We start from the raw sequence: 72,089 nt of genomic DNA on the forward strand, positions 1-72,089 counted from the left end.
ACATATTACCGTGCTATGCTGTTCTTTGGTCCTTGCCAGCTGAGCACTTATATCCACAATAGACAATAGGTACTGGTCAGCTTTTGCTGGGTAACAAACGATCCCCAAAGCTCAGAGGCTTCCAGCATCAAAGCTTTATTTTTTTTTTTTCTCCTGTTATATATGGGCTGCAGGTCAACTGCGGCTTTGCTCCAGGTGACAGGATGACTTCAGTTCTGCTCCCCCTGCAACCGTCCACTCTGGAACCCAGGATGAAGGAACAGCCCCTACGCATCATGCTGTTCTCTGCCAGAAAGCAAGAGCACAAGTAGCCAAGGCAAACCACAGAGTAGCACTTAAAGGTTCTGCTCGGGGGATGCCTGGGTAGCTCAGCCAGTTAAGCATCCAACTTTGTCTCGGGTCACGATCTCACTGTTCGTGAGTTCACGCCCCACGTCAGGCTCTTTGCTGAGGGCGCAGAGCCTGCTTTGGATTCTCTGTCTCCCTCTTTCTCTCTCTGCCCCTCTCCTGCTTGTGTTCTCTCTCTCTCTCTCTCAAAAATAAATAAATAAACATTAAAAAAAATTTAAACTCCTGCTCTGACATGCCCTCAATTATGCTCACTCACATTCCATTGCCCAAAGCAAATGGCATGACTGAGTCTGTCAATATACTCCACCTATAGGAAGGGAATAAATAGTTGTAACCAAAAATAAACCTACAACAAATAAATATGTGGGCATAAGCAGGAGATGGGCAACACACAGGAGCAGACGTCCAGTAGCTGATGATTAATGTATCTATCTTTTCAGCAATCTGGGTAATACTTTGTCTTTAAAAAGATGTTATTTTTAGGGGCACCTGGGTGGCTCAGTTGGTTAAGCGTCTGACTTCAGCTCAGGTCATGATCTCACAGTTTGTGGGTTCGAGCCCCGCGTGGGGCTCTGTGCTGACAGCTCAGAGCTTGGAGCTGCTTTGGATTCTGTCTCCCTGTGTCTCTGCTCCACCCCTCCTCATGCTCTCTCTCTCTCTCTCAAAAAATAAATAAACATTAAAAAACTTAAAATTGAGCTTGCTGGCGAAAAGAGGGAGGGACCAACATGGCAGAGAAGTAGGGGGATCCAAACTTCCTGTATCTCTCAAACAAAGAGCAGAAGCCAAAGGACTCTGAACACCAGAGCCTGGGAGGAAAAGAGACTGAATCTACTAGGAAGAAAATGGGGAAGCTGGAAAAAAGTTTAGGTGGGTAACTGCGAACTGGGGGAGATAAAAAAGGCTGCGTGGGCGTGGAGCGGAGGGACCCACTTTGCAGAGAGACAAAGGGAAGAAGAGAAACAGTGGCTGGGAAAGTGCAGGACCCTATCTGGCCAGGAGAGAGACCTCGGACTGAGGCTGAGAGGGATCCCATCTCTAACTGGGGGGCTTTCTTTGGACTGGGGCCGGCTCCCTGTTCACGCACCTGGGGAGGAGGGGAGCCGGGCCTGGGTGCGGTGGTAGGTCAGGGGCTCAGTCCGCAGCTGGAGAAAGCGGTTCCCTCCCTGGAGGGCTGCGCGATAGCACAGAACTGCCTGCGTCTGCCACCCTGGGGGCTCGTGGGGGCAGCGGCTCTGAGTCCGCAGTAGGAGAAATCGGTCCTCCCAGAAGTGTGGCGGCACAGACAAAGCCAGCCGGGGCCACACATCGCCGCACTGAGAGGCACTTCCCCAGCGTCAGAGCGCACGGAGCGGGACTTTGAATCGTAGCCAAGTGCGGGGTCAGGGGAGTTGGCCAAGCGAGAAGGACCTCCCCGTCTGTGCCCGCCGCACAGTGAGGACGAGTCAAACGGAGTCCACCGGGTGGGCTCCACGGAGAAGAGACTGGGGATCACCATTCCATTCCCCACCCCCCACCACGACCAAAGCGGGGCCTCAGGGATCACTCCCGGACCCACAGTAGCGGTGGGTTCAGAATATGCCAAACCACGCCCCCTTGCACTGGGTAACTGCTTACCCACCCGAGGGGCACCGACACTGCGGACACCTCCTCCCAACCAGACCAGCCGTGCAGCATTGCCTGGATTAACTCTAGGTCAATTCTGGATATACAGATATATTCTCCCCCACCCACCTGCCCATTTCTCCTCCTTACCTCTTCCCTCCCCTAGGCTGGTTACTCTGGTTATTGGTCTGTCTAAACAGACATATTTAATCAGTTGTCTTGACACATGTTCTACACCTCCTTCTTTACGCGCCTTTCTCTCTGGAATAATCAAGCGGTAGAGTTTCTCTGTCTGGGTAACTGTATCTTCGTTTCGTTTTCCCCGCCTCCTTCTTTATTTTCCTTTCTCTCTCTCTGGATTAAGCCTTTTAGTCTCTCTGCCTAGTCAATGTTTATTTTTTCTTTTCTCCCCCGCTCCTGTCATTTCTCTCTTTGTATGTTCTCTTCCATCAGCACCGCCTCTACCCTCTTCTTTACTTGTAGTCGGTGTTTGGGGTTTTTTTGTTTTTAGTCTTTAGGTTTTTGTTTTTGTTTATTTGTTTGTTTGTGTTATTTGTTTGTGTGTTTGCATGTTTTTGTCTCCTGTTTGTCTATCTGTTTTCCTTTACAGGGATACTCCAAGGAACAAATCAAAGCACATCCAGTGGAGGGCCCAAAATATCACTACGAGTAGGGTAATAAACTACCCAAAGTCACAACAGAGAGCAAGTAACAATCCCCGAGAAAACACCTCCTGAAGGGCCAGGCCCAGGACAGTGTATGACCTTTCTTTAATATAGCAGTGCTCACAGGTGCAGAGCACACAACAAGCTTTTAAAACGTGTAAGGGACAGAAAACTAGCCATAATGACAAAATGGAAGAATTCTCCTCAAAAGAAATTCCAGGAAGTAGCGAGAGCTAATAAATTGATCAAAACCGATTTAAGCAATATAACAGAACAAGAATTTAGAGTAATAGTCACAAAATTAATTGCTGGGCTTGAAAAAAGCATAGAGGACTGCCGAGAATTTATTGCTACAGAGATCAAGGGACTAAAAAATAGTCATGGTGAATTAAAAATGCTATCAATGGGGGTGCCTGGGTGGCGCAGTCGGTTAGGCGTCCGACTTCAGCCAGGTCACGATCTCGCGGTCCGTGAGTTCGAGCCCCGCGTCGGGCTCTGGGCTGATGGCTCAGAGCCTGGAGCCTGTTTCCGATTCTGTGTCTCCCTCTCTCTCTGCCCCTCCCCCGTTCATGCTCTGTCTCTCTCTGTCCCAAAAATAAATAAACGTTGAAAAAAAAAATTTAAAAATGCTATCAATGAGGTACAAAATAAAATGGAGGCAGCCACAGCATGGATTGAAGAGGCAGAGGGGAGAAGAGGTGAATTAGAAGATAAAATTATGGAAAAAGAGGAAGCTGAGAAAAAGAGAGATAAAAAAAATCCAGGAGTATGAGAGGAGAATTCGAGAACTAAGTGATGCAATCAAACGGAACAATATCCATATCATAGGAATTCCAGAAGAAAAAGAAGAGAGAGAGACAGGGGTTGAACGTGTACTTGAACAAATCATAGCTGAGAATTTCCCTGATCTGGGGGAGGAAACAGGCATTGAAATCCAAGAGGCACAGAGAACTCCCTTCAGATGTAACTTGAATCGATCTGCACAACATATCATAGTGAAACTGGCAAAATACAAGGATAAAGATAGAATTCTGAAAGCAGCTAGGAATAAACGTGTCTTAACATACAAAGGTAGACACATAAGGGTAGTAGCAGACCTATCTACTGAAACTTGGCAGGCCAGAAAGGAAAGGCAGGAAATCTTCAATGTGATGAACAGAGAAAAACATGCAGCCAAGAATCCTTTACCCAGCAAGTCTGTCATTCAGGATAGAAGGAGAGATAAAGGTTTTCCCAACCAAACAAAAACTGAAGGAATTTATCACCACTAAACCAGCCCTACAAGAGATCCTAAGGGGGACTCTGTGAGTGAAATGTTGCAAGGACCACAAAGGACCAGAGACATCTCTACAAGCATGAAGCCTACAGACAACACAATGACTCTAAACCCATATCTTTCAATAATAACACTGAATGTAAATGGACTAAATGCTCCAACCAAAAGACATAGGTATCCAAATGGATAAAAAAAAACACCAAAACCCATCTATTTGCTGTCTACAAAAGACTCATTTTAGACCTGAGGACACCTTTAGATTGAAAGTGAGGGGATGGAGAACTATCTATCATGCTAGTGAAAGTCAAAAGAAAGCTGGAGTAGCCATACTTATATCAGACAAACTAGACTTTAAATTAAAGGCTGTAACAAGAGATGAAGAAGGGCATTATATAATAATTACAGGGTCTATCCATCAGGAAGTGCTAACAATTATAAAATGTCTATACACCGAATTCGGAAACACCCAAATATATAAAACAATTAATCATAAACACATAAACATAAGCAACCTTATTGATAAGAATGTAGTAATTGCAGGGGACTTTAATATTCCACTTACAACAATGGATAGAACATCTAGACACAGAATAAATAAAGAAACAAGGGCCCTGAATGATACATTGGATCAGATAGACTTAACAGATATATTTAGAACGCTGCATCCCAAAGCAATGGAATATACTTTCTTCTCGAGTGCACATGGAACTTTCTCCAAGATAGATCACTTACTGGGTCACAAAACAGCCCTTCATAAGTATAGAAGAATTGAGATCATACCATGCACACTTTCAGATCACAATACTATGAAACTTGAAATCAACCACAGGAAAAAGTCTGGAAAACCTCCAAAAGCACGGAGATTAAAGAACATCCTACTAACGAATGAATGGGTCAACCAGGCAATTAGAGAAGAAATTTTCAAATATATGGAAACAAATGAAAATGAAAATACAACAATCCAAACACTTTGGGATGCAGCGAAGGCTGTCCTGAGAGGAAAATACATTGCCATCCAGGCCTATCTCAAGAAACAAGAAAAATCCCAAATACAAAATTTAACAGCACACCTAAAGGAACTAAAAGCAGAACAGCAAAGACCCCAAACCCAGCAGAAGAAGAGAAATAATAAAGATCAGAGCAGAAATAAACAATATAGAATCTAAAAAAACTGTAGAGCAGATCAATGAAACCAAGAGTTGGTTTTTTGAAAAAATAAACGAAATTGATAAAACTCTAGCCAGGCTTCTCAAAAAGAAAAGGGAAAGGACTCAAATAGATAAAATCATGAGAGAAAATGGAATTATTACAACCAATCCCTCAGAAATACAACCAATTATCAGGGAATATTATGAAAAATTATATGCCAACAAACTGGACAACCTGGAAGAAATGGACAAATTCCTAAGCACCCACACACTTCCAAAACTCAAACAGGAAGAAATAGAAAACGTGAACAGACCCATAACCAGTGAAGAAGTTGAATCAGTTATCAAAAATGTCCTAACAAATAAGAGTCCAGGACCAGATGGCTTCCCTGGGGAATTCTACCAGACATTTAAAGCACAGATAATACCTATCCTTCTCAAGCTGTTCCAAAAAATAGAAAGGGAAGGAAAACTTCCAGACTCATTCTATGAAGCCAGCATTACTTTGCTTCCGAAACCAGACAGAGACCCAGAAAAAAAAAGAGAACTACAGGCCAATACCCCTGATGAATATGGATGCAAAAATTCTCAACAAGATACTAGCAAATCGAATTCAACAGCATATAAAAAAGAATTATTCACCATGATCAAGTGAGATTCATTCCTGGACTGCAGGGCTGGTTCAACATTCGCAAATCAATCCATGTGATACATCACATTAATAAAGGAAAAGAAACGAACCATATGATCCTGTCAATCGATGCAGAAAAAGCATTTGACAAAATAAAGCATCCTTTCTTAATAAAAACCCTCAAGAAAGTCGGGATAGAAGGAACATACTTAAACATCATAAAAGCCATTTATGAAAAGCCCACAGCTAATATCATCCCCAGTGGGGAAAAACTGAGGGCTTTTCCCCTGAGATCAGGAACACGACAGGGATGTCCACTCTCACTGCTGTTGTTTAACATAGTGTTGGAAGTTCTAGCATCAGCAATCAGACAACAAAAGGAAATCAAAGGCATCAAAATTGGCAAAGATGAAGTCAAGCTTTCACTTTTTGCAGATGACATGAAACTCTACATGGAAAACCCTACAGACTCCACCAAAAGTCTACTAGAACTGATACATGAATTCAGCAAAGTCGCAGGATACAAAATTAATGTACAGAAGTCAGTTGCATTTTTATACACCAATAATGAAGCAACAGAAAGACAAATAAAGAAACTGATCCCATTCACAATTGCATCAAGAATCATAAAATACCTCGGAATAAACCTAACCGAAGATGTAAAAGATCTGTATGCTGAAAACGATAGAAAGCTTACGAAGGAAATTGAAGAAGATACAAAGAAATGGAAAAACATTCCATGCTCATGGATTGCAAGAATAAATATTATTAAAATGTCAATACTACCAAAAGCTATCTACACATTCAATGCAATCAAAATTGCACCAGCATTCTTCTAGAAGCTAGAACAAGCAATCCTAAAATTTGTATGGAACCACAAAAGACCCTGAATAGCCAAAGTAATATTGAAGAAGAAAACCAGAGCGGGAGGCATCACAATCCCAGACTTTAGCCTCTACCACAAAGCTGTAATCATCAAGACAGTATGGTATTGGCACGAAAACAGACGCATAGACCAATGGCATAGAATAGAGACTCCAGAACTGGACCCACAAATGTATGGCCAACTAACCTTTGACAAAGCAGGAAAGAATATCCCATGGAAAAAAGACAGTCTCTTTAGCAAATGGTGCTGGGAGATCTGGGCAGCAACATGCAGAAGAATGAAACTAGACCACTTTCTTACACCATTCACAAAAATAAACTCAAAATGGATGAAGGACCTGAATGTGAGACAGGAAACCATCAAAACCCTAGAGGAGAAAGCAGGAAAAAACCTCTCAGATCTCAGCCGCAGCAATTTCTTACTTGACACATCCCCAAAGGCAAGGGAATTAAAAGCAAAAATGAACTATTGGGACCTCGTGAAGATAAAAAGCTTCTGCACTACAAAGGAAACACTCAACAAAACTAAAAGGCAACCAATGGAATGGGAAATGATATTTGCAAATGACATATCGGACAAAGGGCTAGTACCCAAAATCTATAAAGAGCTCACCAAACTCCACACCCGAAAAACAAATAATCCAGTGAAGAAATGGGCAGAAAACATGAATAGACACTTCTCTAAAGAAGACACCCAGATGGCCAACAGGCGCATGAAAAGATGCTCAACGTTGCTCCTCATCAGGGAAATACAAATCAAAACCGCACTGAGATACCACCTCATGCCGGTCAGAGTGGCTAAACTGAACAACTCAGGAGACTATAGATGCTGGAGAGGATGTGGAGAAACGGAAACCCTCTTGCCTGTTGGTGGGAATGCAAACTGGTGCAGCCGCTCTGGAAAACAGTGTGGAGGTTCCTCAAACAAATTAAAACTAGATCTACCCTATGACCCAGCAATAGCATTACTAGGAATTTACCCAAGGGATACAGGAGTGCTGATGCATAGGGGCACTTGTACCCCAATGTTCATAGCAGCACTTTCAACAAAGCCAAATGATGGAAAGAGCCTAAATGTCCATCAACTGATGAATGGGTAAGGAAATTGTGGTTTTGGGGCACCTGGGTGGCTTAGTCGGTTGAGCGTCCGACTTCGGCTCAGGTCATGATCTCACGGTTTGTGGGTTCAAGCCCCGCATCGGGCTCTGTGCTGATGGCTCAGAGCCTGGAGCCTGCTTCAGATTCTGTGTCTCCTTCTCTCTCTGTCCCTCCCCTGCTTGTGCTCTGTCTCTCTCTGTCTCTCTCACAAAAATAAATAAATATTAAAAATATTAAAGATTGAATTACCCTACAACCCAGCAATAGCACTACTAGGAATTTGTCCAAAGAATACGGGAGTACGGATTCATAGGGGCACACGTACCCCAATGTTTATAGAAGCGCTATCAACAATAGCCAAATTATGGAAATATCCCAAATGTCCATCAACTGATGGATAAAGAAGATGTGATACACACACACACACACACAATGGAATAGTACTCGGCAACAAAAAAGAATGAAATCTCACCATTTGCAACAACATGGATGGAACTAGAGGGTATTATGCTAAGTGAAATAAGCCAGGCAGAGAAAAACAGATGCCATATGTTTTCACTCATATGTGGATCCTGAGAAACTTAACAGAAGACCATGGGAGAGGGAATGAAAAAAATATATATTGTTACAGAGAGGGAGGCAAACCATAGTAGACTTTTGAATACAGAGAACAAACTGAGGGTGGAAAGGAGTGGGGGGTGTGGGGAGCAAGGAAAATGGGTGATGGGCATTGAAGAGGGCCCTTGTTAGGATGAGCACTGGATGTTTTGTGCAAGTGACGAATCAAGGAAATCTGAAGCCAAGAGCACACGGTATATACTCTGTATATTAGCTAACTTGACCATAAATTATATTTTTTAAAAGATGTTATTTTCTGGGTAAAAAAGTTGATTGTGGTTATTATAAAAAGTTTGGAAAATATGGAGGTAAAATAATTTTTACCTTATTAAGTAAAATAAGTAAAAAAATTAAAAAATAAAAGGGAAAAAAAACCGTCCATAATACCACCACTCAGATAATTTTAGTGCATCTCCTTCAGGAATGTTATCTCCTAGTGGGTGTGAGGGGGAGACGGTAGTTAAATTGTGATTATATTTCAAGATTTTGTATCCTGCTTTTCTTCAGTAACATACTGCATGCCTTTCCTCATGTGAGTAAAATTCCATCACAAATCTCACATTATATAAATGTATAATACTTATTTTTATAATGTAAAAGCACAATTTACATCTTTCTATCACTGGGCTTTGAATCTACCTCTGAGCTTCTGTGCTACTGTAAATATTTCTGCAATGAATATCCTTATAAATACATTTTTATGGTGATTTTTTTAAAAGATGATTTCCTAAATATCTGTGATTATTTCCTAAAGATAGAATTTACTGAGTTATAATTGTGGTATAGTAAGCTTTGTATAAAGTGTGCAACTTGGTTAGTGTTGACACATGTATACATGAATGATGCATATACGAACATATACGCCACCAAGAGCAGCAATGGATAATGAACATATCCCTCGCCTCCAAATCTTTATATTCCTCCCTGTCACTTCTCCCCACCCTACTCAACCTAGTAGACAGTTTCTTGTCATTACAGATAAATTTGCTTTTCTAGGATTTTATAAAACTTAGAATCCTATAGTATGAACTTTTGGGGCTGGCTCCTATCACTCACATAAGCATTCAGTGATTCACCTGTGTTGCCATTGGGATGAATATGTAGTGGTATCTCAGGGTGGTTTTAGTTTGGATTTCCCTAACGATGAATGATATTGAGCATCTTTTAATGTGTTTATTTGCCATCCCTATATCTTTGGGGGTAAAGTGTCTGTTCACATTTTTCGCCCATTCAAACAATTAGGTTATAATTATTGAATTTTGATATTTGGTATATAGTCTGTATATAAGACCTTTATTTGATATAAGACTTGAAAATATTGTATCCCTGTCTGTGGCTTGTCTTTTCATTCTCTTCTAGGGGCTTATAAGAGCAAAGGTTTAAGGGCACCTGGGTGGTGCAGTCGGTTGAGCGTCCGACTTCAGCCAGGTCACGATCTCGCGGTCCATGGGTTCGAGCCCCGCATCAGGCTCTGGGCTGACGGCTCAGAGCCTGGAGCCTGTTTCCGATTCTGTGTCTCCCTCTCTCTCTGCCCCTCCCCCGTTCATGCTCTGTCTCTCTCTGTCCCAAAAATAAATAAACGTTGAAAAAAAAATTAAAAAAAAAAGAGCAAAGGTTTATATATTTTTTAATTAATGTGGTAAGAACACCTAACACGAGACCTACCCTCTCAAAAAATTTTTAAGTGTGTTAACTCGTTATTGTTGACCGTAAGTACAAGGTCATACAGCAGATCTCTTGAAATTACTCATCTTGCTCGGCTGAAACTTTCTGCCCATTGATTAATAACTCCCAATTTCCCCTTTCCCCCAGGCCCTGGTAACCACCATTCTACTCTTTGATTTTATGAGTTTGACTATTTTAGATACCTCACACATTATTTACCTTTCTGTTTTTTCTGGCTTCTTTCACTTAGTATGATGTCCTCAAGTTTCACCCGGGGTTGTCACATCTTGCAGAATGTCCTTGAAGGCTGAGTAATATCCCATTGTATGTATACGTCACATTTTCTCCATTCATTCATCTGTTGGTGAACTTTTCGGTAGTTCCCACATCTTGACTATTGTGAATAGTGCTGCAGAGGACAAAAGAGTGCTAATATCTCTTTGAGATCCTATTTCAATTCTTTTAGGAAAAAACCCAGAAGTGGGATTGTTGGATTATGAAGTACTTCTATTTTTAATTTTTTGAGAAACCTCCATACTGTTTTCCATAATCGTCGCCCTATTTTGCATTGCCTTGACAGTATGCGAAGATTCTAATTTTTCCACTTTCCTGACAGCTCTTGTTATCTTTCAGGTTTTGTTTGTTTATTTTTTTAACGTTTTATTTATTTTTGAGAGAGGGAGACAGAGTGTAAGCAGGGGGTGGGGCAGAGAGAGAGGGAGACACAGAATCCAAAGCAGGCTCCAGGCTCTGAGCTGTCAGCACAGAGCCTGATGCGGGGCTCGAACCCACGAGCTGCGAGATCATGACCTGAGCTGAAGTCAGACGCTTAACTGACTGAGCCACCCAGGCGCCCCTGTTTATTTTTAATATAATGGCCACCCTGTTATACACCAACAGGTATGAGGTGATAGCCCCTGCGGTTTTGATTTATTTTTCCCTAATGATTAATGACATTGAGTTGTGTGGGGTTTTGTTTTTGTTGCTTTTTTTTTTTGACATTGAGTATTTTTTTCATACACCTGTTGGACATTGGTATGTTGTTTTGGAGAATCATCTATTCAAGTCCCCAGCCCATTTTTTTCAATCAAGTTATTAGTTGTTTTACTGTTGAGTTCTAGGAGCTCCGTAAACATTTGGGAGACCACTTATCAGATACATGGTTTACAAATATTTGCTCCCACTCCATAGTCTGCCTTTTCATTCTGTCGATTGTTCATTTTAATATACAGAAAACTCTTTAGTTTGATGTAGTCTCCCTTATTTTTGTTTTTATTGCCTGTGCTTTTGGTGTCATATCCATACAATCAATGTCAAGACCTAGGTCCTGAAGATTCTCCCCTATGTTTTTATCTGAGAGTTTTACAGTTTTGGATCTCACTGTTAATTCTTCAACCCATTTTGAGTTGATTTTTGTGTGTGATGTAAGAGTTCAGTTTCTTACATTTGCTCCTGGATATCCAGTTTTCCCAATACCATTCACTGAAGAGACTAAAAAGTGCTTAATTCTGATGAAGTGCAACTTAACAATTTTTTCTTTTATGGGTCATGCTTTTTGTGGTGTATCTAACAAATTGTCGTCTAACTCAGGGTCACAAAGATTTTTTTTTTTATATTTTATTCCAAAAGTTTTCTAATTTTACTTTCACATTTAGGTCTATGACCTACTTGGGGTTGTTTTTGTACATAGTATGAGGTACTGACGTTAATTTTTTTTTTTTTGCATTTGGATGTATAATTATCCCAGCACCACCTGTTGCAGAGACTAGAAAGCTTCACTAAATTGCCTTTGTAGGTTTGTCCCAAATAAGTTGTCTATGTCTAGAGAGAGCATATATAAATGCTCTATTTATGAACTTTCCAGTCTATTCTCTGTCTATATTTGTCTATCTTTTAGCAAATAACACACCGCATCTTGGTTACTGGCACTTTATAACTAGTTTGAATGCAGGTAGTATTAAGTCCCCCCAACTTTGCGTATATTTTTTGAAGCTGTTATTTTGGGCTTTTTGTATTTCCATGTGGATTTTTAGAAATAGTTTAATAAATCTCTACTCCCCAAATAGGCTTCTGAGATTTTGATTGTATTGCATTGAATTTTTAGATTACATTGGAGATCATTAACATTGTAATAATACTGAGTCTCCCAATTCATCAACATGTATATTTCCCATCTATTTAGGTCTTCTTTCATTTATTGCAACAATGTTACAGAGTTTTCAGTGACAGGTCTTTCACATCTCTCTTTTTTTTAATTAAAAAAAAAATTTTAACTTTATTTTATTTTATTTTATTTTATTTTATTTTATTTTATTTTATTTTTTGAGAGAGAGAGAGAATGTGAACAAGTGGAGGAGGGGCAGAGAGGGATACACAGAATCCGAAGCAGGCTCCAGGCTCCAAGCTGTCAGCACAGAGCCCAATACAGGGCTTGAACTCACAAACCCTGAGATCATGACCTGACCCAACGTCCGACATTTAATTGACTGAGCCACCCAGGCGCCCCTCACATCTTTAGACTTCCAAGTATTTCATATCTGTTATGATTTTGTCAATGGCATACTTCAAAGTTTTCAATTTCTGATTTTCTTATCGCTAATGTACAGAAATACTATTGATTTTGTATATTCATCTTGTATATTGATTCTGCAATCTTGCTAAACTCACTGATTTCATACAACTTTACACAGAGATGACCATGTCATCTGTAAATAAAGCCAGGTTGACTTCTTTCTCAAAATATAAATGTTTATCTCTTTTTCTTGCTTTATTGCAGCGTATAGAAACCGCAGTACAACCTTGGCGCAACCTTGCAGTACAACCTTGCTTACCATGGTAAGCACCTTTGTCTCACTCCTGATCTTAGGAGTGAAGCATTCTCTTTCCCAGCAAATATTATACTAGCTGTGGGTTTTCATAGATGTCTTTATCAGGTTGAAGAAAATTCCCTTTTGTTTCTAGTTGCTGGAGTTTTATCAGGAATAGATGTTGAATTTTGTCAAAAGCTTTTTCTGCATTGAGATGATCCTACGGTTTTTCCTTTTTTGTTCTGTTAATGTGTATTAGTGCTCAGTTTCTTCTGTTTATTGTTATTTTGTTAATACAGATTACACTGATTGACATTCAAATGTTAAATCAAGCTTTCCTTCCTGGGATAAACCTCATTTACTCATGACGTATTATCCCTTTTACATATTGTTGAATTCAGTTTGCTAAAATTTCGCTCAGCATTTTTGCATGAAGTATAGTGGGGTATAGTTTTCGCATAATGTCTTATGCTGGTTTTGATATCAGGGTAATGCTAGCCTTCTGGAATGAAGGCTAGAAGTGTGAGACTGGCCATAGTTTTACCTTAAATGTTTGATAGAATTTCTCAGTGAAACTAACGGAGCTGGAAGTTTTCTCTGTGGAAAAGTTTTAAACTAGATATGAAATTTCCTTAATAGCCATGGGCTACTTAAGTTATCTACACTATATTAAGTTTCTTCCTGGGTGACTTTAGTAGCTTGGGTCTTTAACAATTGTGTCCTTTTCGTCTAACTTACCAAATAAATTGGCATAAAGTTGTTCATAATATTATCCTTTTAATATCCTGTAGTGACTAGAATCTTTCTCATTCTTAATATCGGTAGCTCTCTTTTTTAAAATCAACTTTGAATTTTAAAATAGTTTTGGGTTTATAGAAACTTTGTGAAGATAACGCTGAGAATCCCTATCTACCTCCCCTGCTTTTCCCTATTATTAACATCTCATGTTAGTATGGTAAATTTGTCACAATTTGTGAATCAGGGCACCTGGGTGGCTCAGTGGGTTAAGCATCTGATTTCGGCTCAGGCCTTGATCTCACGGTTCGCGAGTTTGAGCCCCACATCAGGATCTGTACTGGACAGTGCAGAGCCTGCCTGAGATTCATTCCGTCTCCCTCTCTCTCCCCCTCCCCCTACTCACACACACATGTGCTCTCTCTCTCTCTCTCTCTCTCTCTCAAAATAAATAAACTTAAAAAAATTTATAAACCAACGTTGATACATTATTATTAACTAAACTCCATACTTTACTCAAATTTCCTTTGTTTTTACCTCATATCCAGGATCCCTTCCAGGATCTCACATTCTGGTCAATCACCAAGTCTCCTTGAGCTTCTCTTGCTATGACAGTTCCTCAGATTGTCCTTGTCTTTGATGATTTTGATAGCTTTGCGGAGTACCAAGTAAGAATTTTTTAGATCATACCTAAATTTGGGTTTGTCTGATGTTAGTCGCATGATTAGAAAGGGATTATGGGTCTGGGGAAGGAAAACCAGAGAGATAAAGTGCCATTCTTACCACATGATATCAGGGGTACATTCTATCAATATGACTTAACCCCTGTTGATGTTGACCTTGATCACCAGCTGAGGTCACATGTGTCAAGATTCTCCGCTGTGGAGTAACCCTTTTCTCCCCAGTTTCCATAGTTTACTCTTTAGAAGGAAGTGGTTCCTTCTAAAGGAATTCCACACTTAGGGAGTGGGCAGTTAGGCTTCACTTCTTTGAGGACATAATATCTACATGAATTATTTGGAATTTTTCTGCCCAGGAGATTCCTCCATTCTTATTCATGTATTTATTCACTTTTTTATATTAGTATGGACCTGTGGATATTTATTTTATACTTCAGGTTATAATCCAGCACCTTTTTCTTTTTTTTTTTAATTTTTTTTTTCAACGTTTATTCATTTTTGGGACAGAGAGAGACAGAGCATGAACAGGGGAGGGGCAGAGAGAGAGAGGGAGACACAGAATCGGAAACAGGCTCCAGGCTCCGAGCCATCAGCCCAGAGCCCAACGCGGGGCTCGAACTCACGGACGACGAGATCGTGACCAATCCAGCACCTTTCAATTATTTTATTGCTCAAATGGTCCCAGTTTTGGCCATTGGAAGGTCTTTCAGCTGTGTCCCTTTGACATAGCCTCTTGGGGGTGGCAGTTTAGCACTTCCTTATTCTCTGGCACTGCAAGAATCTGAAGATTCACCTTTACCCAGTCTTCTTTCTGATCAGCCAGTCTAATAATAAAACATCAAGTTCGAAAGGGGAATATTTCCAGAGTTGGTTAATATGGAGGTGAAACAAAACCAAAAACACAGACTCTTTCTTTTTACCATCCTTAGTATGCTGGCTTATCCTTTGGAGAGCTCCTCTAATGGTCCGCAAAAGGCTGTCATCGTTCCAGGCATCACCTCTTTACACATCCACACCAGAATCTGAAAAAACAACAACAACAACAAACATGCCCACCTCCTCTAAAAACAAAGGAAACTTCCCCATAAAATCCCTACCAGCTTTCCCCTCTTGTCTCAGTGTCCAAAACTGTGTCACAGGGCCATTCATAAGCCAATCCCTGGAAGGGAAAACAACTTCCTACCCTAGGTCTGAAGCCACTGCAAGGCCATCCTAATCTGAATAGCGCTGCCACACTTTGGAGGGTAATTAAAAATGGGACGCTGTTCACTTGGAATAAGGGAAGTTGGAGTAACAGCTGTATGCAAAGTAACTAACAGTGCTGTCGTGCAAGGCTATTAGAATTAGATATCTCAGAAATGTGTCTCCCCCGATAGAAGAGACATCAGTCCACTGCTGGGATTTAAGCAGAAAGTGTGTGGTGGGTGAGGGTAGGGGGTCATGTAGGTTTTGCTGACGATAACTTGTGAGAGCATGAAAATGCCAGTGATTCAAAAGATTCCCTTGTATCTTTTCTTTCCTTTTCTTCCATTGTCTCTGTCATTTTATTTTTACAACTGCCCTTCCCTCCCTTCCAAATTCTTTTATGACATTTTTGGCTTGAGGCCTTTCCTCTTCTCAAAGGACCATGTAAGTTTCTAAATTACCAGCTTCCCTTCTGGGCATTAAAGAAAATAATAAGCGAAGCATCTGTAAAAGTTTTCATGAGTACAGTGAAAGAGTTTAGGTGTCTGCCCTATCTGGAAAATTTTTGATAACTTGACAAAGGTAGAGTGAGAATCAACAAAGGGGAAATTTCTTCATTCCAAACCAAGTCATGGTGCATGGGGGCTTGATGTGGGCGAAAGGGAAGGGGGAAGTTAGGCGAGTACAGAAGGGAAAAGATAAAAAACAGAAAAGAAAAAGTGACCCTGTCTTCAAGATTTACAACACATAAAGTAATGAGAAAACAAAGCCACATTCCCATTGGTGCCTTCACATCACCCTACACTCCAAATAAGTTCTCTCCTTCCTGCCTTCTCCTCACCATGCTTATTATATCAGTTAGCACATGGTCAACTAGAGGTAATGGAAAAAAATGTTAACTCCTAGGGATTTACTTTTTTCACGTATTAGCAGTCTGGAGGGAAGCCCTTGCTGCCATTTGTTAGCTGCTCAAGTACATTAAGAACCCAGCTCTTTCTATCCTGCCACCTCGTTTGCTGGCTTTTTGTCTTTGTGTCTGTTGCCTCATGGTCACAAGATGGCTACCACAGCTCCAGGAATCATGACTGCATTCAAAGTCAGGATGCAGTAAGGCAGCCAGATAGACAGGGCTGATTTTCTTGCTTTCCATCAGGGCAATCAAAACCATTTTTTACAAGCCCTCAACAGACTTCCCCGTTGTTTCACTGGCCAAAACTTGGTCACATGGCTGGCCCCCCACTAGCTGCAAAGGGGGCAGAAAAGGTGAGTACCTAACAAACAGTATTAGCTTAGCCATGATTGGTTTCAAACCAATCACAAGTCTCTATAGAAACTAGATACACTGTGGTTCCCCCACACTTTGCTTTTCCCAGCATGCCCCACCCCCCAAATCAGACGTCTGTTAGCAAGAAAGAAGGCAGAGAAATGGCAGGTAACCAGGTCTGCCAAATTCATTCACACATGTGCTTTTTATTCTATTCATCTCATATATAGTGGCCTCAGCAACCCCCTCATTTTACTGAAGACCAATTCATACTTCAGGATCCCAGGTGACCTTGCCTTTAGGACTCACCCAGGACCTGCAGTCCTACCCTGAAAAGAGACCTGAGCAATGCCTCTGATCCAGTGGAAAACCCCAGGCGCTGGAGTCTGCTTTCCTGGAATTGAATTCTGGCCAAGCCTCTTTCTAGTTACAGCCTTGATTTGACCTAGGCTGTAGGTCAGTTAAGTGCCGACTTTGGCTTAGGTCATGATCTACGATCTCGCAGATTGTGAGTTGGAGCCCCGCATCGGGCTCCGTTCTGTTCTGACAGCTCAGAGCCTGGAGCCTGCTTCAGATTCTGTGCTTCCCACTCTCTCCGCCCCTTCCCTGCTCGCACTCTCTCTCTCTCTCTCTCTCTCTCTCTCTCTCTCTCTCTCTCTCTCTCAAAAATAAATAAACTAAAAAACAAATTTTTTTTAAAGAATTGATTTGAACTTCTAGGAGTGAGGACCCTTCAATTTCCTCATCTGTCCAAAGAACATGAGTACAGTGACTAGCACAAAGCTGTCTTCAATTTTTAAAAAATTGTTAGTTGGGTGGATGAATGGAGGGATGGAGGGATGGATGGATGGAAGGATGGAGAGTTGAGTGGGTGGATGAGTGGATGGACGGATGGATGGATGGATCATATCCAGTCCCATAGAGACACTAAAAAGATTAAATAAGATAGTGTAGATGAAAAGATTGAAGGATTCCTGGCACACAGTAAATGTTCATTAGCCACAAGTAGAAACCGATCATATCATTTCCCTACTTCAAAACCTTCAATAGCTTCAGTTACCCTTAGGGTAAATAGTCAGTCCAGTCTAACTGCTTGCACAGTTTGGCCCTTGGCTTGCTCTCGGGCCCCTCCCTGTCAGCTCCACTCACGCTGTCTCTCGCTGGCACCTGCCCGCCTGCTCCTCCCACCTGGAACTGGAGGAGCTTGTTCTTCCTTCAGGTCCTAGCCTTAGGAGTCTTTACCTCCTGGGGACCTTCATTTCTGCTCCTCTCACAAGCTATGCCAGATAAGGTTCCCAGAGCAGCAGGAAGCTGGGGTAGCCAAGAACAATTTATTCAAGGAGAGTTTTCAGAGCTGGGAAGCCGAAAAGCCTCCTCTCAAATCGGCACTGCCAAGGCCCTGGGCTAAACCAACGGGACTCCTCTCGTTCTACATCTTGGAAAGTGGTGGGAGGCGGGGAGTGCAGATCAGGCTGAGATACAGAGAGGGTTGGGACTACAAAAGACAGGCAGGTTCCTCAAAGAACCTGGTCCAAATAGAACTTGGAAAGATCCCATAATTATGTGGGAACCTACAATTTGCCAAGAGTTAGAGTTGCAAGCTCCTGAGATCCCTCATTTTATAATATAGTAGTTTCTTATACTCCATACGTAGCCAAGGCTGAACTATTCATCTCTGCTTCCCTCCAGCCCCTCCTCCCTGACTCCCTATCTCTGCCCACCATGCTGTCATTCATTCTCCCAGGCATCCTTCTTCCCTTACTCTTACATCACTGATTTCTGCACGGTGGTCCTCACGCCATTCCCATGGCACCCCCTCCCCGACTGGCCCACTGCACATGCTCAGACCCTGTTCTCTCTCCCCTGGAACTTCTCCCCACCCAGGGCCACTCCCTGCTCCCATCCATCTTGCTCACAGAGCCTGGTTACCTTCCTAAACTACCTCTCCCATCCCCTTGCTGTCTCCTCAAGTACGTTCAACGGCTCCCCATCGTCTCCCTCGTTAGGTCTCACCTCGTGCTCTGGACTCTTCCCCATGAGTGCCAGGGGACTTTTGGTCCTGTCTCTCATTTGTCCTCCTCCCCTTTTGTCTTTATTTATTTTGAAACATGTCATACATTCAAAAGATTGTTCCTAAGGGATGTACAATTATTTTTATAAAGATCATGCCTGTGAAACCACCAGTCACAGTAAGACTCAGCTATGTTGGCTTTGTTAGATGGTCACTGACTCCTGTGCTCCCCCATTTACCTGTTTCCCTCCTGCCTCCAAGAATGAATTTTGCCCTGACATTTGCAGGATCATTCCCTTTATTTCTTTTTTTTTTATTATTATTACTGAAGTTTAACTGACATACAATACCCTATAATATCCCCACAGTAAGTCTAGTTATCATCTGTCACTGTACAAAGTTATTACAATATTATTGACTGGATTCCCCTGATTTCTTTATAGGTTTGCCACCTATTCTTAAATGACATGCTGTCTAGTGTTGCCAGATTCTGAATTCTCTACGGATTGTATCATCTATATTTATTGTGCTGTGACTGGATTCTTTTTCTAGCAGCTTTTTTGAGATATAATTCATATACCATGAAATTCACTCATTTGAAGTGTCTAATTCAATGGTTTCAGTATATTTAATGTATTTAAGGTAACCATCATCTCAATCAAATTTTCGGAAATTTCCTTTTCCCAACAAGAGCCCCAGTGCTCATTAGCAACCCCCTCAACCCTAGGCAATCACCAATCTGCTTCCCATCTCTGTAGATTTGCCTACTGTATTCTATTTCCTATAATAGACTCATACTCATTTGGCCTTTTGCACACTCTGTGCTGACACGACATTGGACCACTCCTCTCCCATGATGTGCCTGAACACTGGTCACTCTGTCTGGAGAGCCTTCTTGGCCATTGCTTCCCACCCAGGGCTGGCCACTTCTGCAGGACCCAACTCCGTCCTCTCTCTTCCAGGAAGCCTTTCCTCTTTTCTACTCCACTCCTGTGTGATTCTTCCCTCATCACATTCTCAAAACATGCTGCACGTGAGTTTGTTTCATAGGGTCTAGAGTCTCCCCAGCTGGACTGTCAGTTCTCTGAAGGGTCAAGGCCTTGCCTGGTTTTGTTCCCTGTTGTTCCCCAGAGTCAGCTGGGTCTGGCACAGAGGAGGAGTCCAATGGGTGTGCGCTGAGGCAACAAGAGACGGGTACGTTATTCTGCCTGAGATCATCATTATGTGTGCATAGAACCAGTACTGGAAACTGGGGCGCCTGGGTGGCGCAGTCGGTTAGGCGTCCGACTTCAGCCAGGTCACGATCTCGCGGTCCGTGAGTTCGAGCCCCGCGTTGGGCTCTGGGCTGATGGCTCGGAGCCTGGAGCCTGTTTCCGATTCTGTGTCTCCCTCTCTCTCTGCCCCTCCCCCGTTCATGCTCTGTCTCTCTCTGTCCCAAAAATAAATAAATGTTGGAAAAAAAAAAATTAAAAAAAAAAAAAAAGAACCAGTACTGGAAAGAGGGAAAATCACCAAGTACAATCAGAACACAGTGTTTCCTTACCCTAAAAGAGTGGGTTCAACCCACTGGAGGGGCTGGCTCTTTCTCTGCCACCATATGAAATCTCAGGCAGGCCTCGCGGCTTCTTGCTTCTCTCAGATAATACGTTCACAATATCCAGCCCATATAATGGTCAAATTTCCATTTAACGTTAAAGTCCCTCCCTATCGGTTTGGGCCTCCTTCTGGTGGGCCCTTGGAACCATGTGGTTGGTTTTTTCTCTCTTTCACTCACCTTGCTGGCTGTACCTCTGTCCTTGCCAAGGTTAGAATCAGGGAAGGGGCAGAGGAAGCAGCCTTTGGTCACATGACTCCTGTGTGAAGCCAATTCTTTCTCTGAGCCTCCTTCCTGCCCCCCAAAACTGGGGCTATTTCCCACCTATCATGCCTGTGACTCAGGCAGAAGAGTCCCATCTAGCTGGTCACTTAAAAGCCCTCCTTTGGCCCATGGTCACATAGCAATTCCTCTAGCTTCTTTCTGCTCTGGGCCTTCTCTATGATAATCCCCCAGGGCTCTCTCTCTCTCACACACACACTCACCTCTGGTCCACAGTGAACATGCATCTTTGGCCTGCGGTCAGTTCAAGTGCGGGCACACAGACCTTTTCTCTGTGGCCTCAGCCAACCTCTCACTCGTGAGAATCCACATACCCAGACTCTGGTCCCCTGAGTTACCCATTTTCCTTGGAATACCTGACAAGCTGTCCAAAGGTGTTTTTGAAGTCACCCTCACAGACCGAGGAAAGAAGGTAGCAGCACCACCTCCCCCTCCATGGAGGGATAAAACTCAGTGCACACTGCCTATTTCTCTTCAAAGGAGTTCTCTGTCTAACCTCCAGCCTCTCTCTTGGCCTCTCCAGTGTTTTGTATAGGCTGCAGCTGGTGGTCAGCTGGGGCCTCAAAGCTGGCTTCCCAGTGACCTCCTTTGCAGTCCTGCCTGGGAAACCACATGCCTCGCTTTGCAATGTCATTGCTGTTGTATCTATTGACTTGGTGCCTCAGCCAAAAAGAGAGACAAGAGTCCCATTTCAACATCCTGCGCTTCTCTTTTCTTTCAGGAGACTGTGTGCTCCTGGAAGCAGGAACTGTGCCATACACACCTTCACTGCCTTCTCCCCTCTTACCCGTGCTTAGTGGTGCCGTGCTCTAGGTACGTGGTATTTTGGAGGAAGACAGAAGTGGCAGTGACCCAGTAGCATGAAGGAGTTCTGAAAAGGAAAAAGCAGGAGAGTTCAGTTCTGGGGCAATGACTCAAAGGAAGACTTTATTATTATTTTTTTGATGTCTTTTAATAGCATTACATCTAACCTTTGTTTTTTTTTTAATATAATTTATTGTCAAATTGGCTAACATAAAGTGTGTACAGTGCGCTCTTGGTTTTGGAGGTAGATTCCCATGGTTCATCACTTACATACAACACCCAGTGCTCATCCCAACTAGTGCCCTCCTCAATGCCCATCAGCAATCCCCCCCCACACACACACCCCTCCACTCCCTTCCACCCTCAGTTTGTTCTCTGTATTCAAATGTCTCTTATGGTTTGCCTCCCTCTGTTTGTAACAATATATTTTTTTTCATTCCCTCTCCCATGGTCTTCTGTTAAGTTTCTCAACTTCCACATATGAGTGAAAACATATGATATGTCTTTGTCTCATTGACTTATTTCACTTAGCATAATACCCTCCAGTTATATCCACGTTGTTGTAAATGGCAAGATTTCATTCTTTTTCATTGCCAAGTACTATTCCATTGTATGTATGTATACACCACATCTTCTTTATCCATCAGTTGATGGACATTTGGCCTCTTTCCATAATTTGGCTATTGTTGATAGTGCTACTATAAACACTGGGGTACATGTGCCCCTATGAATCAGCACTCCTGTATCCCTTGGGTAAATTCCCAGTAATGCTATTGCTGGGTCGTAGGGTAGTTCTCTTTTTAGTTTTTTTTTTTTTTAATTTTTTTTCCAACGTTTATTTATTTTTGGGACAGAGACAGACAGAGCATGAATGGGGGAGGGGCAGAGAGAGAGGGAGACACAGAATCGGAAACAAGCTCCAGGCTCTGAGCCATCAGCCCAGAGCCTGACGCGGGGCTCGAACTCACGGACCGCGAGATCGTGACCTGGCTGAAGTCGGACGCTTAACCGACTGCGCCACCCAGGCGCCCCTCTTTTTAATTTTTTGAGGAACCTCCACACTGTTTTCCAGAGCCTCTGCACCAGTTTGCATTCCCACCAACAGTGCAAGAGGGTTCCCATTTCTCCACATCCTCACCAGCATCTGTTTCTTGAGTTGTTAATTTTAGCCACTTTGACCCGTGTGAGGTGGTATCTCAGTGTGGTTTTAATTTGTATTTCCCTGATGATGAGTGACATTGAGAATCTTTTCATGTGTCTGTTGGCCATCCGGATGTCTTCTTTGGAAAAGTGTCTATTCATGTCTTCTGCCCATTTCTTCACTGGATTATTTGTTTTTTTGGGTGTTGAGTTTGGTAAATTCTTTATAGATTTTGGATACTAACCCTTTATTTGATATGTCATCTGCAGAGGTCTTTTCCCATTCCATCAGTTGCCTTTCAGTCTTGTCAATTGTTTCCTTTGTTGTGCAGAAGCTTTTTCTCTTGGTGAGGTCCCAGTAGTTCATTTTTGCTTTTAATTCCCTTGCCTTCGGAGATGTGTCAAGCAAGAAATTGCTGAGGCTGAGGTCAAAGAGGTTCTTGCCTGGTTTCTCCTCTAGGGTTTTGATGGTTTCTGGTCTCGCATTTAGGTCTTTCATTCATTTTGAGTTTATTTTGTGTATGGTGTAAGAAAGTGGTCTAGTTTCTTTTTTTTTTTTTAACGTTTTTTATTTATTTTTGAGACAGGGGGAGACAGAGCATGAACAGGGGATGGTCAGAGAGAGGGAGACACAGAATCTGAAGCAGGCTCCAGGCTCTGAGCTGTCAGCACAGAGCCTGATGCGGGGCTCGAACTCACGGACCACAAGATCATGACCTGAGCCGCCCAGGAGCCCCTTTTCTTTTTTTTTTTTTTACGTTTAAAAGTGGTCTAGTTTCATTCTTCTGCATGTTGCTGTCCAGTTCTCCCAGCACCATTTGTTAAAGAGACTTTTTTCCATTGGATACTCTTTCCTGCTTTGTCAAAGGTTAGTTGGCCATACATTTGTGAGTACAATTCTGGGTTCTCTGTTCTATTCCATTGATCTATGTGTCTGTTTTTGTGCCAATATCATACTGTCTTGATGATTACAGCTTTGTGGTAGAGGCTAAAGTCTGGGATTGTGATGCCTCCTGCTTTGGTTTTCTTCATCAATATTACTCTGGCTATTCGGGGTCTTCTGTGGTTCCATACAAATTTTAGGATTGCTTGTTCTAGTCAAAGGGAAGACTTTAGAAATTCTATTTTTAAAAGTTGCTGAAACTTGGAAGCTGTTTTTCAATGAAGTCAGGGACCTCTCTGGTCCAGGTGTTTCTGGCATTGAGTCAAAAACAATTATATGACATAAGTAATGTGATAAAGCAATAGTCTCGGTAATGCTGAGAATATACAACATAGGCACGATGAGGTTTAATAGGGAGCAAAGGATCACTTTCACTGCACCTGAGTCCCTCCAATGATTTTTCTAGATAACTCTGCTCCCCTAAATCACCAACCACTTCTTCAGGACATTAGGAAATATACTAGTCCCTTTGTTTAGACCTGATGAAGGTGTATGCTCAAGCTCTTGTGCACATAGAGAAGCAGAATTTATTAGCAGGCTTTCAACCATAGCTAAATTATGGAAAGAGCCTAAATTTCCATCAACTGATGAATGGATAAAAAAAATTGTAGTTTATATACACCATGGAATACTACTTGGCAATGAGAAAGAATGAAATATGGCCTTTTGTAGCAACATAGATGGAACTGGAGAGTATTATGCTGAGTGAAATAAGTCATACAGAGAAAGACAGATACCATATGTTTTCACACTTATGTGGATCCTGAGAAACTTAACAGAAGACCATGGGGGAGGGGAAGGAAAAAAAAAGTTAGAGAGGGAGGGAGCCAAACCACAAGAGACATTTAAAAACTGAGAATAAACTGAGGGTTGATGGGGGGTGGGAGGGAGGGGAGGGTGGGTGATGGGTATTGAGGAGGGCACCTGTTGGGATGAGCACTGGGTGTTGTATAGAAACCAATTTGACGATAAATTTCATATTAAAAAAAAAGAATTTATTAGCAGGATGAAGAGCTCTCGGATAAGAAATTATTATAAAAAGTGTCACACTTCTACCTCAGCAGCGATCCTGGGTGTGACACTGAGGCTGGATCTCATCACCTTGCAGTCAGGGTATCTGTTATATCCTGAACTCACGGGCTTTCATCTGCACCCGTTTGTATGTCGAGTATTTGTTGACATTAGGTAGGGATTCTGAGTTAAGGGGTACAAACTTCTCCCTTCTAGTAAATTCCTTGACTTAGTTTCAGCCATTAGCCTCCCAATGCCTCCCCAAACTACCAGCTCCTCTCTGTCCCCACCACAGCCCCCAATCAGGTCTTCACCATTACTCAACAAGTGAATTTGTACCAAAGAGCTTTAAAGTAGTTCATCACCTACCAGCCTTTGTTATCCAGCCTACCTTCAGTATGGATGCCTGTGATGGGCTGAATTGTGCCCCCACCTCCCCAGCCCCCATCCATACTCGTGTGTTAAAGCCCTAACCTCCAGTACCTCAGAATGTAACTATATTTAGAGATGGGGCCTTTTCAAGAGGTTGCAAGCTAAAACGAGGTCATCAGGGTAAGCCCTAACCCGATAGGACTTGTGTCCTCACAAAAAGAGGAAATTCGGACACAGACAGGCACACACCATAGAGGGAAGACCATGTGAAGACACAGGGAAAAGACGGCCACCTACAAATTAAGAAGAGAGGCTTCAGAAGAGACTGAACCTTCCAGCACCTCGATCTTGCACTTCCAGTCTCCAGGACTGTAAGAAAATAAATTTCTGTTGTTTCAGCCATCCAGTCCGTAGTACTTTGTGATGGCAGCCCCAGCACATTAATGCAATGCCCACTAGCTTCCTACACGTAGGTCTGCACATTCTCCCGTTTAAAACTCTGTTTAGTTCTCAGACTCCCCATTTCCTTTGAGAGCAGGTTCAAAGTCCTTAGCATGGCATATCTGGATCTTCCTCCAAGTCCAACCTGTCTCTCTAATGTCATCTCCTGCTGACCTATCCTAGCCCATGCCATCATTCATAATCCCATGACACAACAGATCATGCCAAATGTCAGAACACACTGTGCCTCGACCACCTTCCTGACTTGGCACATACTGTCACCTCTGTCTGGGAATCACCCTCTCTGTACCTCCCTAGTTCTTCGAGAGATGCTTGTAACATATACAATCATTGAATTACTATGTTGTACGCCTGAACATCATGTGTTAAGTATACTTCAATAATAAAGATTTTAAAAAATAAACCTGAGGCAAAGAAATAATAATATGATAGACTGTGTAATAGTTTACCTAGTCGCTTATTATTTATTATCTTATTCCTCTAGAATATAATCACCAAAGGTCAAGTATTTTTGTCTGACTCATTGAGCGCCATGACCTTGGGCAGTAGAATAGGACTTTGTACTTGGTAGACACTTGATAAACTTTTTGATTGAATGAATGAGGTATGGAAGGAAGGAAGGAAGAGAGGAAGGAAGGAGAAGGGAAGGGAAGGGAAGGGAAGGGAAGGGAAGGGAAGGGAAGAGAAGAGAAGAGTCGCTCAAATGTCACATAACCCTAATCCGTACACCCCCAAGCAGAGCCGGTCCCTCATCCTCTGTGCACCTCCCAGCACTTTCTCTATTAGTGCACTTAGGTCTTTGGGCTGTGATTGTTTGCACTGAGTTCCTTGAGACTGAGATGGTGTTTTACTCAATATAACTGTAGCACTTAATAACTAGTGCTCAATAAATATTTGTTGAATGGCTGATGCTATATACTTATAATTTGTCTTCCCCTCCAAATTCACACACTGAAGTGCTAATTCCCAGCGTGATGGTATTAGGAGATGGGGCCTTTGGGAGGCAATGAGGGTTCGATGTGCTCCTGAGGGTGGGACTATGGTCTGATGGGATTAGGGCCCTTATAGGAAGAGATGACAGGCAGCTCTCTTCCTCCCTCCCTCCCTCCTTCCCCTCCTTTTCCCCTCCCTTCTCCCCTCCCCCTCTCCCACTCCATCTCTCTCTCTCTCTCTCCTTCCCTTACCCCACCTTGCCATGTGAGGACCCAGCAAGAAGGTACAAGCCAGAAGAGATCTGTCATGAGTAACCAAATCAGCCGGCTCCCAGCCTCCAGAACTATGAGAAAAATAAATTGCTGGTGTGTAAGCCACCTAGTCTATAGTATCTTGTTACAGCAGCCTGAGCAGACCTAAACAGCCGGATGGCTGAATAAGTGAAGGAGACACTTTCCCATTTTAAACAAGGACTCTTCCCCAGACCTGGTCATCATCCCCTTAACGTGGTGTCTGTGTGACACCCAATCACAGGCAGACCCCATCTATCCTGTTCTTCTGACACCCATGAGCTGTCTTCAGGCCCCAGACCTTTTCCAGGTACACATTATCTGTGCTATATTCTCTTTCCACCCACTTTCTCCTTTCAGGGCTCAATAACTGCCTTCGACCTTCGCTAAAAAGCATGAAATTTATTTTTTCCACCCTGGAAACTCCTTGCTCCTTTCTTTTCCCAGGAGCCCGTTTGAGTAAATCCACCTTTCCCAACCATCTTCCTCGCCCGGGCTCTTTGCCAGTATCACCCGGGTCACACTCCGATGATTCTGTCCTGGGGAAGTGGGGCTTTGGTTGGAGGCTCAGCTCCCTCCCGAGCTGCTTTCCTTCGTGCAAACCCAGGACTCGTCAAATTCTTCTCTGGTTATGTAATCGCAATGCAATTTCCACAGGCTTTCTCCTAAAACATTTATAATGTCGTACCTTCAAGCATACATAACTCAAGGAACTTATATGAGTTTAAACACACATTAAACTGAAATAGAAACATCACCCACCTGAGACGTCGGGCATTCCATTTCAGGGTGAGCCGTTGCTCTCCTCACATGGACACAGAGAAAACCTGTCGTGTCAACAAAGGAAATGCCTGGTGGAGAACGGACGTTTTCTCACCATGTTACTGGCATTTCAGTAAGCCTCTCCCAACCCCCCTCCCAGCCTCCACATGAAGGAGTCTGAGAGCTGCAGAAATTGTAGGGCAACAAGCTGAGTGTTTGCTTACTTCCTCTCATGTTAAGGAGCCTAGAGAGGGATGCTGAAGCGTGCCAGGGTCACTTATGGTTAAAAAAAAAAAAAAGCGAGCTTGGATTCGGAGGGAGCAGGGGAGGAGGAAAGCCTTGGAGACACATATATGCTCTGTAATAGCACTGTTCCCTAGGATAGCCTGCAGCCACATGCAGCTATTTAAATTTAAATCAATTAAAATTAAGTAAAGTTTTAAATGTGGTTCCTTTGTCACGTGAATCACATTTGAGGTGCTCAAGGGCCACCTGTAGTGGCTACTGTACTGGACAGCGTGGATATAGACGATTTCCATCATTGCAGAAAGTTCTTTTGGGTAGCTCTGATGTATATTGTAAGTAAAGGGTTTTTTCTTAAGTCTATTCACTTATTTTGAGAGAGAGAGAGAGAGAGAGAGCACACAAGCACAGGAAAAGAGCAGAGAGACAGGAGAGAGAAAGAATCCCAAGCAGGCTCCTCGCTGTCAGCGCAGAGCCCCATGCAGGGCTCGATCTTGTGAACCGTGAGATCTCGACCTGAGCTGAAATTAAGAGTCGGACGCTTAACCGACTGAGCCACCCAGGCGTCCCTGTAAGTAATGTTTACATGGAATCCCAAAATGTGAAGTTCCTACAGCTGAAATGAGTGTGGGGAAAATATGGAGTGAACTTCAGTGACTGCCAGAAACATGATTTCTTTTTCATCACTCATAGGTTCTCTGTCAACACAAGTGAAAGAAAAGAATGAAAGGCAGAGAGAAGAAAGGAAGAGCAGTCAGATGGTTATCGGTACAAAGGCGTCTCACTGCAGATCAAGAGAACCCATCGTTTTTAGAGCAAAAGAAAACCAGTGGCCAGAGGCCAGCTTGTCTGAAGTCTGGTCAGGAGGTGGCACGCACTTTCCTTTCCAACAAAAGTGGCTGCAAATGTCTCTGTGTGATCATGCAGACAAGGGTCATGGGTCACTCAGATATTTGATGTGGCAATTTAAAAGACTTAATATGAAAGAGGAGTATGCTGTCACCTTTAAACAGCTCCTAACCCCTATTCACACAGCACTCCCTTTTCTTAAGGCCATGTCGGATGACTGAGTTGTGCAATAACTTACGTGGGCGCCGTTGCTGGGGGGAAAACACACTCATGTGCCAGGGAACTGACGGCACTTGCCTAAGCCCGTCAGAAAGAAAGCCAAAGAGTCTAATCCCAAGGAGTCCTTGGCATTCGGATTTCGGGGCTCATGACAGCGAATGGACACTCATGTTCTTGGCTTCTCTGCTTCCCAGTCTGTCTCTCTGGGTTTTTAAACTGTTGATCTGCTTAGTAAGAGTTCACCTCTTCCTCCACGGTCACGTAGGAAGTGGCCAGTGTATTCCATCTACCACGTAGATTTTTCAAGACCTCTTAACAGCCATCCTGCGGGAATAGCCTCGACTTCTGGGCTTTACAAAACGTCTGAAGTGAGTCAGCTTTGCTGACTCCTCACTCTGTCCACCCTGTGTGGCGGGCTGGCCGAGGGGTGGGATCCTCCAAATAAATCTGGAAGCTGGAGGGCTCACGTGAAGGATTCGTATCTACTGCTTAGCAACGATGGCCTGGCAAACTGCTCCCAGTAGATGGGCAGATTGGCCCGGTGTCTGAGGCTGGTTATGGTTTGCGGTGAAACCCTCCTGTGATTCCCTCTGCCGTGAACTCCGACCGGGCGAGGGACGATGACAGGACGAGAGCCCAGCCTGGGTTCTGCATCGGTTGACTTCCCCCTCCCACGTCCCCAGCACTGTCACTCACCCTCTCACCAGAACGAGGAACAGGGAGATGTCTCGGCACCCACATCCAGGGGCTGGCAAGCCTGTTCACCAGCTGGGGCCCAGAGCATAACCACCAACTCTCCGGGATCCCTCAAGAAGGCTGTGTGCATACCCATGTGCGCATACACATATACATACACACGCACACGCCACATATACACACAACCTACACACACACATACTCACACATACAACATACACCATTCCCACACATGCGCACAAATACACCCATACACAGGTACACCCACTCACACACATACACACACACACATATACACCCACTCGCCCTACACATGTACCACATGCAACATACACACTCTCATACATACATATATGTATGTACATATATGTACACACATGCTTTGAGAGCTCAGCCCTCACCAGAGCCCTTTGACCTGGACCCTCGTGGAGAGGGGGCTGTCCTTCAGTGCTTTCAGCTGCATTGCCACATTAGCAGCTCTCTCATTAAAAGATATGTGACCTCGGGGGCGCCTGGGTGGCTCAGTTAAGCGCCTGACTCTTGATTTCAGCTCAGGTCATGATCTCACGGTTTGTGGGTTCGAGCCCCACATGCAGCTCTGTGCTGATAGCACAGAGCCTGCTGGGGATTCTCTCTCTCTCTCTCTCTCTCTCTCTCTCTCTCTCCCCCTCCCTCCCCCTTCCCCTGCTTGCACACGCTCTCTCAAAATAAATAAACATTTTTTAAAAGCTATGATGTCTATTGAAATAGCATCTGGCCTGTGATGTCACAGGGATGGTTGATACAAGGTTATGATACATCTAGGAAGGAGATCTGTAAACACGCCAGCAACCAGCGAGGAGGCGGGACGAAGAATGCAAAGCCCCTAATAGGAGGTCGATGGCCTACTTCAGAAACTGGCCCCCCAGGCTGACCACCGGGGCCCGGAACCGGTTTGAAGCCCATTCCCATGGGTGGCGTCAGACACCGTAGCCTCTACTGTTCCCGTGAGACGCCCGACTCGCCTGAAACCTGAAGGCATCCGGCTCCCTCAAAGGAATGGGGAAGAAATAAGGGATGATGGGACCGCTGAATTGTGGTTTCGTTAAGATGGTGCTGACCGACTAATAACATCTGGGTTTCGGGGCGGGCTGCACACGCTCGAAGCTGCTGCAGACACGAGCTAATTATCCTGAACTCAGAGGTAGGTGCACACAGGCCCTGTCAACAGTTGAGCCTGCAAAACCACTTACTCCCTCTCGCTTCTTGCAGCAACGTGCCAAGCAATCGCTAAGCGCACGCTCTGTCTAAAATACCCGGATTGAAACTACCAGCGCTGGGGATCCCGGAGGCCACCCATGTATTTGTATTAGCATTCTCTCTCTCCCCGCCAAGCTCTGGGTCGCTGTACATTCTTCTAGATTCCAGCACCACTCCGCTTCTCTTCCTCCTCTGCAATGCCTTCCCCACCGTGCTTGCCAGCAAAGCCATCCTTCTCTATAGTGACCAACTCTCCCAGTTGGCTCCAGACTGTCTCCATTTTGGCGCTGAAACTCCCATATCTGAGGACACCTCCTAATCCTGGGCAGATGGGGACCATTGGTCATCCTGAGTCTCTCGCAGCCCTGCAGGATCGGTAGCATGTGATTCTGCTATTAATTAGACTGTATACTGTCTAGCAACATAACCTAATGACACAGGCGGAGTTTGTCCCAAGATCATAAACTGCCGGAGTCAAGGAGCTTTTATTGATCTCCTTGGTGTGCCTAAGAATTGCAAGTTGACTTCCACTTATTTTAACACCAGGTCTCTGCTTTGACACAGTTCAAAATGAGACCTCTAAAAAGGTTTTGTCCTCTAAAGACAGGATGGAGCTTTCCCATGAAATGGTGTCTTGAGTCCTGATCTTCAAGGTTGAAGGTCCAGACCAAGAAGGACCTAGGGGTTTTGCCCTGATCAGCAGGAGAGGCCTCGTGGCCAGCCTTTCTCAGCCAGTTCCTAGAAGTTTTATTTAAATACAGACTCCGAGGGCTCATTCCCAGAACTTTGGATTCAGGACTGCAGTTCCCCTGGTGGTTTTTGATTCCACCAGTCCTTGAAAAACAGAGCAGAAAGTCTTTAACCCAGGTGGGACTAGCTGTTGGTTGCCAATCAACAAAGGCCATGTACAGGGGCACCCGGGTGGCTCAGCTGACAGCAACTGACTCTTGACTTTGGCTCAGGTCATGATCTCTTGGTTGTGTGATCGAGGCCCGCATCAGGCTCAATGCTGACAGCATGGAGCCTGCTTGGGATTCTCTCTCTCTGCCCCTTGCACACGTGGGCATGCACTCTGTCTCTCTCTCTAAAATAAATTTTAAAAACTTAAGGAAAAAAAAGACCACTTACAGTGCAAATCCGTATTAAAAATGGAAAGGATGCATACTTGCCTTAACCACTTCAGTTTAACTTAAAATATGTAAAGTAAGGAATCTTCACCTATTTTCTGATAAATGCCCAAAGCCTTTCTTGGGTATGGGTTTGCTGATTGGATGGCTTCATTAGTTTTCTTCTATAAGTCACATCCATATATTTCTAATTTTGACTTCTTTAAAATAGAACAAGAATTTAAAAATACTTGTGAAGTGTTCTGAGTGTGGCCTCCTTCCAGATCCTTGCAATGTTTTTTCAAATCTTTTTACAGTTGTCGCAACCATACCAAATTAAGCAAAACTTTTGAGCAACTCACATTTGTTGAGTCTCGTGGAAGCAGGCAACTCAGAGACACACTCTGTAAGGTAGGTTATATCCTTTGGCGTAGAACATAAGTTGGGGGGGCGCCTGGGCGGCTCAATCTGTTAAGCGTCTGACTCTATTTCAGCTCTGGTCATGATCTCACAGTTTCGTGAGTTCGAGCCCCACATCGGGCTCTGCGCTGACGGTGCAGAGCCCGTTTGAGATTGTCCCTCTCTCTCTGCCCCTCCTCTGCTCACACTCTCTCTCTCAAAAAATAAAAAAATTAAAAAAGAAAGAAAAAAAAGCATACATTACATGAGAAAAAGAAATCTTTGTTGCTTTGTTCACCAGCTGATTCCGAGCATGAAGAACAGAGCCTGGCACATTGTAGGTGTTCGATTTTTTTCTAAAAAGATGGTTCCCATCATATTTAATTAAATTAATTGTTTACTGTAATAGTACAACCAGCATAAAAATGTTTAGGTGCTAACACAATGGACTCAGTAAGCACAGCAGATAAATCAGCAGGTGGGTGAGAGAGTGGTCAACTAACTATGAGCATACAACATGCTATGGGCATTGATTAGTGTGTGTTTTGGAGGTGATGGGGAGTGACCATTAAACTGGGGAGTCCATTACGCGAACATTTGTAATGAGACTCTTCGCTCTCCAGGTAAGTAAGATAAGAAGCCTCGGTCAACTGAGGGCTGAGAGAGTCAAAGGAAGGAGTCATTTTTGGTTGTCAAGAAACTCTTCTCCCTCCAAAAAAATCATATGACATCTTTCAACCTGTTCTAAATAACTAGGGGCTGCTGTGGTTCCCAACTGGGAGTAGACATCTTACCACCATTTTAAGAGCAAACTATCAACCTGCTTCTTTTTTTTTTTTTAATTTTTTTTTCAACGTTTTTTATTTTTATTTTTGGGACAGAGAGAGACAGAGCATGAACGGGGGAGGGGCAGAGAGAGAGGGAGACACAGAATCGGAAACAGGCTCCAGGCTCCGAGCCATCAGCCCAGAGCCCGACGCGGGGCTCGAACTCACGGACCGCGAGATCGTGACCTGGCTGAAGTCGGACGCTTAACCGACTGCGCCACCCAGGCGCCCCTCAACCTGCTTCTTAATGTTCTTTATTCATGCCTTTCTTTGCCATGAAGGCATTTGAATAAAATGACTTGAGACCACATCTAGAATGGTGTCACACAGTCAGACTGCCTTGTGCAGATTCTGGTGTTATGTCAGCAATGTGAAACTTTGGACAAGTTCTTTACCTTCTCTCTGCCTTAGCGATGACTCCATAGGGTTATTGTAGAAACTCAGTGAGGTAACACGTGAAGCACTTAAAACTCAACACGTTGTTATCATGTTTTATCTGCGCTTCTTTACCAGGACTTAGTGAGTGTCAAAAACAAATAAGCAAACCAATAGAAAAAAATTGGCTGATTGAAGTTCTGTTCCTACCACAGAAGAATTAGTGTTCAGGGCCCTGATCCATTGCACGTGATTAACTTTTGCTTCTTCAGACCACATTGATTTCTGGGGACAATCAAGACTTATATAAGGCAAGAGGCAAGTAGAGAATAGTGGAGCTTCAGATACATTTGGAAAGGCTGCAGTAGAGTCAAGGAGTGACATGCGGCTGTCTCATTGTCCAATAGGCTCTCTCTCTCTGTCTCTGACCCCCACTCACTAGAAATGTGGTATTACATTCATTGAATGAAAACTTACCTGGCCATTAAAACTGATTGCATTAAAAAATTGTATTGATAATGGTAAATGATTTCAATATTAATTTAAGATTTAAAGGCAATCAAAGGCATTCATGTATTAAGGAGAAGCCATTGGCTAATAAAACAGATGATATCCTCGACCTCATGAAATACATGTTCTTGTAGGATGGCATAAGGTAAAGTGTTATATGATTCTTGGCCTGTGGGCTTTGGCTAATGTTTGGATGGCTAGTCATGAACTTGGAAGGAATAAGCTTGGATAATTAGTAAGAAGGAGGTTACTAATTGAGGAGGTATGTGGACGGCCTTCTAGGAAAGTGCCCTAAGTACATACTCGCCAAAAGACTCTCTCTTGCAGTGGCAAAGGTGCTGAATAAACCAGTGGACAAAATACCCATCCCTGTTGCTATCGGTCAACCTCCTCCCCAGCTACCCCAGTCAGTGACTGTTCAATGAGTTCATGAGCAAAGTGGCCATGGAGGTGGGAAGGGAGCCTATTGATGAACTTAAAGACAAGGCTAGTCTGGCTGCTTCCAGTGCTGAGACCCAACTTAAAACAAGTATGAGCCATCCTTTATCTCCTAATACTGTCTTTCCTGGAGGGACCAGCCTGCCCCCTGAGGACAGATTGACTTATGTGACCCCTTCTATCATGGGGCATCAGCATTTGTCCTCACTGATATAAACATTCTTTCTGGATTTGAACTTGCCTTCTGTTACCTGCCATTCTTTGGTCAGCATTGCCATCCACCGTACGTATTGCTTCTGTCCAAGGAACACACATTCCAGAAAAGAAATAAGACAATGGGCTGCTGCATGTGTATTTCACTGATCTTACACTATACATTTTCACTCAGAAATAAATTTGCAAACACACACACACACACAAACCAAAAAAAAAAGTGATGTTGGTTGGGATTGATTTCTCCTGACTCTCAAGGGAAAATAGAGCTTCTGCTACAAACTGAAAGCAACCTGAAGGTAGATGAACCCATGGATCCCTGGGCTATCTCCTGAAACCGCTGTGTCTAATGGTAAAAATCAATCAAGGGCTAAAGAAACCCTCTTCAGGCCTGACCACCAAGATCTCAGAAGTCTTGAGAATGAAGGTGTGTATCATGTCCTCAGGTGCAGAACCCTGACCAGGTGAGGTGCTAGCTGACTTCAAAAGAAATCTGGTGCTAGAGGAGGGAAGACAGATCTACCAACTTGACCACATACAGAAATGAGCAGCACTATTTGCTCCCACTAAAAGATATATGTTGGTATTTTAACTAATTTTCTTCTCCTTTTGTCCCACTATTTCAAATAGGGTGGTGGTGGTTCCTGATGCGGCTTTGGGGTCTTGGTGGGGGTTCAGTGATGAAAGAATTCTTGAAGATGTCTTTGGTGCAAAAAAGGTGATTTTATAAAAGCACGGGGACAGGACCCATGGGCAGAAAGAGCTGCACGGGGCTTGTGCCAAGCGACTGCTTATATATTGTGGAGTTGGGGGAGGTAAAGTCAAGAGAAAGTTTCTTAAAGGGATTTCCATTTACTAAAGAGGATTTACAGATTACTGGAGGCCTAGCTATTGTCAAGCTAAGGTTGTTTTTCCCTCTAGCAAAACATTACATTAAGATCGTAGGGAGTTCCTGGGGCCCTGGGTGGCTCAGTCCATCAAGCATCTGACTTTGGCTCAGGTCATGATCTCGCGATTCACGAGTTAGAGCCCCACATCGGGCTCTGTGCTGACAGCTCAGAGCCTGGAACCTTCTTCAGATTCTGTGTCTCTCTCTCTCTGTGTGTTCCTCCCCAAGTAGTACTCTGTCTCTGTCTCTCTCCCTAAAACAAATTTTTAAAAAATTTTAATAAAATAATATTTTTTTTTAATTTTTTTTTTCAACGTTTATTTATTTTTGGGATAGAGACAGAGCATGAACGGGGGAGGGGCAGAGAGAGGGAGACACAGAATCGGAAACAGGCTCCAGGCTCTGAGCCATCAGCCCAGAGCCCGACGCGGGGCTCGAACTCACGGACCGCGAGATCGTGACCTGGCTGAAGTCGGACGCTTAACCGACTGCGCCACCCAGGCGCCCCAATAAAATAATATTTTTAAAAGATAGTAGTGAGTTCCTTGAGATTAGGCTATTGATAAGACATTTGTAAACTGATGGAGACCATCAGTTTAACTGTTTGTTTTCTGTCCTTTCCTTTGTTCTTGGGCGGCCAGAAGTGCCTGAGGAATATCACACATATCCCACCTGGGGGTGAGGGGGATTGTGCTAGCTTGTGCTTGGCCCTCAGTTTGCCTTATGGTCCCTCATCAGTTACCCTTACAAATTTTCCCAGAGGTTACAAAATATCAAGATCATTATGAAATAGATGAGAAATGGTCAAGACCCAGAGATCCTGAAACTCCAAGCCTTCAAGGAGGGAAAAACATATTTTCATTCAATGGTATGAATGATGGTTGTCATGTTAAAAAAAATTTTTTTTAATGTTTATTTATTTTTGAGAGAGAGAGAGAGAGAGAGAGAGAGAGCACGAGTTGGGGAAGGGCAGAGAGAGAGGGAGACACAGAATCTGAAGCAGGCTCCAGGCTCTGAACTGTCAGCACAGAGCCCAAGGCGGGACTCAAACTCAAACTCATGAGCGCAAGATCATGACCTGAGCCAAAGTCAGACGCTCAACCGACTGAGCCACCCAGGTGCCCCGATGGCTGTTATGTTAAATGCAAAGGGTAAGTACAGGAATAAGAGTATTTGTTGATATTAGGCCACCAGCGGTGTGCACTAAAGGACAACTGTCCATCTTCCTGTCTGTCCAGCCTCTCATTTCACCCACACTCCGAGTCCCCGGGGATGCAAAGACAACCACCCCTGATAGAGGCCCGGAAATGGCAGACATCTTCCTCCCCAGCCTCCTCGGACCTAGGTATCTTTGATCAGACACATCCACCTGGACTTCAAATGAGGAATAAGTGCTGCCATGAAGTCAGAACGGCAGCAAATTCTCTATGCGTGTGTCGCCTGGGGAAGGAAGATTGCGGTGGGGACAGCCGCAGCATTGGAAATGCCAGGAGAGTGGTGACTGAAGGCCCTGAGGTCTCGGGTCAGCAATGCAGGCCACGCATCCAGGCGGGCTGTGGCATCACATTCCTCCCTGTGTGGTGTCGTTTCAGGCCTTTCCCCCTTGCTCTCTGGCTCCAAGCCTGGTTCCTCAGCCCTTCAGAAGTTTCCATGAGATAGACACCTGCCATACTTGCAGCACATTCCTTTCCTGCTTAAATCAACCAGTCATTTTATCTTGCATGCAACTAAGAATACTGACTGATTCAGCATGAGTGAGACTGGTAATTGAAAACTCATTCTATAACCCGACCCACGTCTCAGCCCCGACTCCCATGACCTGATGGCCTGGAATTAATCATTCTCCCTTCTTTCTGTCTTCACATTTCACAGCAACCTGTCTCGATCCTGACCCTTGCCTCTGAAACCCACCTTTACCTAATCCTTCTAGGGACTCATCCAACTCCAGGGCACCAGGGCACCTGGAAGAACAGGACTTTTAGACTCTGACAACTTGGGTAAAAATAGAGATTGTACTCGGTTTGAACAAAGCCTCACAGAGTCTTGCTACCATGCTTCTAAGTTTCCGCCAAATGTCTCCCCTTTCGGGAGGAGCCTCGTGTTTTTTTGCATCTGATGTTTTTGTTCTTGTTTTCATTCTTTTTTCCCCCATTATCTAACGGCCTACAGTTTTTGCCACTGAAAGGTGATTAGCCACCCTCCTACCACCAACGCTGGCAGCCAAACACTTCCCATTACAGCTACCGCAGGGCCCTCGACACTGGCACTGTCCTCCCTCGGTGGTTCTACATTTCCAGGCCCCCAAAAGGTAGCCTCAGTCTTTCTGACTAGTCCACAGTTTATTTGAGGGACACCAGCTAGTACTACCTCAAACACATCTCTCGCTGCACCTGAACAGGAACCCCAGGACCAGCTTGGCAACCTCACTCAGGCCATGTTCCCTACCTTCCTGAAACACCCAACTGCCCCTTGACTGCAGCCAAGGTGGTCAGGCTTAGCCTCTCTGATTCACTCAATTAGGTATTCTGAGGCTCGACCGTGAGTCCCAGGGATCTCCTTCCCATCTCTCCAAGGAGCCTTGGGGTCCTCATGCAAACAGGATTTCTGGTAACCTTCTGGAACCCCAGTGTCAGGAAGGCAGACAGGTGAGCCTAGATTATGCCTCTCCCATGCAATAAGACCATCAGTATGGTCAGTAGGGAGCCCGCTTGTCCTGTTGGAAGCACCTGGGACTGTTCTGGTTTTTGCACTGACAGCCCAGCATCCCGGGAAAATCTTAGACTCAGGAAAACCAGGGGCACTCCTGGTCACCCTAGCAATCCTCCAAAGTGAAATAAAGAACGTTCTACAAGCTGAGGTCGACCACAGGTTACGGCAAAATGAATTGACGCCCTTAATGTTGGCACGAAGTAGTTTTCTTTCTTTGTATCCACACACAGGGCATCTTTTCAGACTTGCCCAAATGCTAAGGTAATTATGTTCCCTCTTTGTCAGAGCTTGAAAATATTCACAGAAGTCCTGGAGCCTGCTTTCTTCCAGCCGACTGACTACTTAGTGAAGCATTCCTCGCTTAGCTGCTGCAATCTTCCCCCTTTTCATCATTTTAGCTGATCTCTTCTGAACCTCTGCCAATTTATCTGCCTCTTCTTCATACCATGGCACTCGGATTGAATGCCAGGCACATTTATGTAGGCTTTCACCTCCTCGGCTCATTATGTGCCCCAGGCAGCAACTGCAGCAAAACCATGGAAGCATCTTATCCAATGACTTTGGAGAAGTCATTCCACCAGCCAGCTGGCTCTCCATTTCCTCATGATAAAAATGGACAGGTCATCACAAAAGTCCTTTCCATCATTGTTATTTATGGAAAGATCAATATTGCTTCAGGATAATGCCTCGCCCAGTGGCTCTCCATGGGGGTGGGGCTGAATCCGAATCACCTGCTGCCCTTTCACAATGTACACCTGCTTCTCCAGCTGGCCACCTGCTGACCCTCCAGGGTATGCGGACACTTGGAGCAAGGGGAAAGAGGCATTTTCTGCTTTATGAAAGCTCTTCTAGTGACTATGATAGGCAGAAAAATGTTCCCCTTCTAATCCCTGGAGCCTGTGAATATGTTAGGTTACAGGGAAAAGAGGAATTGAGGTTGTATTTAGAATTAAGATTGCCAATCAGCTGACCTTAAGATAAATGATACTGGATTATCAGGTGAATAATACAATGTAACCACAGGGATTCTTAAAAGTGGAAGGGGAGCAGGGGCCTGGGTGGCTCAGTCGGTTAAGCGGCTGACCTCAAATCAGGTCATGATCTCGTGGTTTGTGAGTTCCGGCCCGGCCCCGTGTTGGGCTCTGTGCTGACAGCTCAGACCCTGGAGCCTGCTTCCGATTCTGTGTCTCCCTCTCTCTCTGCCCCTCCCCTGCCTGCACGCTCTCCTTCTCTCTCTCTCTCTCAAAAAGAAATAAACCTTAAAAATTTTTCTTAAAAAGCGGAAGGGGGTAGCAGAAGAGTAGGTCAGAGTATTTCACGTGAGGACTCCACGGGCAGCCTCGAGAAACTGGAAAAGGCAAGGAACAGAATCTCCCCTGGAGCCTCCAGAAGGAATACAGCCCTGTTGACCCCATGATTTTAACCCAATGAGACCCATTTTGAACCTCTGACCTCCAAAAATGTGATAATTTGCATTGTTTCAAGCCACTAGACGTGTGGAATTTTGCTACACCTGCAACAGGAAACAAATACAGTGACATCTGGGGCTAATGTGGAACACATACACTGGCTCTCGCATGCAAACACACTCTCTCACACACATCCTCGCATCCTCGTGTGGCCACACTCCCACACTTATCCCCACTCACCCGCGCTCTCTCACACACACACTTGTGGATGCACACTGACACGCATCGTCACACAGTCACGTACACACAAGCACACTCACTGCCCAGATACGCACACTCCCCCCAAACACACACTCAGTGCACTCACACGTGTTCACATACACTAACCCACACTGTCTCACGTGTTCACATACATGCACACTCATCCCCCAAATACACACTCGCATGCTCTCTCACATACACACACACACATACACACACACACACACATACATATGAGTGTGTCACATGCCTTTAAAAGTCCATAGTCACATGCCTTTAAGAACTAATCCACTCAACCGTCCTGGGTTTTAAGGAATAACATCTATGGACTTTTCAGTGTTCCCCAGGGAAAACTTTAACCCACTTCTAACCGTACCAAGAAATGATTCGCAACAAAACGAGCTATGGAATGTGAGGGGGGGTTCTGACAACCCCAACTTCAGCCAAGCTCACCCACAGCCTCCCCGGCCGCAGTCCTGGGGTGATGCCACATGGTCCTGGCCTCTCCGATGGGAGAATGTCTCCTCCCCAGGCCTTGCCAACCTCCCTCCCACTGGACATAGAGAACTCAGACCATGAGGATAACCCAGCCATAAAACCACTCTCCATGTTCGTTTCCTTTGAGTCAGTGCCTCTCTCCTCCCCCAAGACACATTAGGGATGCTCTTCCTGATACCAAGACCTGACTTTGTCTTCTTGGCCTAAAACTCCTCTCAGCACTGAGGGTACAGTCTTGTACTCCAGGTGGTGGCACTCGTTCGGGTCAGCGGTGGCTGATCTGATGGGAAAAGTACTGGGCAGGCAGTCAAGAGGCTTAGGGGCAAGTCTTGGCTTATCCTGTTATTTTGTGGTCACTTAATTACAAAATATGTCACTCTCCACAAAGTAAGTTAGGCTGCTGGCCTCGAAACTCCACATGAAATGCTTCCTCACCATTGGTGTGTTTTCATTCATAGGGAATGTTCCGTGTCCCCCAGAAATGAAAAGCTCCTTCAAGGCATGAGTTGAGCCACTATTTATTTTTAAGTCACCCCCACACCTAGTAAAATGTGCCATGCCCTGTGGGCATCCAGTAAATGTGGGTTCGCTGGCCTCAAATGAAGAAAGCATGATTCAGTTCAAAACCCCTTCAGGTCGTGAACCACCGGGGAAGGGAAATTACTACACAGGCCTGCGTTCGGGTCTTCTGCCTATCACCAGTGACCTTTGGGGAATCTGGGTCTAAATTTATAAAATAACTTCTGGCATGCTATAAAATGATTCTTGGCATCATCTTATCTTCATGCTGTAATTATAGGTTTTTTAAGTTTATTTATTTTGGGAGAGAGAGAGAGAGAGAGACAGAAAGCATGCACACATGCATTGGGGAGGAGCAGAGAGAGGGAGAGAGAGAGAGAGAGAGATAGAGAGAGAGAGAGAGAGAGGGAGAGAATCCGAAGCATGTGCCACACGTCAGCACAGATCCTGACGTGGGGCTCGAACCCACAAACCTTAAGATCATAACCTGAGCCGAAGCTGTATGTTTAACCGACCGAGCCACTTAGGCGCCCCTGTAATTACCTTGATACCTTGACCTTGGACTTCTAGCCTCTAGGACTGTGAGAAAATAAATGTCTATTGCTTGAGCTGTCCAGTCCGTGCTACATTTTCACGGCAGCTGTTGCAAACTCATACAGCAAGTATATAGACTCGTTTGGTTTATTCTAGATGTTTGTGGAAAGCACATTTATTTCGGAATTACATACTTAATGCACAATTGTTGTAAAAAAATGTTTTTGAAAACAGAAAGGAAAAAACTTGATGAAATTAAAATTTCCCCTTCCTTCACTGCTGATACATATCCTTCCCAAACTTTTTCCTAACAAAAATATATGCATATAAATAAAGTTTTGAATTACATAATACACTTACAGTCTATGATCAGCTTTTTTACTAAATATATGTCAGTTTTGTTCTTCCATTTTCATAAATACAAATTTAATTAAAAAAAATTTTTTTACACTCATTTATTTTTTGAGACACATAGAGAAACAGAGCACAAGTTGGGGAGGGGCAGAGAGAGAAGGAGACACAGAATCCGAAGCAGGCTCCAGGCTCCGAGCTGTCAGCACAGAGCCCGATGCGGGGCTTGAACTCACGAGCTGTGAGATCATGACCTGAGCTGAAGTTGGATGCTTAACCTACTGAGCCACCCGGGTGCCCCAATACAAATTTAATTTGAATGGCTAACTAGTTCTCCATTATGTACACATATAAAGCTTACTTCATTGGTTCTCTGTTGTTGAACAGCTAGACTTTTTTCTGGTTTTTACTTTCATCTGATAAACAAGGCACACTTGTTCATCCATCTTTGCCCATTTACCCAGTAACTTCCTTACGGTAAGTAACTAGGAGATTGCTGTATTGAAAATGAATGCACTTTAAGGGGTGCATGGCTCAGTGGGTGAAGCATCCGACTCTTTTCTTTTTAATTTATTTTTTTAATGTTTATTTATTTTTGAGAGAGAGATACAGAGACAGAGCCTGAGCAGGGGAGGGGCAGAGGGAGAGGGAGACACAGAATCCGAAGCAGGCTCCAGGCTCTGAGCTGTCAGCACAGAGCCCAACGCGGGGCTTGAACTCACAGACTGTGAGATCATGACCTGAGCTGAAGTCAGATGCTCAACCGACTGAGCCACCAAGGTGCCCCAAGCATCTGACTCTTGATTTTGGCTCAGGTCATGATCTCAAGGTCGTGAGATCTGGCCTCCCAGCGGCCCTGTAATGGGCTAGAGCCTGCCTAAGATTCTCTGTCTCCCTCTCTCAAAAAAAAAAAAAAAAAAAAATGGAGTTTAAATACCTTTTTTAAGGGACTCCTTTTGTTCTCCACCACATCCCTCATACCTCAAACAAGGCGCACACAAAATACAGGCCAATTGATATTTGTTGAATTAATCAATATTGCCAGATGAGATAGATGTACTCATGACATGTGATTTCTAAATCTATTTTTAGATGCCATAATATTAAAAATGATTTGAAGAGGGGTGTCTGGGTAGCTCAGTCGGTTAAGCATCAGACTCTTGATTTCAGCTCAGGTCGTGCTTTCACAGTTCGTGAGTTTGAGCCCCGCATCAGGCTCCGCGTTGACAGCATGGAGCCTGCTTGGATTCTCTCTCTCCCTCTGTCTCTGCCCCTCCCCTGTGCTCTCTCTCTCTCTCTCTCTCTCAAGATAAATAAATAAACTTTTTAAAAAAGTGATTTGAAGACCTAAAATCTCGGTTAGCCTGATAATGGTAAACATGAGGGCCCACTGATGGGTGCACGTGCGTCACCTACCTGGCACCTGAACCAGAGCAATGCCTCTTCCAGGTGACATTGTTCTCAAAAATCTATGCTTGGGGCAATGTGCACTTGCAAAGAGTGGAAGTGGGTCAGACTGAGTCAGTTGCCACTGCTAGATAAAAAACTAAACACTAAACACATACACTCGCACCTACACACCGTACCTCAGCTCAACTTTTTACACACAGACCACGGCATGCTTCTGTCTCGGCCCATTCAGACTGCTGTAACAAAATACCATAAACAGAGTGGCTTGTAAACAGCAGAAATTTCTTTCTCACAGTTCTGGAGGCTGGAAGTCCAAGATGAAAACGCAAGCCAATTTGGTGTCTGCTTACTAGACAGCTGTCTTTTTGTTATAGCCTCACATGGCTGAAAGAGGGAGAGAGCTAAGGGCACGAACCCCACTCATCCGGGCTCCGTGCTTGTGACCTCATCACCTCCCAAAGCCCCCACATCCTCATGTCACCACGTGGGAGTCAGGTCTCAGCGTATGAATTTTGGGAGAATACAAACATTCAGTCTATGGCAGCCCCCCGCGTCCCTCTTCAACAGAGGTAAGAAAAGCAATCCTTTGTCTACAGCAGTGGACTCTCTTTATAGCAAATACTTGAATCATCTATTTTACTGTTCTGAAATGAAATCCATCGAAAGCAGGGCCACCCCACATCTATGTAAATACTCATGCTCAAGTACAATAGAAGACATCGGTAGGTATGCAAGCACTTGCCTTCCCTGTAAAACTCTGAGAACAGGACCATTACCACTGCAGGCTGAAACAGGTGGGCTGCACCAGCGACTCAAATCCCATGAGGACTGTTGCCATTAGCAACGTTCTCACAAAACAGAATACAACGTTATGTCAATGCATATGGTTATTACCCAACTGGGTTCATTGTATAAAAACAGGGGCACCTGGGTGACTCAGTTGGTTACGCATCTGACTCTTGGTTTTTGGCTCAGTTCATGATCACATTGTTCTTGAGTTCAAGTCTGCTTCGGGATCCGCATTGACAGCATGAAGCCTGCTTGGGATTCTCTGTCCGCCTCTCTCTCTCTTTCCCTCTCCAGCTCTCTCAAAATAAATAAACATTTTTAGAAGATGCATGGAAACAATAAAATATAGAGCAGAATTCAACTCTAGGATTATTACATCACCATCGACAAATTTTTCACTTCCATGAAATCCTAACAAGACATTCAAAAAGTTAATGCAGGCTGGGGGACAATTCTTCCTTGTGGAAGTAAACTCCACACACTGTAGATGGCTACCAATCCAGGCCCCGCCCTTCTTGGGACACTTGGAGTGTCCCCATTTATTGTGAGTACGAAAACTGTCCCACAAAGATTTAGAGAAACTGGAACGCTTGGGCACTACAGGTGGGAATGTAGAACAGTGCAGCCGTTATGGAAAGCAGTGAGGCGATTCCTTAAAAAAAGTAAACACAGAATTCCTGTATTTCCGGCAACTCTAATTCTGAGTATATACCCAAAAGAATTGCAAGGAGAGTCTCAAACAGATCCTTGTACAACCTTGTTTATAGCAGCATCATTAATAATAATGAAAAAGCAGAAACCATCCAAGTATCCACCAACAGATGAAGGGAAAAACAAAATATGGCACATCCATACGACGGAGTATTATTCAGGCTTAACAAAGAAGGAAATTCTGCTACATGCCGCAGCATGGATGAGCTTTAAAGAGATCATGGTAAGGGAAATAAGACATTCACAAAATGGCGACGACTGCATGATTCCATTTATATGAGCTAGCCAAAGTAGTCAAATTCGTTGAAACGTACAGCAGAACGTGATTACCAAGGGCTGTGAATGTAGACTGGGGAGTTAGCGTTTAATGGACATAGAGGTTCAGTGTGAAATGATGCAACAGTTCTGAGAAAAGTTCAACAATGAGAATGCCACTGAAATATCCACTTAAAAATGGTGAAAGTAGTACATTGTATGTTGTGTATATTTTAACACACACACACACACACACACACACACACACACACACACACACAAACCTGGAGAGGTTGATAACAGAAAAAAATAAACAACACCAAGAAAACGTGCTTCACAGATTTCCAAAACACTCCAGTGGAACTGCCCAATTAAGCGTCACTGCATAAATAAGTTTCTTAAAATAGAAAGCCCCAACCCTGTACTTAGAATGGGGAGTGATGGAAGAAGTGTGAAATAGAACATCTCAGGGATGCCACATTGGTTTTGTCTCAAGTGCCATTGACTGCAGGAAGGGCAATTCATCAGCGGCACCTTCCACAGGCGAAAGATAACGGAAGGACGGTCCATGGGCAACACATGTGCAGCCCTAGAAATGTAAACCTTATTCTAGACGCCTTTCGCCTGGGACTGAAGCCTAAAATCAAAATAGCATTTTAGCAGTAAAAAAAAAAAAAAAAAAAAAAAAAAAAACCTGCAACTGATATACCAAGCTCTATTTTCCCACATTTCACAAAACGTTTTGGATTTTAGAGCAAAGAGGAAAACATTGGGTTCAAATATTCAAAGACATATGTACTTCCCTGAACAAGAGAAACTCACTGTGACAAAGAAATAGGAAAAAATAGAACTACTTAGGAGATACTTAACGCATGGCTTAAGGAGCAGTCTGGAGGAATTTACACACAGGCAGCTCCCAAATTCAAGAATTAAATACAATTCTTACATTTATTAACTTTGGCCACATTTTCCTTCCATAGTCTGCCCCCTGGTGACATTAAAAGCAGCAACCTCATCTGAGATTGAATTTGCTGAGGGAAAATGAGAGAAGCTTCAGGTTGCTGCCCTGAGATCTTCCGACAATGGAGGAAAAACAACAATGCTGTGGCTGATATTGATGATGATGATGGTGGTGGTGGTGGTGGCAGTAATATCTAATACGTATGTAGTATTTCTCTATACCTGGCTCTACTGAAAATGCTTTATATGCATTTATTAATTTCATCCTCAGAATAATTCAAGGGGCAGGTAACTTTATGATTGCCATTTAAATGTGAGGAAACTGAAGAACAGAGAGGTTGTGTCACTTGTCCAAAGTAACACAGCCAAGAGAGAAATCGAGAAGCTGCTGACACCCTGTTCAAAAGTATTGATTAAACAAAGTTTCCCAAACAGGAACAGGAATTCTATTTAGGGGCGCTTGGGTGGCTCAGTCGGTTGGCTGTCTGACTTCAGCTTAGGTCGTGATTTCGCGGTCCGAGAGTTTGAGCCCCACGTCGGGCTCTGTGCTGACAGTTCGGAGCCTGGAGCCTGCTTCGGATTCTGTGTCTCCCTCTCTCTCTGCCCCTCCCCACCTCATGCTCTGCCTCTGTCTCTCTCAAAAATAAATAAACATTAAAAAAAAATTTTTTTTAAGAGTTCTGTTTAGAGTTTCATTAAAGTTCTCTCTCAGAGGAAAATATAACCTGGTAAATGGAGGCTATCGGTCATTCACACATATGAGTCAAACATTACTCAAAATACTTGGGAGTTTTCAGCAAAGCTGGGAAGAGAGGGGTGGCATTGGAGAAGAGGTTTGGGGGAAAGGGGTGCTGTAGTTGGGGAGGCTTGTCTCCAGCAGCCAGAAGGTAGAAACGCTTAAGTCAGGAATAGGATGTCTGAAGGTGAGGGGGTTGCAGGCTTGAGGCTGATCTGCCTGTGAATTTTCCAAGACGCCGTCAGTGGTATATATGGCTGTGGTTAATTTTTCTCAGACTATCTTGGATTCACTCCTTACATGCTGGTTATAGCACTTCCCAATGACCATGTATTGGTTAAAGTTGTCACTGGGGATCATTTCCATGTTCATTTCACTTGCCTAGTAATTGCAGCAGCCTCCCCAAAAAACCAAATCATGCATTTAGGAACAGGCTTAGAGGATTTACGTTTTCACGTCCTGAGTTTTAACAAAAGAAAGAGGAGGCAGGGTTGGGAGGAGAGAGGAGCCGACGCAGGGAGACTGGCCCTAACTTTACCTATCATTACTTCCTCGACATTTGGCATAGCTTAGATGCTCAATAAATGTTTGCTGCTAAATAACTAAAGGGATGAATGCATGAATGATCCCAGGGCTATTGCTAAAGAAGGGAGTCTATTTAACATTGGTGACATCACTGTCAGTTCCCTAAGTAAGTCGTTTGTAGTCATATTTTGCACGGATTTTCCCCCCAGATTCTGAAGTCACTGCATCTCTGAGTAGGGTGGAAATACTAAGGGGCTGTTGTGGATGATACCTCCATTACAAAACAACATATGCTTTTGCTCTGATACGGTTAATAGAATGATGTCAGTAGGTGGGATTTGTATAGAAATGCTTTATTAAGGATGTACTGTTTTGTAGGTAATATCAAGCTAGTGGTGAGTATTTCACAGAGTTGAGGTAGGGTGGGCGAAAAAGAGTGATTGGCTCACTACTTTTGACTGGAGGATCAGGGAGGACTTCCTGGAGAAGACGGCATTTACGCTGATGCATCGAAGGAGCCAGCCCTGAGAAGATAAGAAGCCCACGTGTGCAGTATCCACAGCACAGAAGGAAGGCAGAGGCATGGGGTGTGAGAAGGAGGAGTCTGCAGCCACAGGAAGGGTGCGACCAGGTGGGGCTTAAAAAGCCAGGGAAGGGTCTTGGCTTTTGTGTTAAGTTTAGTGGAGAAGCCTGCAGGGAAAGTAGGGGATTAAGCAAGGGAGAGGCACGATGTGATTTGTTTTAAAGAACACTGGCTGTGTTTGAGGAATCCATTGAAAAGGACAAGACAGGGAGCAGGGGGACCATGAAGGAGGCTCCTGGAAGAAAGAAGCCCAGGCCAATGACCCTGGTGGCTCCTACTAGACTCGAAGCAGAGAGGGCGGAGGGAGAAGGCTGGAGTCGCAGAAGGAGAGTAGGCAGGACCTTCTCTGGATCAGAGGACTAGGAAAAAGCAGAATCAAGGGCTTGATTTCTGGTCTGAGTAGCTGGGTGAATACTGGTGCCACTTAATGAAAGTAAGGAAGACCAGGGCTGGAGTGACTGACTTTTGTTTTCTTTTGTTTTGCTGGAAGGGGGGTAGGGAGCAGATCAATTAATTCTGCTTCAGCCCCATTAATTATGAAATGGCTGTTCCACGTTGGGCATGAATTCCAAGAAGGACATTGGAGTTGCAGACCTGCTGAAATTCTAAAGAGAGGCCAGGCGTGGAGAAAGTGCCAAGCGCCCCATGCAAGGAATGCAGCATCTTACAGCTCACCGGACACCTTCTGTGTGTCCTAACTCCTCAACCTCACAGCAATCTATTACTCCTGTTTGACTGATTAATAAGATTATTTTGCATGTGTATCTCGCTTTAGAGTTGCTACAATATTTCCGCACAGGCGGTCTCTGTCCCATTTTGCTCCTTTCAACAACACTAGGGGACAGAAAGTCCTGGGGGATGGTGGCCACGAGCACAGTAATTACACCTGTTGAAACGTATACCTGCGGAGGCACACAGCTGACAACATGGTTTGCACACCTGGGCTTATTACACTCTTTCAAAGCAGTTAAAATTTTTGTGATGTACATAAGAGCCCTCTGCTGTTCAGACTGGGTTTATCCATTAACCGAAATTTTTCAGCTGAGCTGTATAAAAGTACTGAATCAGAGTTCTCTGTAATTTTTGTAAAATGCTCTTGGGATAGAAATCCCACTTGATGATGATCAGCAATTTTTAGAATGGCTTAATTTGCCATAACTGACAATAGCTCCTTATTAGAGAAGCCGGTAGTTTATTGCTCGAGAAAGCAACATTCGATGAGAGACAAAGTACTTTCTTGTTTGAGACCGATCTTCAATAACTGGATATTTCAAGAAATTGTTGGGAAACTGTCATATTTACCAGCGTGCCATACCCATTTGCGGGGAGAATAGCATCTGAACAGATCCCGAAGGGATGTAGATTCATAAAAGGGAAGGGAATGAATTGGTCCTCGATGATGAAGACGTGGCAGAAACAAGTGTGAAGAGTGTGCCAGACAGAAAATACCCCAAAACCAGGAGAATCCCAGACTCTAGAACTGGGACATGATGCTGGAGGAATATCTCAGTAGGGTTGGTCGACAGTCTTCAGGATCTGCCAACTTTGGCCTTCAGTGAGGACCCCAGGAGGCTCATTGACCGGCCAGTGACCTACATGAGCAGGTCTGAGATTTAAAGGAGGCTTTGGAAGGTATGTATAGGGTGGTCAGAGGAAGGAAGGGGTAGAACGGAGAATGGTCATCTAGGCGGATCTTACAACCATCATGAAAGTCACCAGGTCCTAGGGTGGTGGTAAGGGAAAAGAGAAAGCAGAATAAAATTGAGGGGAAGGAAGGAAAAAAGATGTCTGGGAGAAGGGAGGAGCCACTGTATACACTATTACACAGAAGCCTTGGAAAATAAGTTCCATTTTAAAAAAATGTTTTTTAATGTTTATTTATTTTTCAGAGAGAGAGGGAGACACAGAATCCAGGTTCTGAGCTGTTAGCACGGAGCCCGACGTGGGGCTCCTACTCTAGAGTTGTGAGATCATGACCTAAGTCAAAGGCAGCCGCCCAACCAACTGAGCCACCCAGGTGCCCCAAAAATAAATTCCATGTTTGTCAATAACAAAACAGTAAAAATTTTGTACTCGTCAGGAGGCCCTCTATACACTCCATCTTCTTAACCCTGGCACTGACTGGCTTATAGCTGCAGGCTCATAGCAGGATATGTGCTTAGAGATATGAGCTTCCAGGATAACCTTAGAAGGGTGATATCTGAGTAGCAACTGAGAACATTACCACACTCCAGGGGGATATTTGAAAATGCATGAGAGCCTTTTGGACTGGTACAACGACTGAGGGCGGGTACTGACATTTAGGGGCAGGAACCAGGGATACTAAGTATCCTGCAATATTCAGGCAAGTCCCACACAGTGCAGAATTGAACCACCTGTGATGTGGTAGGTCCATCATCGAGGGACATCGCTGCAATCTGCCCCCAGGTCCCAGTTGGATAAACAGGCTTCTGCTGTGTTCTTTATGCCATCTCCAACAAGACTGGATGCATCCAGAGACCCCTGAACACAGGCCTTTGAGCGCCCACTTCCTGTAGTAAAGCCTTTGGTATTCTTGCCTAGATGCTCAGATCACTGCCTCCTGTCACCATGTTTTGAGAATGTACCAAGTGCCCAGCACTGTAGTCACAGCTGGTGGCCAAGACAGGCAGAGAAAGAACCCAAGATTTCATCCCTGCCTGCAAGGAATTTTAACACTCCACTGAGGAATACAAGGCTAGCCCACAAGAGAAATCCTTAAACCGGATGGGACTTATGTATATCAGCATTTAAATCAGAACTAAGTGGTTCCATATAAACTAGAAGGACTATGGAGTTCCAGAGAAAGGAATAAATGAAGATGGGGAAAAGGGGGGGAAGAATAGAAAAATCATTGATAACTCCCAAAGTGGGTTCCTTGGAGCACTGGTTCATTGAAACAGTAAATATTGTTACTGGGGGGTGGGGAGAAAGGGTTTTGCCATCAAATAAGTTTGGGATTTGCTGGGCTGAGCAGAATTAATTGGGTTTCTTTACTCCAGGACATCTTAGATTGTCTAATATCTGATAATCATTGCAATTCTGAGCGTGGCTTTTACTCTAAAAAATTTGCTTGGTTTACTTGACCATGGCACATTTTTTTTTTTTTTTAACTGCAGATCTCATGGTCCTGGGGTTGTACGGCATACACTTGGGAAAGACCATTGTAATCAGAGTACCAGACAAGGGAAGGCAAGTGCATAAAAGGTGGGAACGTGCATGAAATTGCGAGATGAAGACACAGCCAGAGGGGAAGAGAAAGCGAGGCAGGAAATAAGTAATATCAGAGCATTTAGGTTCAAGTAGTGCCTCTGTCATCTACTAGCCACATGAACTTGAGCAGGACCTGTCTGTTCACACATAATATGTGGATAAGCTGTGGTTAGGATCAGGTATAGTAATACAGTATAAACCACTTAGGGCAGTCTCTGGCAGAAGGGGATGTTATTGTCAGCTAATACTACAGAGCTGGAGGCCAGATGGTGAAGGGTCTTTAAAGACCCTTCCAACTTAAGTTGGACAGAGCAATGTAGGTGCTTTAGGAAAGGCAGAGTCACATAGAAGTGTTTTATTTGTACAGCTGACCCTTGAACAACGCAGGTTTGAACCGCATGGGTCCACTTACACGTAGACTTTTTGTTTCAATAAACACAAAGAAGAACGGTAAATGTGTTTTCCTTATGATTTTCTTAATGACATTTTCTTCTCTCTGTCCTGCTTTATTGGAAGAAAACAGTATATAATACATATAACACACCAAGTATGTATTAATCAACTGTTTATGTTATTGATGAGTCTTCTGATCACCACAGGCTATTAGTAGTTATGTTTCAGGGAGTCAAAGTTATACCGGATTTTCAACTGTGCAGGGGATAGGGACCCCTAACCCCAGCATTGTTCAAGGGTTGACTGTATGTTTTTCTACTGCTAAATATTTCATACAAAATAAAGAATATATGTATATATACAGGTGCGTGTATGTGTGTGTGTGTGTGTGTGTGTGTGTGTGTGTGCATAGTAGTAGATTCGCCTAATGGACTCATTACCCAGCCTAAGAAATTGAACATCACCAATATAGTACAAACCCTCAATGACCCCTCCCAGGCTCTCTTCTTCCCTCCCCATCAGAGGGAACTATGGGTCTGATTTGGGCACTTCTGTTTCCCTCATTTATCTTCATAGTTTAACTACATTTGTGGATTTGTATGTTCCTCCAACATATACAATTCCGTTTGTTGCTTTCTGAACATTACATAAATGCAATCATACTGTGCTTATGTGACACACATTGTTCCGCGACTTTCTTTTTTTGGTTGAACTTCATGTTCCAGAGATTCACCCATGGTGATTCACTGGCTCTGGTTCATTCATCTTCACTGATCTCTAGCATCGTAGTCCCTTCAACACATCCCATACTTTTCCATCCATTCTCTGGCTAGTGAACGTTTGGAGTGATTCCCATTTTTTTTTTCTCTAACAAAAATGCTGCCAAAGGCATGTTTTTTGTCGCACCCATGCAAGAGATTCTAGATGGCAGCATACCTCCAGCTTTTCTAGGTCCTCCCAAACTGTTTTCTGAAATGATGAAATTCACTGTCCCCCCAATTACATATTCAAGTTCCTTTCTTCACATCACTTACCCTGGAAACTTTTGAGTGGAAAGTACTCACCAGGTAAAGGCTATATATTAAGGAAGATCTGTTTGCAGTGACAGAGAAACCCCTTGTCAGATAAGAGAGCAGAGGACATCAACAGACGCATCCCTGCAAAGACATGCCTGTGGACCTAACAAGGAACAGGCTTCTTTGGGGGCAGAACTCTCATAGTTTCTCTTTTATATATGGGTTGGTATTCACCAATAAGTTCATGACGCTTAAAATGGACCTAGAAATCTGCATGGCTTACAGAAAATCAAATACAGAGTTAAAAACTGGGAATTCCAACGTATGTCCCTGGCTCTGCTAAAAGAATCCGGCCCAAGGCAAAGTACTGTGCATCTTCAAACCTCCTCCTCCTCAATTATAAATCAGGCATCATTATCTGCACAATGGAATTATTATGTGGCATAATTCATTAATCGTAAAGGGCCCTTGGCACCTATAAAACCAGATGTAAATGTTTAGTAGTGCTCTGAAGCAAGAACAGGCTACGCACACATTTGGGTGGAAGCAGGTTGAACACGATTGGCTCAAATGATACGTCCCAGCTACAGCTTGGATCTCACCAAATTTTCAACTGGTTAGTTTTGTACCAACAGGACTTTTCCAAAAGCACTGATTTCCTTTGCCTCCTGCACCATCAAACAGGACAGTCCTGGAGAGGGAGGAAGGTTTCCTGAGAGGTCACACGTCTCAGTTCAAGCCTGGCCAGCTCACCCACTCAAAGGCCGTGGCCTCATCTTCATCATTGGGATGATGCAAGCAGGTGTTCTCACACAGCCTAACAGATGCTCTGGGAGCAGCAGTGAGCCTCTCTTTTGTGAACAACAGTGGGGCAAAAATGAGACGGAGGGGTGTGATTGCAGGACCCTCTTGCCCACAAGCATGAGGATAGACCAAGAGGTTCACTGGAGCAGTGTCTGTATATCCAAAAACACCCAGGACCAATCAAAACATCAGTAGAGGAATAGATAAATAAAATGTGATCTATCCATAGGACAGAATTCCCTACAGCAATAGAAGGACATTAGTTGCATTGGGGATGGGGGTGTCAGCTCTCAAAAATATAAAATGAGTGAAAAAAGTAAATTTCTAAATGAATTTTTAGTATAGTATCATCTATTTTATAAACACATAAGCTAATGTTATATTTTGTTCGTGGAAAATATACATGAAGTTAGATACACTTAAAGAGTGTAATGTAGGGGCGCCTGGGTGGCGCAGTCAGTTGAGCGTCCGACTTCAGCCAGGTCGCGATCTCGCGGTCCGGGAGTTCGAGCCCCACGTCGGGCTCTGGGCCGATGGCTCGGAGCCTGGAGCCTGTTTCCGATTCTGTGTCTCCCTCTCTCTCTGCCCCTCCCCCGTTCATGCTCTGTCTCTCTCTGTCCCAAAAATAAATAAATGTTGAAAAAAAATTTAAAAAAAAAAAGAGTGTAATGTATATATTTTAATGGGCCAGAGAATACTCATCAATCTATAGCAGAGATTGTCTTAAAAGAAGGAGAGGATATAGAGACTGAAGAAGGACAAATGGGACTTCCTATTTTTGTTGTTTTCCTTTTTTTTCCACAGTGAAGCAAGGCTTTAATCAGTGTTCTTGCAAAAGCCGGTGTCTGATGGGGCAGTTACAGCAGACAATTTATCTCCTAGCATGCAAGTCCCTCCCCTGGTTCCTCATTGGCTGAGCACTACAGAGGTTACAGCCTTACCTGGAGGACACCTATGCCCATGTAAGGCCAAAAAGTACATTCCTTGAGACAACGCACAGACTTTAGATCTTTGGCACATGCTCATTGCAAAGCCACGGAAAATAAGCCCGTGAAATGGAGTGGGGGAAAAGAACCAGGAAGTGAAGTGTCTAAGGGTTTGGGACTCCACTGTGTGAGGGGGGTGGGGTGGTGGTTCATATATATTTTCAATAAGTTGTAAACCTATTGTTAACTAGACAGCACTGCTTTTATTTGGTATTTCTGAAAATGAATCATCTCACTTCTCACAATCCCTCCTCTTCTTTTCTGAGTTGATTCCATTTTCATTTATAAGTTATTTTGGGCACAAAGCACAGACATTTGTTTCTTAACAGGAATCTTATGCCCAAGGGGGTTTGCTGTGGTCAGATGCTCCCAACATTGTTCCAAAATATGTGTGTGTTCTCGGGGGTTTTGTTTGTTTGTTTTTAGTTTTTTTTCCCACCCAGGGATTTCAGATCCTAACCTTTCCCTCTCTGCCTACTAAATCCCATCTTTTCCTATCATATTTCCCCCTTTGAACACATGACTCCTAACTGTCATTAGGAATTGGTACGACGACCATCTTAACTGCTTCCTGCTGAAAGGGGGCGATGACAGGTTCAGAGGTCAATCCAGAGGTCCAAAATAATGGAAGGGTATTTGGAACATCTGGGCTAGCAAAATTTTGTTATTTTTCTGGCATATGCAATGGCTTCTACAAGTGACATACAAAAAGAATATTAGACCAATAAGCATTAATATGCCAAATGCAATGCCTCCTAGGGAGGAGGTCACACCATGGGAAGTAAAGATACATTGTAGACATCCAAAAAGTCCCTGAAGTATCTGGTCACTTAATTTAACTATAGCTTTTCCTCCCTCTTCCATATTTATTTGGATCTTGTGATAGTGTTGCTTAGAATAATTAAGCATTTGAACTAGTTTTTGGTCCTCAATCCTCAAATCTTCCTTTGGTCATCCCGTTTCCATAGGAACAACTCCATGAGGCGTATTTAATTTTGCCTCAAGGAAAGACTGATCTTCGATATTCAGATTACTATAAGTGTAGGCAATTGTTTATCCATCCTGGAGCTCGTAGCACTATGGGACTTCCTTTCTATCTGCAATGTTTTGTTTCTTGTATCAAAAAAGGGGGGTGACGCAAAAAACTATGGTTAGCCATTATCCATCCTGATGGTAAGAGAAGAGGGCAGGAAAAGGAGAGACGAGAATAAGAGTTGCCTTTATTTGGTTGGCAGGGCTCTGGACTAATCCAGGAGGAGTCCCTCTCATCCTCCCCTGCCCTGTGAAGGGAGATGAATCTGTTCCCTGCACCCTGTATCCAGGTGGGATGCTTTAATGCAGCTCCCACCCCATTTCTGCAGATGCTGACAAGGATTCTCCCATCAGGCTGAAAGCCATGCTGTTCCCCCTCTCCCTCTTCGAGGCCACGGACAACAACCTTGAGTCAGAAACATCTGTGATGTCAGCCCAGGGGTGACCTCTCAGGAAAGTGACAGAAGGGTCTTGTAGGCCAATGCATGCCCCTTCCTGGAAACATGTACAACAATAAAGCTGAAGTTTACCAACAGAAAAGAAAACAACAAGCATTGATCATCAGGCCAAGGGTAAATCGCAGCCTTTGCATCACACGTGAGGGTCACTGTGGCTGTGTCTAGTCATCCCAGCTCAGAGACCAATCCCTCAATTCAGCTTGGCCTTGCTCAAGAGCATGGTTTTCCTTCTGCTTCGCCCACCTCTTCACATAGAAGGAGCTCGAGTGTCCACAGCTGTCTACCATTATTAGACTTTGGGGAGCCCACAGGTAGATCCCAGGGAGCCCCCCTCTGTTCTAAGGACTCGGCTCCCTCCACACCTATCCCTCACATCCTCTTCCTGCCCGGTGCTCCTTCCCAGTCCCCAGCTGTATCTCTTCAATGGAGCAGAGTCTATCTCTGGGAATAAGCACCCAGATCTTTCTTTCATCAAGGTCAGTGATATCCATGAGTCTGTTTGTGCTCCCAGGTGACCTGGAGACACCCTCAGCAGAGAAGAAGGAAAATGCACAGAAAACCAATGGTTTCTCTGCTCTGATAGAACCCCCCGCTCCCTGTGCATTAGCTGGGTTGACGCTTCCACACTTTGGGAGGTGGGCTTTGCTAAGACTCCTACTTGGTAGGTAAGGGAAGCAGGGCTTTGAGTCTACCCCATGCCTGTAATCACTAAAAAAAAAAAACTTCCATCTCTTTCCTTCCTCCTGCCTGCAAAGACAATCTTTTGGGATAGAGAATTAGGAGAATGTAGGGAGAGGAGAAGAAAAATGAGAGGTGGGCAGGGGAGAGGCAGGGGTGGGCAGGGAGGCCTTTTGGGTGAGATCTTTTGAGAACAGCGCCTGTGGTGTACGTTTCAAAGTGAATGGGAGAGAGGAAGATGGGATTTCAAGAGCTCCCGTTAGGTGATTACGGATTTCCAGGTGTTCAAGAAATAGATGGAAACAAATGTGAGTTCTCTTGAAACTATGGTGGGGTTGTTTTGATGGCCTTGTCAGAAGACAACAGTGTATTGCAGCTGATCCATAAGGGTGACACCTTTTTTTAAATGTTACTTCATGTTTATTTTTGAGAGAGAGACAGAGGGGAGGGGAGGGGCAGAGAGAGAGGGAGACACAGAATCCAAAGCAGGCTCCAGGCTCTGAGCTGTCATTGCAGAGCCTGATGCGGGGCTTGAATGCACGAACCGCGAGGTCATGACCTGAGCTGAAGTCAGATGCTTAGCCAACTGAGCCTTCCAGGTGCCCTGAGGGTTACACCTTTTTAAGCTTTGTAGTAAAAGGTGAGGGCCAGAACCCACCCCACGGCCTCTTAGCTTTGGCACCTTTCCACTGGTCCCAGGTGCCTGTTCCACTATGGGCGAGGCCTCAACCCAGTCCTGGGGCGGTTGGATTGTTGAAGAGTCTGTCAGTTAGTGCACAGCCTCTGATGTGCAGAATCATGCCACCTAGGCCCGTGCAGCACCCGCTGGTGACTGGGTGCTCTCCCGCAGGTGGCTGGCTTTTGCTACAGCATCTTCTCTGCTGGAAGAAATTCTGCACCTGGGTCCTGAGCTTCTGTCTCTTCCTACACTGCTCTACATCCCCTCAAGGCCTCTGCCTGACCAGCCAGGGGCCATGGAATTAGGATAGAGTGGGGACATGTGTCACTGAAACTGTGGGTAAGCCAAACACACAAGAGAGTAGAACTTAGCAATGTGTGGAAACAGAGAGCCAAGGACCAGGATGACAGAAGGGAAGTCTGAAGAACTAGGAGCAGGTCCCAGATGGATGGTCATGCATCCATCTCTCCATTCATTCACTCATTCCCTCATGCATTCACTTTTTCTACAATTATGTTAGGCGCTAAACTCTGTGCTAGGGGCGGGGGGGGGGAGGGGCACCCGAGTGGCTCAGTCTGACTGACTGTGTCTGACTCTCAATTTCGGCTCCTGTCATGATCTCATGGTTCATGACTTTGAGCCCTGCATCAGGCTCTGCGCTGGTGGTTGGGAGTCTGCTTGGGATTCTCTGTCTCTCTCTCTCTCTCTCTCTGATCCTCCCCTGCTTGTTCTCTCTCTTTCAAAATAAGTAAACTTAAAAAAAACACAACTATGCGCTGGGGGCACTATGGGACAAAGAAAGCCTGGAGTGAGGCTGGCTCCTTCAGTTTGGGTGGTTAGAAAAGGCCTCTGAGAAGGTGATATGGCTGCTTGGATAAAGGGAGAGGGTGTTCCCGGCAGAGGAAACAGCAAGTGCAAAGATTCTGAGGCAGGACTCTGCTAATGGAGGCTAAGAAACTAGTGTTATGGTCCACAGGAAGTAGAGTGGCAGAAACTGAGAAGAAAGAGCAAAGCTTAGACCACAGAGCCTTTATCAGCCAAAGAAAGGACTTTCAGATTCTTTTGTTTTAAGCAAGATGGTAATCCAATGAACAGGCGTTTTTTGGGGGGGGGGGGGTTCATTATTTTTTTTTAATGTTTATTTAATTTAGAGAGAGAGAGAGGCAGACTGCAAGGGGGGAGGGGCAGAGAGAGAGGGAGAGATGGAATCAGAAGCCGGCTCCAGGCTCTGAGCTGTCAGCACAGAGCACGATGCAGGGCTTGAACCCACGAATGGTGAGATCATGACCTGAGTTGAAGTTGGACACCCAACAGACTGAGCCACCCAGGCGCCCCCCTCATTGAACAGTTTTAAGCAGGGGAGTGACATGATCTGATTTTTCTTTTTAAATGTACTGCTAGCCTGCCACACTCAGGTCAGTTCTCTTTACTCTTGAGTCTCAAAGCCAGAAATCTCTGAAAGTAACCCATTTCACCGTCCTCCTCCTAAACTCCAGCTTTTGACTCCCACTTTCCAGGTGTTTGCCCTGGTTTTCTCCTGCGTTGACACACACTTCCTGCCCCCAAACCCTGCCATCTCCAGCTTCTACAACTGCTCTGTCTCCTGTCTGTCAATTTTGGGCCCAGGAGACACAGCAGAAGTCACAAAAGGCGCATTTGCGTCTCACCCGCATCAACGGAGCAAAAAGGGGGGGTAGCTGTAATAAACAAATAATTGGAGTAGGAAGCTCTCAAGCGAAAAGAGAAGGGGAAATTATCCAACCACGACCAAATATAGATTCTACCGCCAGCCATGTTGCTGAGGTGCAGACATTTACAGCAGGCGTTTACTTTTGCTTAAGACCCTTTGCAATCCTCTTTAAGCCATACAGCAAAGGGAGCCTTAGGTTAAGAGCCCCACCCATCGCTTTGTCAATGGGCACCTTGAGAAGCAGGGAGGTGAAAAACTCACCCAAGGTCACATGAAAAACTCACCCAAGGTCACACGGCTGCCAAGCATCAGGGCTCAGCTCCAACCTGGGCTCCGAACAACCAACCAAGACTTTTCTCAACAACCCCCTGTTGTCTCTCGGCAAAGATTTATGAAAGGCTGGACGATAATAAAATAAGCTTGTGCAACCCTGCCCCCTAATGCAAATGAAGACATCGATTTGAGGAACAGAAACTCAGTTAAGATTTGCCCACCTACAAACAATGCTGAAGAGAAAAGCTGAATGCTTAAAATAGAAGGAAATACAAGAAGAAACTAGCCTCTCATGTGACTGAGAGCATATTTCGACTCTGAGTAAATGACAGGGTGCCTGTGAGAAGTGTTATCCTCTAAACGAGAAAGTTAAAAGTCTGCTGCAAACTTCTCTGATTTACCATAAAATCACCAATATTTGTAGAGTTCAATAGTTTACAGAATGCTATCATCATCATCATCATCATCATCATCATCATCATCATCCTCTCATTTGCTTCACAATCACCCTGAGAGGAGCTGAAAATCAGTATCTTCATTATCCCCATGCTACAAAAGAGGAGGCTGAGGCTCAGTAAAATTAAATCACTTCCCAAAATCAAGCAAAAGAGCCTTGAACCTCAGGCTGCTGAATTCTTTCTATGAGGTATAGTAGAAGGAAGGAAGGAAGGAAGGAAGGAAGGAAGGAAGGAAGGAAGGAAAGAAGGAAGGGTGGAAGGAAGGAAGGAAGGAAGGAACGAACGAACGAACGAAGATAGGAGGGATGGAGGGGGGGGGAGGGAGGGAGGGAGGGTGGAAATTAGGAAGCCAAGGATTGGAATTCTGACTTTGCTCCATACTTACCACACCAAGCCTCAGTTGACTCATCTGTAAAATAGGGAGACTAACACCTACATGACAGCTATTGTGTTTAAATGAGAACGTAGTCAGAAGTATCCAGCTCAGTGCCTGATATGATGTTGGTCCTTGCTGTTGTTAATATATACAACTTCTAATTTTTATTCTTTTTAATAATCTCATTTGGTAGGTCTTCCAGCTACTAGCTGGATTACAGACACAGAGGGGAAACTCCTTTCCTGTGGTATCACTCCTTCATTCATTGGCTTGGTTGCTTATTGAGAAAGATGTTGGCCTTGTTGAAGCAGAGATTCATGTATCAAAAGAATCGGTCGAAGGGATCACCGGAAAGCAAATGTGCAGAAGAAGATGGCCAGAACTCCATTCATTCATACACCATTCACGTTAAAGAAGTGTTCACCAACACTGAGCTTGAGGGAGACCCTGGTATAACTAGGTGGGGGGTAGCCCTGGGCTACAGGGAAGTTAATTATAGAGATGACAAATATCAAAGCAGGTCATTTGCCTCACCAACGTGGCTGTCTTAGTCTGTATAAGCTTCTATAACAAAATACAATAGACTGAGAGTCTCATAAACAATAGAAGTTTGTTTTTTACAGTTGTAGAGGCTGGGTGGTCCAAGATCAAGGTGTTGGCTGACTCAGTGTCTGGTGAAAACCCGCTTCCTGGTTCATAGACAGCTGTCTTCTTGCTGTGTCCTCACACAGTGGAAAGGGCGAGGGAGCTCTCTGAGGCCTCTTTAATAAGGGCAGTAATTCCATGATCTAATCTCCACCCAGCAGCCCCATTTCCAAATACCATCACCTTGAGAATTCCGACTTCAACATATGAATTTTAGGGGACACACCATTCAGACTATAGCCATGACTTAGATACATCTGGTCTCCCCTGGCTCTTTGAGGATTCAGAATTAATGAACAAACAGAGGCATCTTCCTGCCCTCTGTTTCCTCCACTTATGGAAAAAATCATCTCCCGTTAAGTAAGCATCCAACTGAAGCAGAGAAAATAATAATCCTTGGTGATTCCCAGCTCTGCTGCTCACATTCCATTGCAGAGAACTAATCACATGACTATACCTTGGATGTTGTCCAGAGGGGAGGAGCATGAATTTTTGGTGGTCAATTGGCCACTTTTGCTGCAGCCAGAAAGAAGGCTGAACGTACTAGTAATCATAATACCTAATGAAAATAACACCGGAAAGTCAAATATAAAGACTTGAAAAGAGATTGAAAAAGGTATGCCAGATACATAGTAACAACATTCATTTCACACAAAGTAAAATCCAAAATGAAAAGCACTAAAGGAAATATTTCATAATTATAAAAGTACAACCTACCAAATATGTCACAAACGTTTATGCACCTAACATCTTAGCCTCAAAATATATAAAACAAACCCTGATAGAAATGCAAGCAGACACCAACAAGGTCTCATAAAGGTGAATTCATTTTTTCCATTAAGATTTTATTTTAATTCCAGTGTAGTTAACATCCAGTGTTATATGAGTGTCAGGTGCACAGATATAGTGAATCAACACTTCCATATATCACCCAGTGCTCACGATGACAAGTGCACTCGTAAATCCCATCACCTATTTCACCCATCCACACACCCACCTCCCCTCTGGTAACCATCAGTTTGTTCTCTATAATTAAGAGTCTGTTTCTTGGTTTGCCTCTCTCTCTCTCTCTCTCTCTCTCTCTCTCTCTCTTTCTCTTGCTCTCTCTTTTTTTTACCTTTGCTCATTTGTTTTGTTTCTTAAATTCCACATATGAATGAAATCATAAGGTATTTGTCTTTCTCCGACTGACTTATTTCGTAGTCACTGTGGAAAACAATATGGAGAGAAACTAATATTACACTAGATGTTAACTAACTGGAATTTAAATAAAAACTTGAAACTACAAAAAATAAATAAATTTTTTAATTAAAAATTAAAAAAAAACCCCACAGTATGGAGATTCCTCAAAAAGCTACACTACTGGGTATTTACCTAAAGAATATGAAAACACGAATTTGAAAGGATATATACACCCCTATGTTTGAAGCCACATTATTTATAATAGCCAAACTGTTGAAGCAGCCCAAGTGTCCATCGATAGATGAATGGATAAAAAAGATGGGTATATATATACAATGGAATGTTATTCCACTGAAATCTTGCCATTTTCAATGACATGGATGGAGCTAGAGAGTATAATGCTAAGCGAAATAAGTCATGATAAGTGTTGACTTTAAATATGTCTCTCAGGAATTGGCTGATCAACTATTACAGAAAGGAATAAGGCTCGAGAAGTCCAGGCTAATAAAATGAACAATTATGACCTAAAGATAGAGAAATAACTTTTTCCCCAACAGAAATTATACATTCTTTTCAAACTCTCATAGGACATTCTCCTGGTGTATTAGGTCACAAAGGCACTCACAACAAATCCCCAGAAGGGAAACTCTGGCTCATACTCATGAACTATAATGGACTAAAATTAGAAATTAATAACAGAAGGGTAACCAACAAAAATCTATTCTCATGAGTATTTACATTACTCATAAGCTATAGGCTTGAAAGAAAATAAAACTGGAAATGGCAAGCTATTTAGAATCACAGTAACAGCACTGCCTACGTATCAAAGCCCATGGGCTATGCTAAGGCAGCATTCAGAAGAAAAACACAGAGTCTTAAATGCTTAGGGGAGAAAAGCAGAAGGCTTGAAAATAAATGAATCAACCAAGCTTTCAATTCAAGAAGCTTGGAACAAATAGGGGGGGGAGAGAGAAAGAAAATAAACCTAAAGGAAGTTGAAGAGAAAAATCAAGGAAGATAAAAGTAGAAATTAACAAAAATAGAGCACAAAAAGACAATAGAATTTGACGAATTAAACTGGTTCTTTGGTTCTTTGGTTCTGGATCTGTGTCTCCCTCTCTCTCTCTGCTCTCCCCCACTTGCATTCTGTCCCTCTCTCTCAAAAATAAATAAACATTTATTCATTATGAGAGACAGAGAGTACAAGCAGGGTAGGGGCAGAGAGAGGGAGACACAGAATTGAAGCAGGCTCCAGGCTCTGAGCTGTCAGCAAAGAGCCCGATGCAGGGCTTGAACTCACAAGCTGTGAGATCATGACCTGAGCTGAGGTTGGACGCTTAACTGACTGAGCCACCCAGGCGCCCCAAAAGAAATTTTTAAAAAGAAAGAACTGATAGAAAGACAAATCTTTGTCAGGCCTGTCAAAAGAAAGAAAAGGGACAAAACCATAAGTCAAACATTGTAAGAATGTAAAATATAGAATTGTAAAAATTATGAAACTTGGAAGCATTGGCAAGCATTTTGAAAATCACTAGATAAAGTCACTAATTTCCTAGGAAAATATTCGTTATAAAGATTCATTCAAGGAAAAGGAGGAAACTTGCATAGAATGGGAGAAATTGAACAGATACTCAAAGATCCACCTCTGAAATAAGCATCAAGTCCAGAGGGCCTTTCAGAAGGTAGAATCTACCAGACTTTTCAGGAAGAACTAATTCTGTATAAACTGTCTCAGAGCCTAGGAAAAAACAGGAAGCCCACCTAAATAACTTTATAGTTTCGATATAATACAGATACCTGATATATATCTCTATCTCTCTATCCAAACACATATATGTATATACCGCATAACAACAAAGATGCAAAATTCTATATCCAGCAGTGTATTAAAGGAATAACACAAAAGGTCATTCCAGGAATGTAAAGATGTTTCAGTAGTAAGACTCTATTGAAGAGATGAAAGTAGAAAAACAGTATGATTGTATTAACAGATGTTTTATTTATTTATTTATCTATCTATTTATTTATTTATTATTTATTTATTTATTTATTTTGAGACAGAGACAGTGTGAGCAGGGGAGGAGCAGAGAGAGAGAGAGAGAGAGAGAGAGAGAGAGAGAGAGAGAGAGAACATCTCAAGCAGGCTCCACACTGTCAGCTCAGAGTCCTATGTGAGGCTCCATCCCATGAACTGTGAGATCATGACCTGAGCCAAAATCAAGAGTCCAACACTCAATGGACTGAGCCACCCAGGTGCTCTGTATTAATGGATGTTTTAAAGGCATTTGCTGAAATTCAACCAGGATAGCAGCCCAGGGAAAGAAACATCTTAAACCTGATAAAGTATGTTAGTAACCTAAGGAAGCACCATTTTATGTGTCAACTATAATAATCTCTCCCATAAAAGTTGGAGATAAGATGAGATTCCTATTCAGCATTGTGCTACAGTTACTAGATAATACATTAAGGGCAGGAAAAGCTAATACTATTCACCTTTTTTCTTTTCTTTGGATTAATGAAAACAATACTGTTTTCACTTTACAAAATTCTTCCACAAGTCCTATCTCCTGTGACCCTCACAGTGACCAGGGTCAAGGTCAAGTATTGAGATCAGTCAATGAGTCAGTCAATGAGATCAGGTCAAGTATTGTCATCCCAACTTTGAGAATGAGAAACCCAAGCATCATAGAATTTTTAGATTTCTCTAAAGACACATAGCTGGTAAGCAGTGATGGGGAATAGACCCCATGTTTTCTTATTCTTAATCAAGCTTGATTAAGAATAAGTAATCAAACTTTAAAAAGAATACAGTTGACCCTTGAACAACATGGGTTCAAAGAACAACATGGGTTCAAACCACACAGGTCTACTTATACACAGATGTTTGTTGTTTTTTTTTTTCCGGTTAATATAGTACAGTACCTGACAGGTATTTTTCTTAGGATTTTCTCCAGCTTACTTTATTGTAAGGATGCAGTACATAATAGATATAACATACAAAACATGTGTTACTCCCCTGTTTATGTTATTGGTAAGGCTTCTGATCAACAGTAGGCTATTAGTAGTTAGCTTTGGGGGGAGTCAAAAGTTTTAGGTGGATTTTTGACTGTGTGGGGGTCAGTCCCCCTAACATCTACGTTGTTCAAGGGTCAACTCTATATCTCATTGCTACCTGTGACTGACCCTGGCTGGGTCACTGTCTCTCTGAGCAAGCTAAGTTAGAGCCCCAGGAGCTAACTGGGGTAAGGATGGGGGGACTTGGCACAGTAAGACAAAAGGAAGAGACAGAGCACTGAGGACAAACTTCTTGATGCCAGGGCATATGTCCGTGGATGCCATTTGACAGATGGGGCTGGCCGACACTCGGGTTGTCCCTATGAGGCTCCTGGGACACTTCTGAATATCTGTCTACATCAACTCATTTAATCCTCATAAAGCCTCTCATGAGGTTGGCACTGTTACTATTACCCTCATTTCACAGATGACAAAACTGAGTAATGCATCCCAGTTTGTAGATTTAATAAGTGGTAGTGCCAGGACTTGAACCCAGGCTGGATGGCTCCAGAGTCTTTGCTTAGAATCACTACCTTACAGTGTCTTGAAGCCAGTTCCCTGGTTCTGGGAGTGAGAGTAGAAACCAACATTTCACTGGTGTGTTTTAGATATAAAAACAGTATCACTAAAAGAAAAAAGCCTCAATTTGTTCATTCAATTGTTTTGATGTTGCATGAGACCAGGAGGAGACACACACACACACACACACACACACACACACACACACACACATACACACACACACATACAATCTGCTTAGAAACATCCATTTTTGGGGCGCCTGGGTGGCGCAGTCGGTTGAGCGTCCGACTTCAGCCAGGTCACGATCTCTCGGTCCGTGAGTTCGAGCCCCGCGTCAGGCTCTGGGCTGATAGCTCGGAGCCTGGAGCCTGTTTCCGATTCTGTGTCTCCCTCTCTCTCTGCCCCTCCCCCGTTCAAGCTGTGTCTCTCTCTGTCCCAAAAATAAATAAACGTTGAAAAAAAAAATTTAAAAATAAAAAAAAAAAAAAAAAAAAGAAACATCCATTTTTATTATCTGTTTGGCTGCTTCCTAAAATTAGACTTAACCCAAAAAAGAAAGGAAGGAATGTTCTTCGTGGCTTATTTCCTTCAGTCTGTAGACCTGTATGCTATGAGTCCTACTCAATAGAACCATGAAAGAAAATCAGAAAAAAAAAAAAAAAAAAAAAAAAAAGATGATTGCCCAGTGAAGAACCTAGATAAGAACCAGAAAGAAGTGTTATTCTAAAGAATCACTGACATAATTCTTTTTCATTGCCCTAAACTTCTTTCATTTGCAGCTATACTCAGAGGCCCTTGTTCTTCTTGGCCCTGCAACCTGTTCTAGACATTAAGACTCACTCCCAGGGAAGTCTGTTAACACTTGGTTTGGGCCAGCTTTTCCTGAAGCAGAGCCATTCATGAGTGTAGAGTTAGATAGTCTAAAGTCTATGTCCCCGTGTACCTGCTGGTTACTCAGATTACTCAAACAGACATACTTTGCACAACGTGTTTTTTCATCGTGAAATACGTGTCCCAACCCAGCAACATCCTATTCTTCCTTTAGGACCTAGTTCACCTCTTCCAAGCCCTCCCTGATGATGTCAGCACTCGTGCTCCAGTAAAACCCATAGAACTCACTTGGAAGAGTAGCGCGCTTTTTTTTTTGTCTATTTATTTATTTAGAGAGAGACAGAGAAAGCCCAATGAAGGAGGGGCAGAGAGAGAGGGAGACAGAGAATCCCAAGCAGGTTCCACACTGTCAGTGTGGAAGGGCTCAAACTCACAAACCATAAGATCATGACCTGAGCAGAAACCAAGAGTCGGATGCTTAACCGACTGAGCCACGCAGGCACCCCAGAATAGTAGCTTCTTTAGCACTTCCCATTTTGCAATTTTTTTTTAAACTTGTCAGACTCTCGGGGCGCCTGGGTGGCGCAGTCGGTTAAGCGTCCGACTTCAGCCAGGTCACGATCTTGCGGTCCGTGAGTTCGAGCCCCGCGTCAGGCTCTGGGCTGATGGCTCAGAGCCTGGAGCCTGTTTCCGATTCTCTGTCTCCCTCTCTCTCTGACCCTCCCCCATTCATGCTCTGTCTCTCCCTGTCCCAAAAATAAATAAACGTTGAAAAAAAAATTAAAAAAAAAAAAATAAACTTGTCAGACTCTCAAGCCACCTGGGTGGCTCAGTTGGTTGAGCATTGGTCTTTGGCTCAAGTCATGATCTCACAGGTTCGTGAGTTCAAGCCCCTCATCGGGCCTGCTGCTGTTAGCACAGAGCCTGCTTCGGATCTTCTGTCCCCCTCTCTTTGCCCCTCCCCACTAATGCTCTGTCTCTCTCAAAAATAAACATTAAAAAAAATTTTTTTTTTAAATTAACTTGTCAGACTCTCACGTGAAATTGCAAACTCCATGAGGGTAGGGACTCTTCTGTTTTCAGGTCTGGACCTCCTTTGCCTTTGGATTAAGAAATAAATTAGTATTTCAAGTTTAACAATTTGTCATGGAAATTGAAGATCAATGCTTTCAAGATATTAAAAATACATTACAGTCTTTTTTATAAATAGGCTTTGAAGTTTTAAGTTCCCATAAATATTAAACTTCAGATAGAGGCACTTTGGAAACAATTCATAATGCTTCTAATAGGGACACTATAAATAATGTTTATAAGGAAATAAAACAATGGTCCTTTATCATTAGCAATATATTTGGACACTTCCTTAAGAGTTTGCTCTAAAAGCCCATAAACTATCTCAATAAATCACAAGGCAATACAGGAATTGGGATAGCTGTTGTCCTTGAGGTAATAATATTTCTTTACCAAAAAGTAGTGATTAGAGAAAAATATCCAAGGAAATGGGTTAAGAAGAAAAATCTTTGAATTTATACTTTGCATAGGGGGAGGGGGAAAAAGAGAGAGTTACGAATGATTCTGATAGATGGATGGCAGAAAGATCAGGTATTAAATCTTACCCAGGCTGGGATGGCAATAATGTCACTTTGCAAAAGAAGTCAATGAAAATGTCACAGATAATAAGTACAAAATCCGTCAATCTGAATAGTAACATACATTAAAGATGGATGAAGTGATGTCAATGCACTATAGAACGATAGGAATTATGTCTAGGGGAGACAGATTCTCAGAGTCGTAGGTTCAGCAGAACACCAAGAAAATTTTAAGAAGCTTTAAAGACAAATTGCTGAAAATGATCTGTGAAAAGCAATTCAACTAAAAGAACTAGTGTGGGACAACTCCCCGCAGCCTCTGTCTAATAGATCTTTTTTTTTTTTTCTGATTGATCATTTTAAAACATGAAACATTAGAACATTAAAAATACACAACGATGGGGCGCCTGGGTGGCGCAGTCGGTTGAGCATCCGACTTCAGCCAGGTCATGATCTCGCGGTCCGTGAGTTCGAGCCCCGCGTCAGGCTCTGGGCTGATGGCTCAGAGCCTGGAGCCTGTTTCCGATTCTGTGTCTCCCTCTCTCTCTGCCCCTCCCCCGTTCATGCTCTGTCTCTCTCTGTCCCAAAAATAAATAAACGTTGGAAAAAAAAAAAAAATACCCAACGATATAGCCGCATGCCAGACACTTAAAAGCGGGTCGTCTATGCAGGAGACGTGTATCATGTGCCCCAAACTATTTTCCCCAGGGAAAAAAATAGGAAGGGATTTGGCCTGATCCATCCCAATTCTTCTTGAATCTCGCATAAGCACAGATTTAGGAGACCAATACCCAAGAGGAAGGGGGTGATAATGCAATCATGAGAGAGTGGAAAGCTACCTGGTATAACGTAGGATCAAACTTGGGAACTGCTTTGCTCGGGGAAGTATCAGTGAGGTAAGGGGTGGGGAGGGCACAAGACCTAGGCCCCCACTCTGGCTTTGATCTGATCTCAGGGGGAGATGAATCACTCCTTTGATCTCAAGGGAGAGCCTCTGATCATAAGACATGTTTAAGGAGGGAAATGAGCCTCCTCAACACAGAAGAGCTGAACCCAGAAGCTTCTTGGCAGGCATGGGCTAGGCAACGGCAGTCTGTACTTGATATAATAACAGATTGATGATGGTAAAAATAACTGTCCCTTATCTGTGATATAGGAAAGGTGGGTGAAGTTTTGTGGGAATTGTTTATGTTTGTAGTGCAAGAGGAACAAAAAGGAAATATTTACTTTTTCTGAATTTAAAATGTGTGAGATGGGGCGCCTGGGTGGTTCAGTCAGTTAAGTGTCCGACTTCAGCTCAGGTCGTGATCTCAGTTCGTGAGTTTGAGCGCTGCATCAGGCTCTGTGCTGACAGCTCGGAGCCTGGAGCCTGCTTTGGATTCTGTGTCTCCCTCTCTCTCTCTCTGCCCCTTCCCTGCTCTCTCTCTCTCAAAAATAAACAAACATTTAAAAAATTTTTTTTAAATGTGTGAGATGTCCTCTCTCCAAGACTTGAACGCTTCAAGTGTGTTTCTAAAAAATACGTTTCTAAAACAGGGGTCCGCAAATGTTTTAGGTAAAGGGTCAGATAATAAATATTTTAGGCTTTCTGAGCCATGCTGTCTCTGCTGTAAGTACACAACTCTGGCCCTGTAGCTTAAAAGCTGCCATAGGTGATATGCAAATGAATTGGCCTAGTTGTGTTCCAATAAAACTTTGTTTATAAAAACCTGCAGTGGGCCTGTTCCAGATAAGGAAACTAAGGCATGAAGAGGCTAAGTCACTTGCCTAAGGTCACAAAGCTAATCATCATAGAAATAGCATCAGAAGACACGATTAAAATCCTCCTTTCACCAATAACTGGCCAAACTGGTCTGCATACTTCTTGAAGTACCAGTTTTGTCCTCAGAAAGTTTTGATCATAATACTGCCCTCCCTCCCACCTGCACAGAGTTAACTGCATCTCTCAAATATGATGATGCATTTGAAAGTACTTCATTCCTTCTGTTTACCCTCAGAAAATGTTAGTTATTATCCACCCTCAGTTATCTAACAAAAATATAGAGAGAATATCAATTCTGAAGCACTGGGCTATAAAGACACACACCAATAGATTTGCTTTCGTTTTCAAATACAAAAATCAGCAACCAAAGTAGGAAATGAAGCATGTATTCTAGAACAAATATTCATGAATGATCAGTGCAACCATATCAACCTTCCAGGGTCTAGACTGACCTTTTCACCGCCCTGGGCTCTATATTTTCACATATATAAATTAATTTGATACTAACAATTGTTTTGCAGACTAGAAATCTAAGATTCAAAGAATGAAATTCACCTGCCTAAGGTCATATTACAAACCAGTTTCCTGGACCCTTTCCAACGACTCTTAATAATAAAATAGCTTAGAGGGAGAGAAAAGGTATGGCGAAGTTGAAGTAGGTCCCTTATTTGACTTTCATTAGTGTTTTCTGGCTGCTTAATAATGCTTCATTTATTTATATTACTTGGAATTGAATTGTCAATACGCTTCAAATTTTTGGTAGCTAAAGCCTATCTCTTTCATTATAAAAACTATACATCTGAACCTTTCTTCAATCAATATCTACTTCCTCTCTTATCAATATTCACATTTGTTATATTGCCCTCTCAGTCCAGATTCCAGCCATGCCATCTTGCAGGACAGTAGTGATTATTATAAGAGAACACCAATTCTGGAGCATGCCATTAGGAGATATAAACTCAGAAGTCTCTATATTAAATCAGTTTGGATATTTGCAATCACCAAGAGCAGAAAACCCAACTCAAACTGGCGTAAACAAAAAGGACACGTATTGGCTTTCATAACCCCAAGATCAGGAGCAGTGCAGGCTCCAGGGTTGGTTCGGTTTAGTAGACCCAGTTCAGTTTCTATCTAATTAGATCAAGATGTGTCAAATGCCTATACATAAACCAAACTTTGAGGTCAGAGGAATGCCCTGTGCTATCTGGCTTAGGTCTGAGTTTCTGAACAAGTCACCAGCAAGGAAGATTACGTTATTAAACTTGGCTTGAGTAAAGCATGGGCTACATTTGGAGCTGGGATTAATCCTCTAAGCCTCATTGTTGTTAAACAATAGAGGGGGGGAAATAAATTAGGGAATGCATTTGTCATTGTTTTTGGCTGAGCAACCTCTGAACCTCCTTCTTATGTTTGGGATAAAAATCTGGGTTTATTTCCCCAGATTATAAATCCTGGTGGAAAGTAGACTCTACTTCCCACAATTGACACTGAAAAACAGATTTGCGATTCCCCAGTTGTTTTTGCAGCTGGGGTGTGGGCAAGTGACCCAGGCTTGGCCAACTTAATGCATCCCCTGACCCAAAGACACCCTTAGATAGACAATCAGGTGCAAGGAGCAAGTAACTGAAAGAAGTAGGGCCAGAATAGAATCAGAATGGTCTGCCTCACAGGGATCTTTCACCATGGCCAACTGACCATACTCTCTCAGACCAAAATCATAAGGAGCTCACTCAGGTCTGATAAAGAGAGGAGCAATCTAAGCACTGCAATAGAGATTCTCAAATCCTAGGCTTGAATTAGTTCACAGACCCAGAGCCTCTTGAACGAAGGAAAGGCCAGAAACCCTTGCTTAAGAACACTACAGTAAGATCACACATACATCTTGTAAATCTTCATCCTGATCTTCCACCAAAACAGATACCATCATTAATCGGGATTAATGTGTGCTATGGAAAAGGAAATACCTAGATCTTTGGAGGATTTACAGAATGCCACTTTTGTCCACCAGTCAGAGAGGAGATTTATGGGGAGTAAGGTAGTAAATTGAGTTTTGACTTCAGTTTGTCTTCACTGGGCTTAAAGAGCCCCCAAATCTGTGTTTATTTCCCCAGTTCGTGAAAGTATAAGTAGAAGCGATACACAGAACCAACAGCAAATCCCCACGTTGGCTCTCTACCCCATGGAATACGGGTCATTATAATAGGAATGGCCACATGTAAATGCATGGAGCTCTCTTTATGTAAAACAGCATATCACGCTGATATCACATCCCTAGTAGAATTCCAAACGTTAAAAGACCTGAACGATCCGGAGGTGATGACTGCTGTCACATTCCCACTTAACTCTCCAGTTTAGCCAGTGAGGAAAACCAGATCAGCCTTGGAGAATGACAATGGATTATCATAAACTGAGTCAGTTACATCTGCTGTTCTAGCTGGCTTCACGGCACAAACGCAAATATCCAAAGACCCTGGCGCTTGGTATGCATCCATGGATTTGCCAAAGGCATGTTCTTTCTGTCCCCACACGAAAACACCAAAAGCAAGTGTTTGTTTGTTTATCTGTTTGTTTGTTTTACTTGGCAAGGACAATAGTATGCCTTTATTGTCTTACCTCAGTATTGTTACCTGTCTGGTGCTGTGCCACAGTTTGGCCTGTGGGAACCTCAGTCATCTCCCAGGACATCGAGCTGACAGAATCCAAGGAGCCGTAATAGCAGATACCCAGGATGCCTGGAAAAGAGAACCCCCATCAAAGGGTGGAAAAGAAGTCTCACAAAGCTACGGCAGATTTGAGGCAGTGGAATTGGGGCAGAAATAGGGGAAGGTTTCCAATAACCCAGGGCATGTAGGGCTCGCTCTTTCTCCAAAATTAACAGTAAGCTGCTATACCTTGCAAGTCCTCTCATTAGGAATCAGGTGCAAAGTTTGCGGAACTCTATGGGACTTTAACTTATTTTA

The 72,089-nt window shown here is 43.5% G+C and overlaps 1 long non-coding RNA gene across 1 annotated transcript; it reads right to left on the reverse strand.

Moving 5' to 3' along the window:
- Positions 1-9,893: 9,893 nt before the first annotated feature.
- LOC121036014 (uncharacterized) lies at positions 9,894-27,409 on the reverse strand. Its single transcript, XR_005793187.1, has 4 exons — positions 27,218-27,409; positions 21,288-21,371; positions 15,085-15,186; positions 9,894-10,351 (listed from the first exon to the last, which is right to left on the reverse strand). It is a non-coding gene; the product is annotated as an uncharacterized LOC121036014 (long non-coding RNA).
- Between the last annotated feature and the right edge of the window lie 44,680 nt (positions 27,410-72,089).

This window comes from Herpailurus yagouaroundi, unplaced genomic scaffold, assembly GCF_014898765.1.
Source record: "Herpailurus yagouaroundi ecotype Mexico unplaced genomic scaffold, PumYag 162, whole genome shotgun sequence".
Classification (NCBI taxonomy): domain Eukaryota; kingdom Metazoa; phylum Chordata; class Mammalia; order Carnivora; family Felidae; genus Herpailurus; species Herpailurus yagouaroundi.